The 70269-nt window shown below is 37.6% G+C and overlaps 7 protein-coding genes across 10 annotated transcripts; 4 read left to right on the top strand and 3 right to left on the bottom strand.

The window, feature by feature from the left end:
- Positions 1-11367: 11367 nt before the first annotated feature.
- Positions 11368-13563, top strand: LOC112193261 (EEF1A lysine methyltransferase 1). Of its 2 annotated transcripts, none has more exons than XM_040516771.1 (4): positions 11368-11791; positions 11859-12017; positions 12353-12466; positions 13536-13563. In XM_040516771.1, the coding sequence occupies exons 1-4, from the start codon at positions 11483-11485 to the stop codon at positions 13551-13553; spliced, it is 600 nt and encodes a 199-aa protein (XP_040372705.1). In that variant the 5' UTR covers positions 11368-11482; the 3' UTR covers positions 13554-13563. The 2 variants fall into 2 exon arrangements, with proteins under 2 accessions (XP_040372705.1, XP_024189101.1); XM_024333333.2 differs by lacking the exon at positions 13536-13563 and adding an exon at positions 12631-13002 and having other exon boundaries at positions 11373-11791; positions 12353-12434.
- A 7521-nt stretch (positions 13564-21084) lies between these two features.
- LOC112194317 (F-box/kelch-repeat protein At3g18720-like) lies at positions 21085-22254 on the bottom strand. The gene has a single exon (XM_024334568.1). The coding sequence runs from the start codon at positions 22252-22254 to the stop codon at positions 21085-21087; it is 1170 nt and encodes a 389-aa protein (XP_024190336.1).
- A 626-nt stretch (positions 22255-22880) lies between these two features.
- Positions 22881-24635, bottom strand: LOC112191487. The gene is made up of 2 exons (XM_024330835.2): positions 24009-24635; positions 22881-23915 (listed from the first exon to the last, which is right to left on the bottom strand). Exons 1-2 carry the CDS (start codon positions 24145-24147, stop codon positions 23728-23730), a joined length of 327 nt encoding a protein of 108 aa, XP_024186603.1. The 5' UTR covers positions 24148-24635; the 3' UTR covers positions 22881-23727.
- Positions 24636-28875: 4240 nt separating this feature from the next.
- Positions 28876-34519, top strand: LOC112193895 (rhomboid-like protein 15). Of its 2 annotated transcripts, XM_024334155.2 has the most exons (14): positions 28876-29032; positions 29817-29982; positions 30795-31098; positions 31370-31402; positions 31514-31605; positions 31702-31775; positions 31880-31974; positions 32090-32159; positions 33139-33193; positions 33281-33302; positions 33650-33704; positions 33787-33843; positions 34040-34111; positions 34199-34519. In XM_024334155.2, the coding sequence occupies exons 1-14, from the start codon at positions 29009-29011 to the stop codon at positions 34202-34204; spliced, it is 1125 nt and encodes a 374-aa protein (XP_024189923.1). In that variant the 5' UTR covers positions 28876-29008; the 3' UTR covers positions 34205-34519. The 2 variants fall into 2 exon arrangements, with proteins under 2 accessions (XP_024189923.1, XP_024189922.1); XM_024334154.2 differs by having other exon boundaries at positions 33139-33302.
- Positions 34520-36370: 1851 nt separating this feature from the next.
- On the bottom strand, positions 36371-37938 carry LOC112193591 (universal stress protein YxiE). The gene is made up of 3 exons (XM_024333780.2): positions 37229-37938; positions 36802-36920; positions 36371-36700 (listed from the first exon to the last, which is right to left on the bottom strand). The coding sequence occupies exons 1-3, from the start codon at positions 37607-37609 to the stop codon at positions 36586-36588; spliced, it is 615 nt and encodes a 204-aa protein (XP_024189548.1). The 5' UTR covers positions 37610-37938; the 3' UTR covers positions 36371-36585.
- A 769-nt stretch (positions 37939-38707) lies between these two features.
- LOC112195162 (40S ribosomal protein S28) lies at positions 38708-40214 on the top strand. The gene is made up of 2 exons (XM_024335522.2): positions 38708-38908; positions 39788-40214. The coding sequence occupies exons 1-2, from the start codon at positions 38742-38744 to the stop codon at positions 39984-39986; spliced, it is 366 nt and encodes a 121-aa protein (XP_024191290.1). The 5' UTR covers positions 38708-38741; the 3' UTR covers positions 39987-40214.
- Positions 40215-44173: 3959 nt separating this feature from the next.
- On the top strand, positions 44174-55916 carry LOC112195160 (ubiquitin C-terminal hydrolase 13). Of its 2 annotated transcripts, none has more exons than XM_024335519.2 (32): positions 44174-44388; positions 44625-44688; positions 44918-45065; positions 45177-45334; positions 47053-47318; positions 47406-47624; positions 47699-47807; positions 47905-48020; positions 48380-48478; positions 48741-48850; positions 49609-49683; positions 50340-50418; positions 50541-50687; positions 50802-50882; positions 50974-51093; positions 51348-51470; positions 51754-51831; positions 51948-52036; positions 52121-52229; positions 52405-52473; positions 52560-52667; positions 52768-52823; positions 52917-53094; positions 53210-53311; positions 53400-53471; positions 53793-53858; positions 54045-54110; positions 54333-54419; positions 54584-54697; positions 54803-54877; positions 55006-55092; positions 55280-55916. In XM_024335519.2, the coding sequence occupies exons 1-32, from the start codon at positions 44359-44361 to the stop codon at positions 55319-55321; spliced, it is 3342 nt and encodes a 1113-aa protein (XP_024191287.1). In that variant the 5' UTR covers positions 44174-44358; the 3' UTR covers positions 55322-55916. The 2 variants fall into 2 exon arrangements, with proteins under 2 accessions (XP_024191287.1, XP_024191286.1); XM_024335518.2 differs by having other exon boundaries at positions 44175-44388; positions 54581-54697.
- The last annotated feature ends 14353 nt before the right edge of the window (positions 55917-70269 follow it).

Below are 70269 nucleotides of genomic sequence, written 5' to 3'. Positions count from 1 at the left end.
CAATCACCCCAAAAGAAATCTCTATTAACTTTATCCAAGCTAGAACATATTGAGACAGGGAGTTTAGTTGTCTACATAGAATAAATGGGGATTGAGGCAATTACCGCTTGAATCATGGTTAATCTACCAGCCCTGCTTAAAGTCTTACACTTCCAACCTGCAAGTCTACTTGAAACTTTATCAACAATTTCAGAGTAAGTGCTTTTAGTTATTCTAGAATGCAGTAAAGGCATACCCAAGTACTTGCCCAAGTCACTTGTAAGCAGGGATCATTCAGTCTGGGGATTGTAGGGTACACCTACACAAAAAGGTCAATTAACAAATAAAAGAATAAAATAGGGGTTTTGAAATTTAGTTCCTAATCTACTTAAAATAAAAACAAAACAAATAAAACTATATACAATGATCGACTTCCCTAACCTAGACCAATACCACTCAGAAATTACTAAGTGTAAAAATAGAAAATCAATTTCAACATGCTACAAAAACGTGTCCATCTTAAATGCCTAGATAAGAGCCCAAATGAAAAGCTTCAGTGGATCAATCCATTTATCTAATTCATTCTAATGTAGGCTTGGATCGGAAGAGTCCTTACCAAGCCCAATACTACTAATTTTCGAAAATACTCAGCGTAATTCTCTTAACTAGTAGTACTATCTAACCCTTGAATCAACTCACACGTGCAAATTAACTATTATACATAGAATTTAACACATAACTTCCAGAATTGTTTAATCATTGAGACATGATTTTTACCACTCGTTAGAACTAATTACTACTTGTTTAACTCAGCGTTTTAACAAATAACAATTACTCTTGGCAAATTAAGCAAACACACAAGAACACTCAGCGTGATTCTAGCATGCAAACTTATTAACCTAACTCTGAAAATTACCCAAACATGTAAAACGGCACAAAATTGTAACATGCATCATCAAATAATTCTCGAAATCAACTCAATAATAAACTGAAAATCTCAAAAATATTAATAAAAATATTCTGAAAATTTCATGTCTCCAATTACACAACTAGCAAATCCAAACACACAAAACCAAAACAAAAATTGTAAGTAGAGTCATAGTTACACTTTGAAGCTTTCCTCAGCGGCTTAGCAACAAGGTGATAAACTCGTCTCTACTATAGTGGTGGAGCGTCCTTGACTCAACGCCTAAGAGATTCGTAGATTGATGGATGATGATGGTCATGGTCTTGTAGGTGATGGAAGTTTAAGGAGTGAATTAGGTAGTCTCGGAAAATCACTACAAGAAAAAGCTTCATTCATAGCACATCACTATAGCGTTTTGTTTGGAAATGCTATCAATTGTGAATTCATAAAATTTCAATAGCGTTTAAATTTGGCAAACGCTCTGAAATGAGTATACGCGCTATAAACCCATGTACTGAAAATGCGAGCGGGAAACAAAATTGTTTAATTTATGAGTTCAAAGCGTGACCCAACTCCCGATACTCCTCCATTTCAAAGCATGAACAAAAATTCTCTCTCTCTCTCTCTCTCTCTCTCTCTCTCTCAACAATAGATCCCAGCGACTTTCTTCTTCTCTTCCCCATCCAACCAAAACCCTAAATCTTTTTTCGATTTCATCCAATACTCCACCATTTCGAAGTTTTGATCTTTTTGGTGACCTGAATTGGAATCAGATTGATGCATTCAAGCTGAGAGAGAATGCAGAGCAAGGCTCCACGTGTCTCCGGCAAGGTTTTCCAATCCCTGATTCTGACTTTATTTGCTGGTCTCAATGTTCGACCTTCGACTCAATCTACGTCGCCTGACGGTTGGTTATGTTTGGTCTCTCGATTTTTTTTTTCTTCAAATTTTGATTAATCCCCAAATAGGAAAAATTGGGTTTTGAATTTTGGGGTTGGATGCAGGTTGTGGGAGGATTTGGAGAACATGGTTTATTTGATTAAAGAGCTTGATAGGAAACTAGGCAGGTGGGCATTTCTTGGTTTTGTACTCGGGATTCGATTTTTTATTTGACACTGTTGTGTGCAATGAAGGGAAAAAATGAAAGCTTTTCTCACATTTGGGTTGGTTGTGTAATGTAACTAGTGAGTCTAGTAGAACTTTCGGTGCATTTTGCTGCCCAATACTTTAAAGTTGATGGTGGGTTTTGGATATATAAGTATCATTATTCATGTTTGAACTCTAATATATAATTACATGGATAAGTGAATTACTGAGGACGAATGAAGTTGAGCCTTGTGAATTGATTTGTATAATTTTCCGTTTTAGGGGGGGGGGGGCTGTCATATCAGTGGATGATACATTGAAAATCATAGCTTGCAGGTAAGATGGTAGTCATTTGTTCTCCTGTTTAATTCAATATTTGTTATTTGACTTTCGTGATAACATAGTTTAGGTATAAATCTATGGTTCTTATCCAGAAAGTATCTTGTTAGGGAACAACACTTAGTAGTTAAGATGGAGTTGGCTGGAGCCAAACAAGAGGGTTTTACTCTAAAGTGTTCAACACTGAAAAATGGAACCAGGCCACTAGTGGTGATTGAAATTTTCACAAAATTTGGTCGTAAGAACAATAGAGATGCAATTCGTAAGGCGTGGATGGGTACTGGTAATGTATTAATCTTGATTTTGTTTTGTTGTATTTTGGACTTTATGATTGACCAGGGAGGCCATGATAATCCTGACCCCTCGGTGAATGACTCAATGCACCCAAGGGAATCCTAGAATGAGTACTGCACTATTGGCACAATTGACACTATAAGTTGCAATATAAGTTCTTATGGTCTACTATAACATCTTTGGTTTTGGTTCCGTTTTCTTTACTATAATTAAAAAGGGGGAAGTGCACAAAATAATGGGAGACAGTGAGAGAGACTTTGGCCATTAGTTACATTATTGTCATATATACATATAGACACACACACACACACACTTTAGGCAGATTGCATTGAGACAGTGAACTAAGAATCCATACTGAAATTCCAGAGGTTGCTTTCAGTTCCTATTTCTTAATAGCTCATGTCTATTGAATGTTGTGAGTTCTGACTAAGGTTGCCTATTATGTATTGCAGACTTCAGCTTGTTATCTGTCTATTCAGTGAACCAGAATTACTTCAAAGTTAGAGAGAAGGGGGTTATTTATGTGTTGTAAGGTTGGAACTCAAGGCCAAGCTCAAGAGTTGGAATGGTCGAGGAGTTGAAAAGTGAATGGTTCTTTCAAGGTAATCAAATTTGTTGTTTCCATATATTTTCTCCTTGTTTAGATGCCACTTTCTCTATGTGACATAGAAACTTTGAAGCTTTAACGAAGCATGTTTAACTTTGGCTTATCAATTTAATTATAGTCAGGATTTGCATACATAATTCTGGGTTGTATTTTCATTCGGCAATGTAGTGGGCAATAACTTGAGTATTGTTTAATTATGCATTTTATGCAACCTGTTCAAGTATCTATTATCTAACAATTGCTCTTTCAAAGTTTCTTATTAGTTGTAATTGCTTGCAGAACCCAGTTTGCAGTTTCAATGGCTGTGGACAATCACTGTGTAGAATAGCATTATGTGGTAAGTCATTGTCATTATAGCTTCTTAATTTAAAATCATTGTTCCTCATTTAATTTCTCTTTACCCAATTAACAAATAGTACTTGTTTGTACAGAGTGTTCAAGAATTAGCATGTTATCAACCACTGTGCTTAGTTTCATGTCGACAATCAAAAGAAAGCCCAAAATCATTGTTAGTGGGTTAATTCTAGCAAATATCATTAATATAGAAGGAATAAACCTTGTTGGCCGAGATATGAAGTGCACTTGTAATTTTAGGAATGTCACTTTGTATTTTGGTTACTTTTGAGATTATTAATGAAAATGATGTATTTTTGATGTGAAGACATTTTATTGTATATCCAAGGTGCTGTGACAATGTATTATTTAATGCAACAAATATAGAATAGTAGCACCATAGAAATGCTATTGAATGATGAATAATAGCGTTTTTTTATATCTTGTAGTATATCTAGTAATAGCATTTAGCAAATGCTATGGAATGTTCAACATAGCGTTTATAAAGTGCATGCTATCCAAAGCCTATACAATAGCGCTTCCAAAACGCTATGGATGTCAAACTTTCCATAGCATTTGCAGAAATGCTATAATAGACCCTTGATCTATTATAGCTCCGGCAAACATAGTGTTTACTAAAACGTTATGGTATCCTACGATAGCGTTTTTTAGCGCTATGAATGAAAATTTTTGGTGTAGTGAATTTTTTGGCCAGGAAGTGATACCAATTTTGGTCTGGACATTGCCTATTTATAGGGGAGCATTGGTTGATTTTTGTCGATCATACCCTTCCTCATTTGGATGGATGGGATTGCATCATAATTCTTTTAATTTCTCAATTGAAACGTCTCCTTTATGGCCTTAATTCCTCTCATAATGGGGTCATTTAATTTCCCAACTGAAACGTCTTTCTCCTTTATTCCCCTTCTGAAAACGTCTTTCTCCTTTGTTTCCCTTCTTCATTGCTTGGTCAAACGTCTTAAATGCTTTATTTTCTAATTCTGTCATTGCCGTTTCCAAGAGTTCCACCAGGCAAGGTTTCTTACAAGGAGGAGATTATCAGAATTTTTTAGAGAAATAAGGGGAATTAAAATGTAAAGACTGCAAAAAGGTCGACGGTGAGGAATCCTGATCCAGCTAGGAATCTTCATGAATTTTGCGTTTTCCACCTATTTCACGCCAAACACTCAACAAGACTCTCAAAATGACTTAATGACTCAAAACACGAAAGTAAGAGAGAAATAAGTCTAAATTGGGGCACATACTCAATAATATAGTCGCACTTTGTGCTCCTATTCTTGCAACTCAGATGGGGAAATTTTCCCAACACATCAGACTCTATCTCCCAACTGACCCTCTTGTGATCACCTTCAACCCATAGGACTTTAACCTTGGGGATCATTCGACTCCTCAAACTACCTTCCGCCTTCTCCAATATCTGAACAAGAACAGCCAAGTGCTGCTTCTTACCCTTCTTACTCAGGACTAGCTGAATCAAGGATGCCAAGATTTCGGACATTGGTGGTCGAGATTCCTTTACTGGCCTTCTCCAATATCTGAACAGGAACAGCCAAGTGCTGTTTCTTACCCTTCTTACTCAGGACTAGCTGAATCAAGGATGCCAAGACTTCAGACATTGGTGGTCGAGATTCCTTTACTGGCTGCCGATAGCCGCGATTTCCATTTATATATATTTCACAAAAAACACTTTCTTTCTTTTTTTATCAGGTGATCATCAAGATCTCTACCACAAAAAAAAAAAACACTTAATCACTCATCACGAGTGAATTGTTCTTCATATTAACGACGATTTCTCTTCATTCTCAACAGAGATCAAGAAATATCGAAGCTGTATCTGTGCGTGTACTTCATAGCACGGCCCCAACACTTAATGAAATAAAGAAGCGGGGGTTCCATTGGGGATGCCCGCAATTTCTGTGAATAAAATTTTAGGGCATTGCTTACATATGGAGTACAAGTTAAGGCCCCCGACGATGCCACTGATAGCCGCGATTTCCATTTATATATATCTCTTTGTTCTCAACGTAATGAAAATGTTACCGAGGCCTTTTGTGTTAAAATCCAACACTTAATGGATGGTTTTCTCAAACCCTAAAGCTTCCATTCGTGGTAAATTGGACCTGGTTTTCTCAAACCCTAAAGCTTCCATTCGTGGTAAATTGGACCTGGTTTTCTCAAACCCTAGAGCTCCCTTCATCGTTTGATTTTAGATACTACTTCATCTTCAAATCTCCGTCATCTAAAGCTTTTGTTCACTGTTTCTCTGACGATTTCTCTTCATTCTCAACAGAGGTCAAGAAATGTCGAAGCTGTATCTGTGCGTGTACTTCATAGCAATTTTCATCGCGGCTGTTCTGGTGGCATCATCGGGGACTGTAACTTTTACTCTTAAAAATAAAAAATAAAACTATAAATCCCTCTTTGTATTGAAGACATATATATCCTAAGAATCTTAGAATACAATAAAAAAATAAAAAATAAACCAAAGGCAGAAAGACTACTCGTGGTTTAAGAAAGAAAGAAAAAAATCAATGTTGTCCTCTCCACAACGTACCCATCACTTCACTTCCCTCTGTTTGAGCCGTACAAGATGAAATTTTTATATTCACGGCGAGATTAATATGAAGTAGTTCAGTCATGTTCACCTACTCAATTCGTCTTTCCGTTTTTTTAACATTTAGAGAAAATTTATTTAAGAATAAAAGTTACGCCAACACCCCCCCCCCCCCCCCCCCCCCCGGGGCCGTTGTATAATGTTTATTTTTTTGAAAGGGGTTTGGAACTCAGCCCCACGCCGTTCTCATTTATTATAATATTATTTGGATCAAAATTATTAATGATCGACAATCATCCACGCAAATGTATTACGTTTATAAAATGTTAACACTATGCAAAGTTATTAATTAATAATGTTTTGTTTGATAGGCAACAACTAAAGTTTCTCAAGTATATAAAATCTCCAATATTCAACTATTTCGGGTTTTTTATTCTTTCATTTCTCAAGTAAATAAATTTTAAGCTTTCTATTCCACACATCCGTTAGAACTATAGTATTCGGGTGTTTCTGTTTGAGCCGTACAAGATGAAATTTTCATATTCACCACGAGATTAATATGAAGTAGTTCAGTCATGTTCACCTACTCAATTCCTCTTTCCGTTCCGTTTTTTTAACATTTAGAGAAAATTTATTTAAGAATAAAACAAGAGATACAAAGAGGGATTTATAGTTTTTTTTTTTTTTTTTTTTTTTTTGAAACGGAAACGGGAAGAGGAATTGGCTGCATTTTTTGCAAGGGAAAAGAAAGAGGCCACCGAGAGTATGGTGCATTTTTTTTCCCGCTTATACAAGGAAAGGAACTTGCTGATGGGAGTTTCTTGCGTAGTTTGTTCTTTTATGCAGCAAGGGCAGGACTATGAAGGCCGATCGAACCAGGAGGGAAGCCAGTAGCCAACCAATAAAGGAATCTATGATGGTTCTTTTCTATTGAACCAGAGTAACGATGGCAAAACTAAGTGACTACATATGCGACCAACTTTTAAATATAAGTTATTTCATGTATGGAATTGTGTGGTGGTGGAGGATGAAAAAAGCCAGAGACTTGGTGCCGTACTTGTACGCACATGTCGCTTCTCCAGGTTTGTTAGAAGTCCTTGATCATTGCTCCACCATCTTGTTTGAGACAGCGACGTCCATCTTTCGTTTCTCGGCTGCTCCCAGGGAGCTCTGGCTTCGCCAACCCAATATTATCGGACCTGATATGATGACTCAATGTGGGATGAGATCAGAAAGGTTCAACTCGAATCTAAGGAGACTGCACCTATGGATTCAAGGGAATCCTTCACTTTGAAACCTTCGCTAAGCTATGCGGCTTCTGTACTCAGCTTGATCAGTTGATTCTCTACGGCTATAATGGAGGACTTCGTGCTGGGAGAAGATGACTACACCATTACAGATGGTAAGCTTGGCCCTAATATTCGTTTTTCGCAGTGAGTAGAAGATAAACTTGATTTAGATTTGAATTGTGCTGTGATTGTAAAGTTGATGGGTAGACCTAATACTGAGAATGCATATGACTTCATGAAGAGGGCTCTAACTAGAAAATGTACTATGAAGGGACCGTGGCAACTAATTGATCTACCAAATTCTTTTTTCGTTGTGAAATTTCAATTGGTTGAAGATATGACCTATGCTCTTTGCAATGGTCCCTGGATCACTGCTAGATGCAGATAAGATTACTCATATGGCTGTCTGGGTGCGAATTAATGGGTTACCTGTGAAGTGTTTTAAGCAATTCACCGTGGAAAGGATTGGGAGCATGATAGGCAAGGTAGTTAAGGTTGCTCAACACACTTTAGCTCAAGCCAGGGGTAAATTTTGCAGGGTTTATGTTGAAATCAATCTAGCTGAGCCTTTGAAACCTTTTGTTGAAGTGGATTCCAGACCTTTCAATGTTGTTTATGTAGGTATCTCAACCATCTGTTTCAATTGTGGAGTTTATGGTCATGTTAAAGAGCATTGTCCTTATGTGGGAGAGCTAGCAAATGTTGAGGAAGGTTCGGAAGCAGTGAACAATAAGGGAAGCAGTCCCCTTTGTGGTGATAATTTTGTAACGAAGACCGACAGTAGTATACCGATTCCTGAGAACATTACACAGGCTAGTCCTCATATTGTTCCATCCACTACAAACTGCGCAGTCAAGAGTAACATGGGACCATGGATGATCATGAACTATCGGAAGAAAAAGATGATGAGTAATGCTCAAAGTGAAGATGTTAAGGAGAAGAACTTATCTGGGTCCAAATTTGCTCCTTTGCAGGCAGAGAATGGTATTGAGGGAGAAAAATTGGAATGTAATGCTCACGATATTGCTCCCAAAACCCACACTGATAAGCTTAGTGCTTCTGAACCGAAAATTGTGAAGATATGGAAGTAGGTGCAAGAGAAAACTAAGAAATCCTTACCTAAGGAGAGTAAAGCGAAGGAAAACTGGAGAAGGCCGTTGTCAAAAACCCAGAGCATTCTGATGCAATGCCTAATCCTATGAGAGGGAGAACTCCTTTACAAGAGATTTCCAATGCCAAGCCTGCTCCTAGTAAAACTAGACTTGCTTCAAAAACTAGAAGTGCAATTGGAAAGGGTACAAAGGATAATTTTCCCAGTAGTTCCAAGAGTTTAGCCTGTTCATTCGTCATGCAGGCTTCTGCTACTGACGATGCTTTGCAGTCCAATCTATCCTCGCATAAGGGAAAGGATATGATTGTTTCCTGAATCTTAGGGTTATGCCCTACCCTTTCCACACTCTAAATGGATAATCTGTTATTTTGGAATGCTAGAGGTGCTGGGGGCGATGACTTTCGTTCTGCTATTTCAGATTTGGTCGAAATGAATAATGTCGATTTTCTTATTATATGTGAGCCAAGAGTTCATTTTATAAAAGCTAAGAAGCACCTTCTTGAATTGGGTTTCAATGTATTTGAGATTAAGGAGGCTAATGGTTTCTCTGGTGGGATTTGGATGGTCTCGAGAAACTCCAATTTCAAAGTTGAGGTTCTTGATTCTAACTCACAATCCATAACTGTTAAAATTTCTTGGTGTGGGTTGAGGAGTTGGATGTTAACTGGAATTTATGCTAGTCCCTGTATTACTACGAGACAAGGTCTATGGCATTATTTAGCTCATATTCATACTGCATATCAGTTCCCTTGGGTTGTAGTTGGCGATTGCAATGAACTTTTATCCTTCTCTGAGAAAAATGGTGGGTCTTATATTGGAAAGTTTGGAGGCATGAAGACTTGGGTTCAGTATGATGGTATGATTGATTTAGGATACCTTGGGGCAGATTATACTTGGTCAGGTGGCACAGTTAAAGAGAGATTGGATAGGGGCTTTTGTAATAGTGATTGGAGATTATTATTCCCTGAAGCCAAACTGCAACATCTTGCTAAAATGAAGTCTGACCATTGCCCATTACTCTTGAGGCTTCAAAATCAGTTTAGAAGTTGTAGAGCTGATCCTCCCTTTCGATTTTATGCTATGTGGATGCAACGCAGTCATTATAGTGAGTTTATTGCTAATACTTGGAATGAGACTACAGGTGAGTTCATAAGTAAAATTAAACATTTAGCAATGAATTTGGGAAAGTGGAACAGAGAAGTGTTTGGCAATATTTTCCATCAGAAAAAAAAAATTGTTGGCTAGAATTTGTGGTAGTCAGAAGCAAAGATGTACTAATGATAATCTCTTCTTGATTGACCTGGAGAAAAAACTTATTCTGGAATATGAAGATATCAGAGATCGTGACGCTCTTTTATGGTGACAAAAATCTAGAGAGAAGTGGGTGCAAGGTGGGGATAGGAATACAAAATTTTTCCACATTACCACAACTGTTAGAAGATATGGCTTATATGATCAGAATGGTTCCTGGTGTGAAGATCATGCTGCAATGAAATTGATTGCACAAAATTTCTTTCAGAAGCTCTTCACTTACGAGGAGGGTCCTGATCTTAGATTTCATATTCCTAATTTGTTTCCTGGCATCTCTTCTACTCTCTTGCTTGATCTGGGAAGACCTATTACACCTACTGAGATTAAAAATGCTTTATTTGCCATTGGTAGTCTCAAGGCCCCTGTTTTTGATGGATTCCCTTCCCTATTTTACCAGAAGCATTGGCATTTGTGTGGCGAGGAGATTATTCAACTTATTTCAAGAGCTTTTGTTGAGGGACATGTACCTCAAGGACTCGATCATACTTTAATCACTTTGGTACCCAAAATTCAGGGTCCGAAATACGTGCACCTCTTTAGACCTATCAGCCTCTGCAGCAGAATTTATAAAATCATCACAAAAATTATTGTCTCTAGAATTTGACCTTTTTTACGACAATGGATTAGTCCTTGTCAAGTTAGTTTTGTGCCTGGCAGGCATGTCTCGGCAAACACTAGTATTGTTGGTTTGGCATCTTTAATATCTATATAAGAAGCCTAGTTTACTTGTCTGGTAGATAAAAACAATTTACCACCACTCCATGAACTGGTTGTTTGAATTGCTTGCTGTGCTTTGGTTAAATAAATTTACCACCACCTCCACAACAATGGTGTCAGGTCATGACGCTAGCTCGTGACTTTGTTATGGCCATCGCCAAGGCTTGATAACCGTTTCCAGAGTTTAATTTCTTAATTTGATAAATCAATAATAAACAAATTAGATGAAAAATGAGTGAGAGATTTTTACCGACGAAAATGTCGTCCATACTTCATATACACTTATTTCATAATCTTATTAAAATTAATCATTTCGTTCGCAAACAATTATGAGCATGGACTTATTTTAGATTAGAGTATAACACTACGTATTTTCAAAGTCCGTGCTGAGGACTTCTATAAAACTTTGGAAGAATATGTAACAAAAAGCATCACTATACTAAATAGTGGTACCTCAAAAGGTGAGTGTGGTTGAGGAAGGTGGGTGGTGCTGGAGATAGGTGGTGCATGTGAAGATAAGAAAAATGTGGAGACAAAAATAGAAAAAGAAAAGAAAAAACGAGGAAAATTGGAAGTTTAAATATGGGTTGGTTCAGTTAATATGAGCGTGCTTGTGATTGAGCTCAATTTAAGTTCAATCTCCGCTGTTAACAGTTCTGTATTGGATCATGCAATTTGTAAATGGATCTCTTGCGGAAAATCATACCTGAGAGATATAGGGACAGGTACGTATTACACATCAGTCATTCAGAATCAAAGTTATAGATGTGCCCTGGCGTAAAGGTGTAGGATAACCTTCTTGTTCAAAACTTAACTGTTTTGGGGTTTTATCTAGGTACAAACTAAATTTAGAGGCCGTTCCCTTAAACCCTTTTCCCAAACAGACCCACACTTCTTCACTACTAGACACTTTGGTCTACATCGCCACCAACAAATGGAACAAGACCTCCTCCCCAATTCAATCTCCGGCCACCAAAACGACGATGATGACGCACCGACTTTAAGCCTTCAAGCCTTAGAAGCTCTCAAGGAGTTCCTCACCGAGCAAAGCCAGTCCTCAAACGACACCGCCGCCGAAGCAGACTCGGCGCCGGCTTTGATCTCGGAGGACTGGCGGATGAGCCAGTTCTGGTACGACCACCACACGGCCCAAACCCTAGCCGAAGAGGTCCTCACTCTCTGCAAATCGGACTCCACTCGAGTCGCCTGCGTCGCTTGTCCCTCGCTCTACGCCTATCTCAAGGTCATTCAATCTCACTCTTTTAGGTTTCTGCTGTTCAATTTTGGCTGATTTCTGTTCGAATTTTCAGAGTATTGATTCTCATGTGTCTGTACAACTGCTGGAGTATGATAGAAGGTTTGAGCAATACGGGAGTGATTTCACGTTTTATGATTACAACCAACCAGAAGACTTGCCTTTGGAGCTAAAGCATGGCTTTGATGTTGTAGTTGCTGATCCTCCTTATCTGGTGAGCTACATTATGCGCATTCGTCCTTATTGGCTTTCATTTAGTAATTTCAGCTTGCTAAGGACATCTCAACCTTATCATTCTGCGAATCGGCTATGTTCGTCTTTATCTTGATGTTTGAAATTGAAGGCTGCATAAATTTTGGATTTTGGTTTCCTGCATTTGCAAATGGAATATGGTAGAAATTAGTTTTATTTGTATTTGTTTGCGGTAGCTTCAGCGTCGGTTTCATGTTTTGGGTAATTAGGTTTTTGTATTTGCCCGTGAGGTTATGTTTTATGCTTTTTCTGTGGAGTGTGGACAAGTTGCTTATGTAGTGTAATTGATGTTTACAGAGTCAAGAGTGCTTGGAGAAAGTCGCTAAAACTGTTTCGTTTCTTGCACGATCAGAAAAACCTTACTTGCTCCTCCTCACAGGTAGACATTGCCCATTTTACTTCCCAGAATGTGTAAGATTGGCAGTTCCTACAATGTAACTACTACTTGTTTTAAAATGCATTGGTGCCAATGAGTTTATTGTGATAAATATAGGAAGTAGAAGTGACCAAATGTTGTTTCTAGGACATTTCAGGTTTTACTGTATCTATCTAAATAGTTATATGATGACGTGCAGGAGAGGTGCAGAAAGAGAGAGCAGCTGAGCTCATGGGATTGCTTCCATGTGGTTTTAGGCCTCGGCACTCCAGCAAACTAGGAAATGAGTTTCGGCTGTTCACAAGTTATGATCCTGGGACTAGATTAGGAGGGTGGGACAATTAGGAACTCTATTCTCATGTGCCTGACACTGCTAAGTGAGATTCATTGGGGACACTTCTCTCGTGTGCGCTAAAATATGTGATGGAACCCTTAAATGTTCTGTATCATGTCACTATCTATACATGTAGTCTTTGCATACTGTATGCTATCTTACCTGTGTACACATTAGCACAGGTTATGGAGATAGTGAATAGACAAACTTCATTAGGACCAAATATTTAGCTGCAAAGTGCTGGTGTTTGTTTTTTTCTTTCGGCTTTTGCAAACTTCTGATAAAGCATTGGTGAAAAATACTAAATCTGAGCTATTATCAGTGGCATACTGACATAGTAGTGAAGGGGATATTGACCCAATTGCTCCTTTCTGTCTCTTAAGATTTGTGTGGTTTGTCTTGGCGCCCCTTCGACAGAATTCATCACTTTTTTTCCAAACCTCTCTTTCAAACCCTGAGGCCAACAATACAAAATGAAGGTTGTTGCTTGTACCTTTGTTGTGATATTTTACATATATATTAATGTAGTTATATTAATGGATAAACCATTCATGATGAATGGACATCCTATTATTGAATATTGAAATAGATTAACAATCAATGTTGTAGCAGTCTATTAAATGACACTTTTTTTTGGTGTATATTGGTTGTTAGATGTTCCAGTAATGACATCTTACTTAAATAACTTTAGATGAAGCCATGAAGTCACAAGTTTTAGATTTGGTGTTATATTATTTAAGCCTCATTGCGTTAAATTCCTGGCTCTGCAGTTGGCTGTTGATGGGTGAACTTTTTGTCTGCAGATTCAACAGCTACGCAATTGAAATTTGTTGCCTGCCAAGTGTATCGTGGGTGCTAGGAAGATTTTGTATTGTGTGGTGAAAGCAGAGCAGTATGTATCATTCTTCTAGTCTGCGTTATTATTCCTCATAGTACTTCCATTTCTTCAATGCCCCAACCTGACTTTTTGAAGCCAAAGTTTAATGTGCCATGTTGACTTGCATCGTGCAAAGTTTCAGAGTATAGAGTTGCGCTCTTGTTATTCCCCACTCCTCCTCCTTGTGGCCGCTTCTCTGTTTGTATTATTTATAACCAAAAAAAAAAAAAACTGAGAAGCGGGTATTATGTAACTCAGATTGCTACTGGTCATGTTGAGTTTTTCTTGATGTCGTGTAACTCGATTTTTTTCTTTTCAATGGCATTTACAGCTTGAACTCTACCAATTTGGTCTTTATGTTTAGAGATACTGTTATTCGCCTCATTTATTATCTTTCTTTTTCTTTCTTGGTTGAAAAACTTCTTCTATTGTTTTTCTTTTTTGGTTGAGAGCTTCTTCTATTTGAGCATATCTCGATTTATTGATGAGCATTCACTTACTCAGCCACGGTTACCTCATTTGTACCTTTATAAGTCCAATGTATTAATCATGTTTTTTTTTTCAAGGACAGAAATGAATACAAGAAACTTAAAAAAAAAACCTCTACTAACTTCATTTCCCAACTGATCCAAATGGAACGCTGGGGGCACAGCAAGGAGTAAATAGAAAAGACATATAGAATTATTTTGAGATCTATGAGCCAGTGCAGCTAGATAATCTACCACGAAATTTGTCTCTCGATAAATATGTCGAAACACAATGAAATTAAACTGATGAGCCAAATGCCTTACATCCTGCATGAGAATCTGAATTCTCCATGGAACCTCACATCTTCCTTGAATACAGTCAATTAGCAACTTAGAATTACCTTCAACCACAACATTAGCATAATGATGAAGTAATGCAGTATGTAAACCATCCCTTAGAGATGGGTGGGTGAGCAAAAGCACGTGCTCAGTGAGTAGATTATGTAATATACCAGTAAAGTCATGTCATTTTACACACCAAAAAGTATTAGATCGTATACACATCAATGCACATCAATTCATCACATCGAATCATCCCTTCTTATTGATTATCCTTCAATTTAGTGCATCCCACAGGAACCCTAATGGCCTTCTCTAGCCCAATACCATCGTGTGACACATCCGTATCTTAGCATAATCAATCAAGAAGATCTCATGTTCCTTGACTAGTCAAACAATGAATCCAGCACATAATATGTATAAACCCTGCATATTTTGCATATAGACATACTTCACTTGAAAATAGAGAGATATTTAATAGCTAAAATCATGTTTTTCCACCATTTTTGTAGCAAATAAGAATATTTGAAACATATTACACAACCCACTCACCTCAGCAATACGAATCGCCTCCTAAAACACTAATCGTAAATCGAGCCTCCTAAAACGAGTCATCTAGTAATAATAGTTGGATCTAACTCAAACCTCCATTAATAGAAAGAGGGAATGAAGACGAATCTGTAGCCTTTCACGGATCTTGAATCAGAGTTATGGATAAAAAGTTATGATTCGTCGAAGTTTTAGAAAGAGAAAACTAGAGAGAGAAAAGTTGAGGGGAGAGAGAGATCAGAAAGAGAAAGTCTCTCGGAGAAAATCGGAGCAAATGAAAGAAGAAGCAGTTGGTCCCTCTATTTATATGGGAAGATGACCAATAAGAAATAATCATGTGCCAACACCTAAGCCATCCACCATCATTCTTGTGCCACTTGTCAAGCACACAAAAACCTTATGCCACCACTTGACAAATGGCAAATGACTAACCACTTTGATGACATTATCATCATCAGAGAGATTCTTAGGTATGGCAACCGTATCATGTGGCGGTAGAGCAACTCAATCAAGACCTTGCAGGGGAGTGTTTTGGATATATTGTTTTATTAAAATACGGCTAATTTCGGGGTATACAAAATTCTTTCTTAATTTTGATTAGGCTGTCCTACCGCCACGTGGTAGAACGATCCCTACCTAAGAATTTCTCTTATCATGTTGTCAACACACCGCATGTCATCTGAAATCACCATGTTAGCAAACTATTTTCCTTCAATTAAAATTCAAAAATTCCTTAAGAATATCTCGAGAACTCGAAAAATTCACCAAAAAATGCTGCAAACTTGTGGCGACCTCTACTTTCTATTTGCAACCTCAAAAATAAAATTTGACCAACTTTAAATTTCGGGATCTCACAGCTTCGCCCCTAACTAGGTGCACAATAGCCTCCTCTGCCGCCATCACAATTCAAACTCGATCGATTTCCCTACCAGAGAGAAACCCTAGCATAGAGAAAAAGTCGACAGTACATTTACTCTTACATTGATGACACCTAATTTGTGAATATCTAGCTATACTCCTCTTAAAAAGTAAGAGATTAGTGTCATTAAGAATATTGTATTCAACCTTTCACTTCATCACAAGTAACACACTTTCCTATCTTCGGAAAGAGTTATGTTGTGTGTTCAACATTTTGAATCTCACTCAACTAGTTTGCCTATTGAACCTAGACCATGAGATCTCCAATCAACTAGGTTGGGTTTCTGGCAAGTTCAATTCATTGAATTGGCTTTAGACCCATTCCCCTCAATGGCTCGATGAATATATTACTTGCTCTCTAGGTATACACCTTGTAAGAGGATCTACAATATTCTCTTTTGATTTAATGTAGTCAATGAAAATTGACGTTTTTTTTTTTAAAGTGAAAATTGACGTTTAATATGAGTACAATTCGTTCATATGAAAAAAGGCAATATTTTTCCATATCTTTTTTTTTTTTTTTTTGAATTCACCCAAGCCGGGCGCCAATATATTCATCTGAAGTCAGAATATGTGGTTACATACCCTTCCGCTGTTCATTCAGAGACAGACAAGAATAGGTCGTTATATTTTTCCATATCTTTGTCATCAATACAGATGTTTTATTCATTTAATTCGTAGTCCGCGTACTACTTGCGCATAAATCTCAGTACGCATGAAAATTATTCTATGCACCGACGGTGCAAGTGATCCAACCCTTAAGAAATAATCTCAACCTTTGATATTTATTATCCACTATTTTCATTTGAACAGAATAACATGCATGCATTGAAAAACAAAAAACACGAGAAATTTCAATATATAAGGGAAACAAAACAAACAAGCAAAATAAGTTTCACTTACATTAGAAAACTAATCAAGCAATAATAAATTAAACAGGTATAGAACTTGAAAGATGGTTAGAGACAGTCAAGGGACATTATATATTGTTTGAGAGCCTGCACTAATAAAGCTAACAAGAATCGATCACTTCTAACAAAAATATAGATTTTAATTAATTATATGCTTTCGTTTTGGTTATTTTTTCTTTCTTTCTGAGTTTTCATAAATACCTACGCAAACTGCACCAAAACTTCAAAGCAATCGATTCAAAATAATTTTCATTAAATTTCATCGGTTCGATTCAATTTATGTCAGTTCTCGGTTTCAAAAAGTACACCCTATATATATATATATATATATATATATATATTCCACATTAAAATATTTTCATGACCGGCTCTGCATAAACCATATAGCGGTCAAATAATTATTATATATTAATATAGAAAACCACTAATTAATATTGAAAATATAGTAACCCCCACAAAGAAATAAATAAATATCATTTTAATTTTAAATCATAAAATTTCCAACATTTCCATCCAAGTAATATTTTGACCAAATTTCAAAACATTGAAATTCTAAAAAAAGTAGTAAACAAAGGACGTCCTATATCCAAAATCTCCTTCAATATATTAGTAATTGGCTCTGATTTATCTGGTTATATTGGGCGTAAACCAGACCCCAGGTAAAAGATTCTCACAATTCAACGAACCATGGCAGGTGCAGAATTTTCCGCAACAAAGTCCAAGAAAAGCCTCGTCTATGGTTGTCATAAATGTCTTCAACTTTGACATTGAGGTGCTGTGTGTCATGTGTGAGGCGGATACTAAGACTACTTCGTCTTCAGCAACATCATTCGTCTCCAAGTCCACCCAAACAGGATTATAACCACTTTTATCATCCATCTTTAACGCACGAAATTTCCTGCCGGGCCAATATCGCTCCCAAACCAGTATAAACTCACCTTTGGAGGACCAGAAAAATGATGGGCTCCCAATGCAGGCCGGCGAATCCCCTGATGGCATTGCAGCTAATATTGTCTTTTCCCTATAAGCAATAATTTTCTCACACCTGCCTTTGCCTTGACATTGATTTAACGGATCTAAAACAGGAACAGAAACAAGAACAAGAACAACAAGTATATAATCATGCATATCAGCAGGCAGTTCTAATACGTATAACTTGCCATCCTCATGAAATTTAACGTAAGCTATATAACGTTTTTGCCCTTCCAAAGGGCATGATTCATGACTACCTGGCCTGCAAAACACCAACTTCGTCCCGCCTTCAATTGCAATATCGCTATCAGAACGTCCTAGATCTGGAGAGATTGCAACAATGCAATCAGAACATCTTGGATCCGAAGAGGCCGCGGAGCTCCATGGGATGATTCCGGTCAGCTGGGGAAGCTTAATACGATCACCTGTCATTGGGTTCAAGAAATAATTGATGGAAGTCGTCTTAGCAGGGTGAATCAAATTCTTCTTCGACGTCCATTCAGACATAATCAACCAGCCATTAATAGAGCCGGAGCAACGTATCTTATTACTACGTGAAGCATCCAACTTATTATTTTCTCTTCGAAACTTGAGGTCGTAGTCTGTGTCTTCACTTGGACTGTAGATATTATAATCCACAAATTCTGAGTCTAGAAACTTAATCGATTTCAAGAGCCATGGAAGTCGGGTTACTCGTTGAAACCATTGTGACGATACACTTCTCCAAGAAGGACACACAGCAGCGAATCTGATTGAATCGACTAGGGTTAGACGCTTCACAATCATCTCAATCAAATCATCAGGGAGATGCTTGGACCACCTGTTGTAGTCATCCATTGGGCGTCTTCTGGAACTCATACTCTATAAAGAGAAACAACGAATTATCTCAGGAAAAAAAAAACAGAGAGATAAACCACGATACGAGAGCACGGAAGCGAAGAGGTTGAGACAGAGATGAGAGATGCAGGGCCGTTATTTATAGGCTTCAAACTCCTAATACTATAAGAGATGTAATTGAAACAGATGTATAAAATGAATTTGATAACAGGGACAACTATTTTATCTAATGAAAATAGAATTCAACCACGGCGTTTGGTATATGGGGACAAGGCCAAAATACCCCATTTTTTTCACCATCACTTTATAAAATTTCCAAGAGAAAGAATGTCATGAGTCCAAATTTTGGGTTAAATAGACAAAAAATGCAAAATTAAAAGGGTCCTTGACCAAAAGCACAGAATCAGGCTAATGTTTTCTCACTTGCACCACCAAGAGTTTTTAATTCCCAGCTACTCAATTCAAGTGCTAAATGACAATTTTGACCTCCAATTAATTAAAAAATTACGGCTACTCTGACTCTCCTCTATCTCTCTCTCCTCCGCGCCTCTCTCTTTTTATCTTTCTCCTGTCTCTCCCGTCAGCCCGGTCGTCGATCTCTCCCTTCAGCGCTGTCGTCGAGAACCGTTAGCCTTTTGGCGATTCGTCTCTCTCTCTTCGATCTCTGGCATGGATTCACTTTAACGGCGAGTTCTTGTAGAGATCGGATCGGAGTTTCGCGCCCGTACAGAAGACCGACGTTTTTTGATCCAGCCGGGCTTGGAGTTGTAGATGCGGTCGTCGTGGCGCTTGACGACGACGTTTTGATGGTGGTGGGCGGAGGAATAGTCGGTGTCGTTGCACTGGGACTGGGCTTGACCGCCGGTGCTGCAAATGCTTCCGTTTCATGTTTCTCTGATCTGCTCTTTTTTTTTTTTTTCTTTTTCCAACAAAGCTTTGATCTGCTTTGATAAGCCGAAGAGTATTGATCAGGGTTCAAGATTAGTTTCTTTGAGGAAAATTTTCTTTTCAAAGATAATTTGGAATCCAATTCAAGCATTGTGATTTTTTTTTAAGGTAAAATGGGGCAGAAGGCCCAGAAAGAGAGGGAAAAAAAATTTATCCGAGGGTAATACAGGGCTATTGGGGGGCTATCGGGGAAAATTTTTTTTGAATGTCTATTGGGGCAGTAGACATCTATTGGGGGGCAATATGCATTTTTAAATTAATATAATCTCTTTGTTTTTTTCTTTAATCAAAGTTTTATTTGTCTAATTTTAGGAATATTAGTTCCCATTTCAGCTACTGACAGTTCAATTGGGGGGCAATAGACGCCTATTGGAGGGCAATACATGTCTGATAGACATCTATTGGGGGGCAATAGACGCCTATTGGAGGGCAATACATGGCTGATAGACATCTATTGAGGGACAATAGACGTCTATTAGGGGACAATAGACTATTGGGGCAATATACGTCTATTGGGAGGCAATAGACGTCTATTGCCTTTCTATTGGGGGTAATAGATGTCTATTGGGGGGCAATACATGGCTAATGGTCGTCTATTGGGGGGCAATACATGGCTGATAGTCGTCTATTAGGGGGCAATAGTTGGCCGGATTCCGGCGAAAGTTGGCCGGATTCCGGTGGCCGGTGACCGGATTCCGGCGGAGTCTCCCATGGTTTCTCTCTCTTCTATTTTCTCTCTATCTCTAAGTAACAAAGGGGTAAGGGTAAAATGGTATTAAAAAAAATTAAAAAACAAAAAAAAAATCTTAATGGGGTATTAGGGAAGACCTCCTTAGAGTGTTTTGGGTAAGAGATAATTAAAAAAACTTAATGGGGTAAGTGGGAAAAAAATCTCTAAAAATGGTGTAAATGGACAAAACCCCAAATTAAAATGATAGATTTTTAGAAAGGGCGGGCGTGCCACGTGGCGGGTATATTCAACCAATCAGTGCATATGTAGGGGGGTTTTGGGTATTTCATTTTTATTAAACATAGATAGTTTCGGAATACAATTAAAAAATAGAAACATGATTAGTTGGGCGTACCACATAGCTGGTACGTCTGCCCTTCCTAAGAATTTCTCTAATAAAAAGTAAGCAGATCACCACTATTGAATGGATTGCTTCATTCCTCCTAAAGAAGGGCAGAAAGATCACCCAAAGAAAACTCTGGATCGGAGATCACTACATCACAAGATTCACAATTGATCTCGAACATAATCAATATTGATCATGTTCGAGATCAATTGTTCATGAAAGAGTGAGTTATTTTAGAAAAAGTGCGGACGTCGCTCCTCCGGCCTCGATCAAGCATAAAAAGCGCGGCGCGGCTGGCCGAATGGACGCCAGGGGTCTGCGATCAGGTGGAGTCGCCGGCGACCGTTCTGCAACGCTGCAGAGAACCTGCAATTGCAGGTGCTATATCCAAAATCTCCTTCAATATAGTAGTAATTGGCTCTGATTTATCTGGTTATATTGGGCGTAAACCAGACCCCAGGTAAAAGATTCTCACAATTCAACGAACCATGGCAGGTGAAGAATTTGTAAAGTCCAAGAAAAGCCTCGTCTATGGTTGTCATAAATGTCTTCAACTTTGACATTGAGGTGCTGTGTGAGGCGGATACTAAGACTACTTCGTCTTCAGCAACATCATTCGTCTCCAAGTCCACCCAAACAGGATTATAACCACTTTTATCATCCATCTTTAACGCACGAAATTTCCTGCCGGGCCAATCGCGCCCCCAAACCAGTATAAACTCACCTTTGGAGGACCAGAAAAATGATGGTCTCCCAATGCCGGACGGCGAATCCCCTGATGGCATTCCAGCTAATATTGTCTTTTCCCTATAAGCAATAATTTTCTCACACCTCCCTTTGCCTTGACATTGATTTAATGGATCTAAAACAGGAACCGAAACAAGAACAAGAACAGCTAGTTCATAACGAGGCCAATCAGCCAGTTCTAATACGTATAATTTGCCATCCTCATGAAATTTAACGTAAACTATATAACGTTTTTGCCCTTCCCAAGGGCATGATTCATGACTACCTGGCCTGCAAAACACCAACTTCATCCCGCCTTCAATTGCAATATTGCGATCAGAATCATATTTTGGATCTAAACAGGTTGCAACAATGCAATCAGAACATCTTGGATCCGAAGAGGCCGCGGAGCTCCATGGGATGATTCCGGTCAGCTGGGGAAGCTTAATACGATCACCTGTCATTGGGTTCAAGAAATAATTGACGGAAGTCGTCTTAGCAGAGTGAATCATATTCTTCTGCGACATCCATTCAGACATAATCAACCAGCCATTAATAGAGCCCGAGCAACGTATCTTATCACTACGTGAAGCATCCAACTTATTATTTTCTCTTCGAAACTTGAGGTCGTAGAATGTGTCTTCACTTGTACTGTAGATATTATAATTCACAGATTCTGAGTCTAGAAACTTAATCGATTTCAAGAGCCATGGAAGTCGGGTTACTCGTTGAAAACATTGTGACGATACACTTCTCCAAGAAGGACACACAGCAGCGAATCTGACTGAATCGACTAGGGGTAGACGCTTCACAATCATTTCAATCAATTCATCAGGAAGATGCTTGGACCACCTGTTGTAGTCATCCATTGGGCGTCTTCTGGAACTCTTACTCGATAAAGAGAAACAACGATAATTCTCAGGAAAAAAAAAACAGAGAGATAAACCACGAGATACGAGAGCACGGAAGCGAAGAGGTTGAGACAGAGATGAGAGCTGCAGGCCCGTTATTTATAGGCTTCAAACTCCTAATACTATTAGAGATGTAATTGAAACAGATGTATAAACACCACTACAATTTATGGCAATAGCCACATGCATGCACTATTGGTGACAAGTTTGGGCCAAAAGCCACATATGTGTGTGTCTATGACCCATTGCCACATTACAGCCACTTTTAAATGGGTCAGTGCCCTGTAGGCCAGTTGCAATACATCATACCAGTCACGTTTATATGCTTCCGTGGGTACAATGAGTCTGACATTGTGGTGGGCCATATAACTGCAAAACCTACGATTGTGTGTGTCTAGCAATTGAAATAATAAAGGTTCTTCTTTCATTTAATTACACCATCTGGTGGGTCCCCCTAAATATTTTTATTTATTTTTTATTTTTTATTTTTTATTTTTTATTTTTTGGTTAATCATAAATTTGACACAAACCACCAAAAAAAAAACAAAACAAAACAATTGTTAATTACAAAAGCATATTGAATCTTTCATTTAATACTTTTATATTACATTAATCACTTCAGGTATAATACCTGACAGATACACAAACTACCATAGAGTCCAAATAGTAGTTGAACACAATTAAATTAAATCAAACTTCACAGATATACATCCAAAACCTAAATCTTCTTATGAAGCTAAACTTAAAAGCCTCTGCACTTATCCCATGATCAGGTTGCTACCACCAATACTAGAGAGCTCATAAATCAAGTCCAAAACAACAAAAATACAGAGGCCTTAAGCACAATTGATACTAATCAAAAGGTGAAATCTGAAGTGCCTCAATTTTTGGTAACTTGCCGCTGCAATTTCATAATTTTAATAAGCAACTTACTCTACGAATGGTTTGACCTCTAGACAATTAAGTAGAACATATCTATGTACGCGAAGCCACTCGTTATAATCCATATGCACTTCTTTACCCGAACCTCTAATAGCATGATCAATATTAAGGAAAATTGAATAACCACCAGACACATCTCGATGTTCCGCATCAGCATTTCGTCCAAGATTGGTCCGGCGTGTAACTGAATCTTCCAAGTACATGGAACAAAACAACATGGCCTCGTCAGCAATGTACCCTTCAGCAATCGAACTCTCAGGTCGACTTTTGTTACGCACATACCTCTGAAGTGTTCCCATGTTCCTGATTAAGTGTGAGGAATAATACAAACAACTTAAATAAGAATAAGTTATGAAGATTAAAGTAAGAGAAACTAACATAACTAAATGCCGTGATATTCATAGCATCAGGTTGTACATCAAAAAAATCTTTTACAAACAAAACATATATAAATTAGTGGGGTACTCATTTTGCATAATACGGAGCGGGCTATTTGTTGATTACTAAAGCCCTGAGCCTAAACCAGGCAAGCCCACGTTCTTGGTAAGCCAACACAGTTGCCGTCAACGAGGAAGAACCAGCAGCGCCACCTTCATGGAGAACAGAGCCACCAGAAGCAGCATCCAACCGGATCGAGAGATCATTGAGGGCTTCGAAGGCGATTCCGAAGTACCCATCTGAAAATTTTCCAGAAACAAAAGTTATAGCCATATAACTCAAACCATCTTCAACAAGAAGACCTTCATCTGAAAAGAAATCAACCAAAAAACCTGGTTGAAAAGAGAGATACGTGAGATCCAGCAAGGGATCAAAGAGACAGGCACCCAAAGGGTCTTGTAGCATCACCGGGTGCACTAACGGGCAGACCCCGTTTTGAACAGAGCTCCGAGGAACATATTTACAGGCCATTGCAGAAGGAATAGGATAAGCATCACCAGAGATAGCAGTGCACCGGTATAGCAGTGGGTTTGAGGGGGAAAAAGGTAGATCTGGAAAAGATTGGGACAGGAACAAGAGGAATAGACCAAGAAAACTGAAGGAAAGGGAAAAACAAAGCAGAAAGGGAAACAACAGAGAAATGGAAAGAGAGGCACACAACCTCAGATCGGAGGCAAACTCCGGGCAAAAGCGCCCATGGTGGGCGGGGTTGTGTGCCACCGACTGTCAAGGTGGGAAGAAGCCTCATGGAAAGGGAAAGTATCTCCCTCGACTTTCAAGCCGAAGATCCAGATCGGAGATATCTAGATCTGGCAAGAAAGAGGGGGAGGAGGGGGAAATCTAGATCTGGGGTTTCTGCTTTCTAGAGAGAGGCCCTCTCTCACTTAGCCGTGAGTATAAAGAGTATTGAATGAAGTGTTTCTGTCTTACTTTGCAAAAAATTTAAACAAAAAAAATAATATGGCGTCGAGTTGTTTAGTAGTTCTGAGTCCTTAATTGTTTGGTCCAATAAAAATGAAGGTCAGTATAAGACCAAGATTCCAAGAGGCAAATATAGTTTTTATTTTGCTTCTTGTTTTTTATGAGAAAAAGAGGCAAATATGCTTCAAGTAACGAAAACAAGGAGTTGGGCCTCTTCAAATTTAATATAAAATAAATAAATAAATATTAAAACAACACCCACTGATAAGAAAATAATAAAAAATGTAAAAAACTTATATAAAAATTTGGCCCAGTTACTGTTTCTAGTACGGATGAGTTTCACAAATATAAAATAATAAAGAGCAACCCTTAATGGTTTGTACGTGACTCCATTATCCACCATCCATTCATCTCGTGGCAACAGCTGTGTGGCTGTTGCCCACAATTGTTGTGGTGAAAATGAATTTGATAACAGGGACAACTATTTTATCTAATAAAAATAGAATTCAACCACCGCGTTTGGTATATGGGGACAAGGCCAAAACTTCCCCATTTTTTTCACCATCACTTCATAAAATTTCCAAGAAAAAGAATGTCAAGAGTCCAAATTTTGGGTTAAATAGACAAAAATGTAAAATTAAAATGAGAGATTTTTAACATCTCTAAGATGATCTAAGTTCTCTCTAGAGAAACCTCTCTAAAAGCAACTCCTCTCCTTCTCTTTGTCTTACCGGTGATCACACTCCTAGTCCTAGTCTTCTCAGAAGCCGACTTTCAGTGCCACCAAACCCTCTGTCAACGTACTTCGGTCCTAATCTCCTCGGGAGGCGACGGTAGTACCGCGACCACAACAGTTATAGAACCAGCCAAGCAAGGGTAACGCCCTAGCAATCTAGCCAAGCTAAAGTCATGCTTTAGCAAGATCTCAATACTTTCCAGTGATTTCGCTCTGCTCAATCTGCAATATTGAGTATCGACTTGTGAACAAGAAGAAACTTCAGCAAAGTCCTCACCACGAGGCACAAAGAATCCCGCGATAAGGTTGGTGCTCTCCTCGTCTACAATTGCTCGACAGAAGTCAGGTCAAGGGACACCCCCGACGACTGCACCCGAACGGTGCTGGCACGCCCGCGCAAGAAAAGAGATTGTTGACCAGCTGCAACAAAATTGGAGCCAAACAATATTAGGCTTGAAAAAATATCTAATAAGTTTTTGTTAATTAGTTACACTATCTATTTTCAATAATTATCTCAGTTTTTTTTTTCTTTTTTTGACAATGTCAAGTTTCTTTTTTGGTCAATAAATAATTATAGGAGCATTATAACTCATTCTTAATGCTTGAAAACATTTCCTTTTATGAGTAAGGTTAAGTTAGGTATTTGAAAGAGGTTTACTAAGCAAAGTTTACTTTTTAAAAAGCAAATAGGAGACACATCTGTGTAATTTTTATGAGAGATCAAATGAGCAAATATGGAGGTCCCAATAAAAAAATCTTAAAACTTCTCATTAAACACAAAAACTACAAAACAAAATAAGGAAATATTAATAATAGCCAAAAACCAAAAAACTGAACACTCAGGGAGGGAGGATGTTTTTTTTTTTTTTTTTTTTTGATCAAAGAAGAACTTCATTAATAATGAACTGCTTACAACGAGTTTTAGGCGACATCTCTTAACCAGAAATGGCCTCTAGACTTCACACTGGAACTCTATAGTGACTGACTCTAAACTGGCACTACAACTGTATGACAAAGACAAAAAGCGCAGGAGCAGTGAATCCTTGACAGCTCACCTCTCGTCCAGCCAATAAGAACTCTAAACTGGGCAACTCACTTGTGTCGACACTAAACTCACCAACCAGAGTCTTCTTGACCAGCTTTGAATCGACCAAGCCAACACTCATTGTGACCTAAACTCGACCAAAAGAATTACCAGACATTCAGACCTGGGACTAAAGAAAACACCATCACCACCCTATTGTCAACACCATCCATCCACCACTGCTCCAAATCGCCATCGCTCCAACTCGATCCCAGACAGGAAGGACCCACTAGAAGGCCAAGGATGATTGTCTATAGTCAGACGTTTTTGCCACCGCTGTTGACCCAACTCTAGAACAGGAACTACCCCGAGACTGTGAAAGAGAAGATTGTCGCTGCCACATCCTTAGTAGTGCCTTATTACCGACTACACACCAACTGCCAAACAAACAAAACAAATAGCATTAAAACAAAAAAACCCAGGCCCAAATACCACCAGGCCCAGGCCGGGCCCACACTCAGATTAAGGCCCAGTCCGCCACCGCCGAAACACTCGCCACCACTGGACACTGACCGCCGCCAGCAACATACCATCTTCCCTTCCGCCGTAAACCAGATCAATATCGAACCAGCCATCACCCCTGAAGGAGCGGAGGACAGATCCCATCGTCCCGCCACCGGCAGCTCCGCCGCCACCGCCTTGACGCCTACCTTCCATCATCCCCACTACTCAGGCAAGGCGCGCCACCCCACCCCACCCCAGACCCAACCCAAACCTTCCAAATCCGATCGAAGCAAACTGACTGGATCGAAGGCCCGAAGAAACCAGCAAAGCCGCCACCTGGTTATCACCGCCAAGAGACCTCCGAGCCCGCCACTCTAACTCAGAACCACCCCCCGCCGTCCGCGCTCCTCCCTCGGATAGAGCAATACCGATCCCACTTGCCTGCCGCCAACGTCGATGTCGCCAAACGATCTGGTTTGCTCCGTCATCCCCCGCAATCCCTTCTCCGACTGGACCTCTCACAATCGGGTACTAAGTCCCTTCTGTCCCGTCCGACGACGACGCCGGAGGGCGCGCCGCCGGACAGGCGCTGCTCACTTTCTGTTTTGCCTAGGGTTTTTTCGGATTGGAAGTTCAGGGAGGGAGGATGTTGCGTTAAAAGACAAAATGCGCAGATAGGAAAAATGCAAGTTTGGACCAAGTGTTCTCTTAAATGGTGGTAGAGTGAAAACATACATATGGACAACATCTTTGATTTGAGTGAAAACATACATTTGGGCAACATCTTTGATTTGAGCATACAAAATGGTGAGGAAATGTAGAAACTATCAATTAGATACCTAACTCTTTTGAGTCTCATCACTGATTACTTTGATGCTCTGCTTGATAACAAGTTCAGTCTAATGCACTCTGTAGTTAAACATCTATTAGTTTATTTTCTCTTTTCTTTCTAATCTTTTTCTCTCTTTATCTTCAGAGGCTTTCTGAACTTAGAGACTAATTATTCTATCAACTCTAATTTTTATTGGTTCATTTACTCCAATATCTCAAATCAAATCAAACAAAAGCAAAATCATTGAATTTTTTGTTTTTTGTTTTTGAAGAGAAGTAAAATCATCAAATAAACTATGATATGGACAACAATTTTTTTTTTACTATAATGCCATAACTCATTCACTAACTGATAGCCATTTCGGACCGTATTGAATGACTTTTATGACCTTGTAGTTCACATGAGATGTCTTAACACGAAAAGGTTCAAATCATTTCAACGTCATACATATTCGTAGTTGTAAACTTGTAATGTATATGGTAAATGGTAGTTGTCATGTTTTCTTCAAAGTTAATGGTCAAAACATAAAAGGTTGGTTCTATTCAGATCTCTTTTTATTTTTTTAATTTTCCACACTTTTCATTTTAACCATGATTTTCTGTTGACATTTGACAACTCCCTCTTTCCACTTCCAAGCGAAACAAAAAACTAAACCACGCCAACATCTATTGATGCACAAAGATTGAATAAACAGCCAAAGATTAATCATGTACAATACAACATGTCTAGAAGATGCAGCAAATTGATCCTTCAGTACGTCCAAGGCTCCACACTAGCGCAAATTTACATGCCTATGTAATATTGATGAATTCGCCCAACCCCAGATCTATTAGTTGAAGTTGAGTCAATAACGTGCAATCATGAACTCCTCATGAGCTGGGATTTGTAGCTGAAGTGGGATTTTGGAACAAGACTAAGGTCAAATAGTGAAATACTCATATTGTCCCTCGATTTTTCTCTTGACCGCTGATTTACCTCTTAACATTTCAATTTTGATTATTTACGTCCTCAATTTTCTAGTTATTACCGATTTACACCCTATAGTTAACTTTTAGACTTCCCGTTCAATTTCTTGCTGAAGTTGGACCTCACTAACTGCAAATTAGCATATTTGGGCTGACCCGCCCGTATTTGTAGACCCGGGTACAAAAATCGCCGACTTTGGACTTTGGAGGGTTCGAGATCCTCACAGAAGTTAGAAACGCGCGTACATAGCGATTTGGTGACTCCAACTAACTATTTTCTTGTTTTCAAAACCAAGTCACTCTTCTTCTTCTTCTTCAATCTTCACAGAGCAACCAAGCAAGAAAAGAAAATGAGGCCTAACATCGTTTCCGAGGTAAAACTTTCTTCCCCGATCTAATTTTCTCTGCGTTACTTTTTGCTTCAACCTGTTCCATTTCTCTCTCAGATTTCTTCATTCTTCTTGTGTTCCGTGAGGAACTGGAATTTTGACGGAACCGGAATTCTGAATCTAGGTTTTTATTAGGTACAGAATGAGGTAAGTTTTAGCAAAATTGACCGCAAATTCGCCGGTGAACTTAGTTCGTTCTGGCTTCTCGATTTGGAGGGACGAAAATTAGTTCATGTTTGATGCACATTTCTCAGGAATTTACTGGATCATTAGAAATTTCTTGCTTCGTTTCATTGCGGTTGGCTTTGATGTTATGGAAATGAAATAGCCTGTATTTCAGTGCTTTAAACTTTAAGAGCCCTAAGTTTTACCAAAATTGAGCGCAAATTCGCCAGTAAACTTAGTTAGTTCTGGCTTCTCGATTTGGAGGGACGAAAATTTGTACATGTTTGATGTGCATTTCTCAGGAATTTACTCGATCATTAGAAATTTCTTGTTTCTTTTCATTGCGGTTGACTTTTCAATGTTACGAAACTGAAATAAATTACATATGAGTGCTTTAAACTTTTAGAACCCTAAGTTTGATCTGAGGTGTCATGAGCTGTTGTTGTGTGTGTGCTTATGAGGATGAATTTGTACTCGTCATTTCAAGATAGTATCGGTGTTGCATTAAATTTGGAGTGGGCAGAGGTTTTTGATTTTGATATTATACAGCTTACATTTTGGATTCAAGTAAGTTCTCAAACTGATTGAATGTTTGGGTGTGTAGGCAGGAGTGCAGACTAGGTTGGCACAATGGTGGGAGGGTCTTCCTTTCCTTACTTCTGCGGTGGTTGTTGTTTGCACAACTATTTACTTGGTTTGCCTCTTGGCCGGATATGACTCCTTCTATGAAATATGCTTTTTGCCGTCTGCAGTTATATCACGATTCCAAGGTAAGTTTTTGGAAAGTGAAATCTGAGCCTATTCTTAGTTACTAGAAAGAAGTGCAATTTTGCATCCCTTTTGCTGGGTTTATAACATGCCCTTCCCCACACGTCATTTCAGAATTTTTACTCTTGACATGTCACTCCTAGTTAGTTTTAGCGACCTTGCAAGTAATGTCTTTTTCACATTTTTTAGGTGCTTCAGTTTGATATTGCACCTGAAATTTGTCTCCCTAAGTTCCTTAGTTTCATGATTCTTTTTATGTTCAAGTTTTTGGTTATTTGTTTTGGTACATGATATCAATCACAGTTGTAATGAAATGTTGGCTCATATATCAATAAACTAATGAATGACATTGCTTGAGACTATTTATGTTATTGATGTTTAAAGTGATGAACAATTTGATAATTCTCTATTTTTACAATTCATGTAACATGTGAGGATGATTTGTTGCATGGTGTTGGAGTATGCTCTGTATGAGTCCCGCACACTGGCCTGGAAACTAGTAGTATTCTTCAACCGGATATTTTCCTTGCATCAGGATCTATGTTAACTTAAACATTAAGTGTACAATAAGAATCCTAATTCAGTCCCTCTAAGTTCCAACCAACTTGAAGCCTGACATAATGAATTGCAGCTGCTTATTTTGAGAATCTTTCTTCTTCTGTTTTAAATCAAAATTTTATGAAGTATAACGTTTATAATCAACACGACTATTATAGAGATTTATTTATTTTAATATAAAGTGAAGAAGTATCCTTCTATTGTCACACAATTTGACATCAGCTCCTGGCCATCAATTTTTTATTGGCCTTTTCAGTCTACAGGATTTTCACTGCCATTCTGTTTCATGGTTCGCTGCTTCATGTGTTGTTCAACATGATGGCTTTGGTTCCTTTGGGTTCTGAGTTGGAGAGAATTATGGGATCTGTCCGCTTGTTGTACATAATCATTCTGTTGGCTACAACCAATGCTCTGCTCCATCTTCTAATTGCACTTTTGGTGGCCTATAATCCTATTAAGCCTTTTGAGTATTTGATGCATGAGTGTGCAATAGGCTTCTCAGGAATCTTGTTTTCTATGATTGTAATAGAGACAAGTCTGAGTGGACAGCAATACAGAAGGTTGGTTTTTCTAATGCTTAAATTCTGACATGATTTTGTAACTTTTCTCTGATAAATATTCTTTGCAAATTCTAATTTGTCCCGATCTTAGCATAATTAAATGTTTAGAATAATTAAATGTTTAGAACTGTTCATGTGATCATGCAAATGGGTGCCCAAAAGGAACACAAGCATAGACAGATGGCCATTGCATTTTTTATTTTCCCTGCTGTTCTTTTCTGGCCAATGTATTGGATTCTGCTAAACAACAAATTTTCCTTCTGCTCTGCAGTGTGTTTGGGCTCTTTAATGTGCCTGCTAAATGGTAATTTCCGTAACCTTTGTTTTTTAATCGCAGTAATACATGCTTGTGTGATTTACATTCCCATATATTTTATAAAAAAAATTGAAAAATGTACTTGAATATTTGTTGCAGGTATGCATGGATCTTACTGGTAGTGTTCCAACTTGTTATGTCTAATGTTTCATTACTGGGACACCTGTGTGGTATTCTGTCTGGCTTCGCATGTAAGTTCCTCAATCTTTTATGTCATTTCTCTTTTCTTTTTTTCCCGCATTAGATGGGGGTAGTGTGACTACTATAATGCTGCATTTGCAATACAGATAGTTACGGCTTGTTCAATTTCCTCATTCCTGGACCATCCTTCTATTCCAAAATTGAGGCCTCCTCGTTGCTTGTAAGTATTAAACACACATTGCTTCTGATGATTGATCAGTTTGGAAACACTGTTTTAATTTTTCTCTAATTCCACTTTTTCATTTTTATATTTCCACTTTCCAGTCAACTTGTGTGAGGCGGCCTAAATTTATTTTGTGCACTGGTGGAAATCCCTCTGCCTTCATCCCTACGTATTCAAGCCAAGGTACCACGTCTAGGTAAGTTCTATTTATTAATTTAGATCTCATTGGTAAGGTACGAAAGTTCTGTTTTATTAATTTAGATCTCATTGTGTATTATAAGAGTTGTAATATGATATACTTTCTTAACCAGTGGATTGTTTTCGGCAAATTTGTGGAGAAACTTATCTTCATGGATCCCACAGAGGGAAACATCTTCACAGGTATTGTTTTTATAACCTTTAACTCTTTCATGATTTGTAGTGGTGTTTCTGTCTTTAGTGGTTTTTGAGTACAAACTTTCCTTCTTTTTAGCCTTTGCGGTTCAATTTTTTGTTATGATCATAGGGTTATGTGTGATAACTTGATGTAACTTGGTGGGGTCAGAGAGAGGAAAACAGTACTTTTGTGTGTGTGTGTGTGGTGAGAGAGAGGAAAACTCTACTTTTTTTTGTCACTTAAGAGTTGTGTGCCCTTGAATTTTTATAAACCCACTACTTTGTAATTGTAATTTTCAACCCTCAATGGCCATATATGAAATGCTTTTTGTCATCACACACTTACATATAGATCATTTATATACTGGTCATTATTTGTGGACATATGGGGAGAGGAGTTTTAAGTGTGTGGACGTTATGTGACTCATGACATAAGTCATCTGTCCTATATCCTTGGTTGTACAAGTCACTGTGGCTGAAGGCCATTTGGAATATGACACTGTTCTTGATTTCATATGCATTAGTGGTATATTTTGTGTGCAGGTCTGATTCTTGGCTTTTTATGTCTTAAACATTGCTCTCTTACTCCAGTATAATAAAATTTAAAGTTTTTTTGTCTTGAATCAAGACTCCCTATGACAGCAATACATGAGACTTTAAGTTTGTTATCTATTGACCAAAATAAAAATACTGATTGCAGAAGTACATAGTGGATTTCCAGTTTCTGAATTAGCTAGTCTTCTTGCCAAAAATAAAAAATAGATAAGACTCATGGTTTGAGCGTTCATTACACTAGCTCGTTTATATCAAATATAAATTGTTTTCACTTAAAAAAGTTGAAAGCTATATATTTCTGTTTGCTTCAAGTCAACTGATCTATGTTCCTAACTCCTATGTGTTTTACGCATCTATCCATGTCAGCATTTAATGTTGTATCCTTCAGTATTTGCAAATATAGATCGAGTAATTGAATTTGACGATGCAGGCAACACAAGACGACATATTTCCTGGGAGGGGTAGGACACTAGGGTCCGCTCAAGGTCAGGCTGTTTCTGATGTTGATTCAGAGTCAAACTTACAGGCTAGACTGTTGGATAATAGTGACTCAGAACATCCATCTGATGCAGGACGGCAGTTATCTGATGGAAGGTACTAGGAGAACTTAGTTGATGGATGTTTATGACTTAATGGGCTGTTGCCATTCATGGATAAGGCGTTCAGATTGATTGTTAACTGGTTTGGTTGATTAATCTTTTTTACATGCCACTGAGTTGATGGATGTTTATCACTTGATGGATTGTTTCTGTTCATGGATATAGTATTTTTCTGAATCTTTGGATTACAGATATTTTCTGCCCGGCATCGTCTTTAATAACCTTACTCTCTATTCCCTAATAAGGAAAATGTTAAAATGCCTTTCAGTAAAGTAGGTAGACTATAAGCAGTTTGTACCTATAGAATGGGAATGTTACCATCACTTTTCATGATATTTTCAGGCAAACAGTAAATAATACGGTGGCAGCTGGAGCTGAAATTCCTGTTCACCATCAGGTCTTTATTTTTATTTAGTTGACATACTCATTTCCAATCTTCCAGTGCATTTGGATTATTAATATCTCTTGGTTGGATTCAGGATTATGTGGCTTCTGAAGAAGAAATACAAAAGCTTGTATCAATGGGTTTTGAAAGGGTAAAGAATTCATCCTGTGCTTCTCCTTATTGAAATGAGCAACCATTCTGTAGTTTTCATTGTTCAGAAACTGCCTTGATTCATATTTACATAGATAAAGGATCCAATGCTATGGGATAGGTTGCTAAATTTCTGTATCCTTGTTTTTTAGTAGAGTTTATACTTTTGAATGCTGATTTGTTGGACTGGGCTACAGACACAGGTTGAAGTTGCACTAGCAGCTGCAGATGGTGATATTAATGTGGCAGTCGAAATTCTGAGCCAACAGGTATGTCTCTCAAGCTTGCTTATTTCCCACAAGTTTTGACAGTTGACATTTCCAGTTTTACTTATGGGGACTGGGATTTATCTGCAGGGTTAAAATGCAAGTGAAGTTGCTAACTGTCGACTTCCCACAGATCTGAACCTCCATTGACTCAGTTTGACTTGCCCAGTTCCACTATCACATCTATGTGAAGTTCCAAATCTTTTATACTGTATATTGTATGAGAGCAGCACTGGCATTATTTGCTGGGGGAGAGAAGATTATGAATGGGATAAGACTTTACACTAACATTTGATAAAAGAAAAGGTACAGAAATGGTCTATAAAATTTGTTCAGAAAAAGAAAAGAAAATGGTTTCAGACATATGAGCATTGGCAATACTAGATTAGTATCCGATCTAATTGATCAGACTATCATGTGACCGACATTAGTCTAGTTTCTTTATACTGTGTATGCTTCTGTTGCTATGAACTTCCGAAAGATGGGTGTTACTGGCGGACAAGGTGTATATAGTGCTTATCAATGCGCGCTATTTGGAACATTTCATGAATCAAACGGAAAAGCCCTCACCTTGTAAATGGAAAACACGTTTTGACTGGTAACATTTCGTGGTATGTATATTTTAGGGCATTTAAGTTAGATTGAAATTCACGAAATTTTGAATCTACAAGTTAGATTGATAAATGCCTATATTCTTTACAAATAACACTAGATAGTCCATGCAAATCCATCATCTAACTCCTCTTTTACAATTCGTGAATTTTTCTTAATACACTTGAACCTCTGTGGAACTCACTAAAAGTCAATAAAATTATATAAATATCTTGTGAATTTCAAATATACTTGTAAAAATCTAATTGAACACACCCAGATTTTTTTAAAAAAATTAACAATCTTAATTAAATATCCATAGACTTCTAAATTCCACAAAAATTCTTAAAAACATCATAGAAATCCAAATACAATACACCCCATTATTCACCACTCATGTCATTCAATGTTGATTTAGAAGTCGTTTAAAATACCAAACAGGCTTCGTAAGCCTAAAATGAGAGCTCTCGCTCTCTCACCTCTGCGGCGGCTAACCCTAGGGTTTGGTCGTCTGATTTCCTTGGCCTGCGACGATGGCGTTCGTGGTCCATTGCTAGTGAGTTCTTTGGTTTCACGAACCTCTCTTTTTCAACCATCCGGTTGTTGCACCCTAATCTCAGCGCCTTGGCGTTGGGATTCACCCCCGACGGGTTTTGCTCGTGTCGCTACTACTCTCTATTTCAGTAATGGTGGGGGACACCGGCATCGTGGTTTTGTGGATCCAAATCAGACATGGGATCCCGGTCCTTTCATGGGAAGAGGTCTTGAGTTCGGGTCTGCTTCGAGGGCGGTGATTCGGTATCCTGGTGTTGATGGGTTATTTCGGCGGTGGATGGTGACCCTATGGGTGGATCTGGTTGCTGCGGTTGGGTTTGGAGCCAGAGGGTTGAGCGCTTGGGTCAACAGATTGCTATGGGATTCCCATCCCAATGTCGACCTAGCCTTGTCGGAGATGCAGCGGTGCGATTCGGTGGGGCGGTGTGGCGGATCTGGAAGGTTGGCCGGATGTCGGGATGAGGCCAGGGTGCCCAGATCAGATTAAGCTGGGCTTGGGCCTTTGTCAAGTTTGACCCATCATATTTGAGTTTGGATTCAGCCTGATTTGGATCCGAATTTGGGACCCAGGTCGTATTCACATCTGGATCATGGGTCCGAGACAGCTGCTCATATTGATCTGGTATTTGTTCTGGTTCTAGGGAGTTCGTTTGCTAATTTTCGAGTTTATGACACCCTCAGTTACTTTCAAACTCCCGGTGAGCGAATCACCTCTCCTAGGTGATCATATCACCGGTTATGGCTACAGTTTCTATTATATGACATATGCAGTGCAGCGATGTCGTCCGACATCAAGTCACATGGTTACCTTTCATTTTAGAAGTGTCTGTGTCTCTTGCTATCCTTTATTGTTTCCCTCCTTTATAGATAAATTTATGCATCTTGTTATGCTTTATTGTTTTTTCTTTCGATACTTTTGCATCGCTCCATGTACTTCTCAATTTAATATAGTGTGTCGTCTTTTCCTTCCAAAAAATTTCCTTCCAAAAAACAAATGTTGATGTAGAAGTCCTCTTAGAATTTTATTCCCATTTTATACAAACTGTAAAAAATAGCCTTACAACCTCCACATTCCATTGAGCAATTACATTGGCCTTTACATTATGTACCTTCGCATTACACAAAAACCACTTCAAGTTCATTTTCAAGTCTGAACTTGCATTGGTCAATTTATTTATATATATAACAAGCAAAGCAACTCTGCAGCCAGCTAATTTACACATTTTCAAGTATTTAGTACGTTGTAGAGATGTCACTTGATATCGCAAACCCTAATACTAGAGTTGTCACTTGAAATGACAAACCCTAATTCAAACGAACATCTCCCCCATCTACTTTTTAGATGATGCAGACCCCTTTGCTCCAGACCCCCTTGGTGGCTTTACAATCATGACTGGACATGATGCATGATGTGCGCAGTAGTCGCTCACACTTCCTAGGAATGCTCTGCAAGCACCCAATCAAATATACGTACGAGTTCATGGGAATATTTTTGATCAATTAGTAAATTAAGTAGTCTTACAATTAATGAGTTTGTACGTTCTTACCTCTTGACCATGCCCAGGCCACGACTACCCACAACAAGAAGATCTACATGCATCTGCTCTGTGGCTTGACAAATCATGTCCTTTGGATCTCCAGTCAGAGTCAGAGTTTCTGCTTTGATCTGCACAATTAATTACATGTAATGATGTTAATTAAATGGACCAAAATGCATATGTAGCCAGCAACTCCTATCTAATTACAAATTCATCAATCTGAACCCCGACTCATTTCTCCATCCTCATTCATTACTTGAGCTATGCCTCGATTGATTCACACAAGTTCGATCTCTCCACCAATATTAATACATGTGCATTATAGCTTAATGAAAATCAACCGTTAGATCCTATCAATCTCAACAATTACAATCAGAACTAAAACCATATATACAGTTCCATACATAAACTTATTTGAAGTCGGTCGATGACTTACCATCCTATCCTTGCAAATCTGCATAGCGCGGGAGAGAATGGCAGCAGAATTCTCCTGCTGAGCTTTCTTCACCGACTCCACCACCGACGCGGATGCATAATAGGTTGCTCCGGCAGGTCCGGCAGGGTACACAAAGTGCTGAAACGGCTGCGTGACGTGGACCACCGTCACCATCCCCCCTTCCCCCTCGCCGCCTTCCAGAGTACTCGGCGCGTTGATAAAGAGGTGGTCAAGCGCCCAGTTGAGCGCGTAGAAGCTCGAGTCGCTTTCGTCGATGGCGACCATCACCCTCATCTTCGTTCTTCTCAGTCCCTCATCCCCAACGTGCACCAATGGGGTCGTCTGCACTGTGGTACCGGGAGCTGCGTATGTGGTCTCCATTATTAGAGATTGGTGTGGTCGCTCAGGTTCGTTTCTGGTGTATATAAATTGGGTGAGTTTGTGACAGATGGATTCTGGGTTTGTTTTTCCTGAGGGCTCCTTCACGTGGTTTTGAGGGTTTTGGAGATAGGGATGATGATCGGTGCTTTTGGGTTTAGACTTGGTGGCTACGTGGTGGAGCCTTGACGAAACTTGGCCATGGCTGGTTTGTGTGCGTGGCAGTCATGCAGCATATGAACAAATTTCCAATTTCACATGCAACCGATGCAGTAGCTAGTAATGGTGACTGGACCACGAGACAACCAAACCGATTTTTTCTTTTTGGCAAGGAAAGAGGAGAGAGGCAGCCCTCCAGCCCAGGCCCTAAGATGTAAAAGAAATTATGGCACAGTCAGTTATTTATCAAGAAAATAATGCTTAACTATCTTTGAATATAAATTCAATGATAGAGCCTCCCAGCTTGACTGGGTTCCAAACCCTACTATTTAAAAAAAAAAAAATCAAATGATAGAGAGAATTATTATTAAATTGATGTGTTTTGTTTTCCACTATTGGATGTAAATGTAAGGGTTGTTGAGCATAAATTCTTTGATCAGCAACTGATCAGGTGGACACCACTGTGATATTACAAATTAGGAAGGAAGGTTTGAGCTTAATCATGTAGGCTACAACTAATCCTTCGAACAAATTAAGAAGAAAGAAGAAGAGAACTAATCTATAAAATAGATGATGAGATTACAAATTACGTAAGAAGTTTTGGACTATATAGATCATAACTAATTCGTAGAAAAGGAGATGAGGCTATAAATTAAAAAGAGACAAAAAGAGAAGATACTACTAGTGTAAAAATTGAAACATGATACTATCCTTTCAGTCAACTATAGGCTTCCGAATTTTCGTTTGCAAGAATTTGACATTTTCGGAAGTATTGAAGACTCATTCTACCAAAACTTAAATAAAAAAATGAAAAAAAAATTGTAGCTAATTCTTAGCATAAAAAAAACAAATTATTGAAAGAAAATTTGTATCAAAAACAGGCATGCTGGGCCCTCCAAGGAAATTTCATATTGGTCCCTGTCATACCCAGCTCATCGGCCTCGTCCTAGAGGAACCGGTCCATAACCCGAATGTCATGGGCTTGTTGGTAATTCCACATCAAATGCAAAACCCTAATTCTTTTTCTCCTTCATATTTATACGCTCGCTTCCTCTTGGTGCTCTCCTACTGCCGCGGCCAGACCTGCTCATTTTCTCTCTCTGTCTTTGGAGCATCGGAGTCGCAGCCTCTTCAGGATCGGAGGTACCCACTTTACCCCTCGACTTCTTTTCCATTTACGTTTATGTTTGCTCAAATTCTACTGATGCCGATGTTGGTTCTTCGTATTCAATTTTGATTTTGTGAACTAAATACGAAAAATTAAAGACGAACGTGAAAAAGGGTTCTGGGTATTTCATGAAATCTGGCTTGGACTTTTGTTTCGGATTAACGACTTGTTAGATTAAGAAGGGAAGCTCTGGTTTTTGTTGTTCACTATATGGGTTAATTCAGTTGCTGAAGCTTTTAGCTAAATGGTATACGTGTTTGTGATTATGTTTTGATATTTAGTGGTCCTATTCAGTGGTTGGTTTTGATGCTTGGATATTTATCTGTATTATGAGTAGTGGGCCTTTTGTTGCTTGTAGGTTTTCTCTGTGTGAAAACAGATATATACTTGGTGTAGTTGGCTGGTGTTTTTGATTAAGCTAATGTGCTATTTCTTGATAAGAGATAGAACTAATGTAATGTGGAACTTGAATATATGCTGCAACACATCCGCACTTGGATTTACACAGAAGTATTGTATATATTTAGTGATTTCTTATTTGAAAATGCCATGCTTATTAAGGAACCCAATTGAGGGCTGACCTGCTTTGGCATTGGATGTTTTTAACTTGTCTTCAATCTGTAATGGTCGTATTACGCAGAATAGCGTTTCCTTTTGGTTTTGATTGTTGGTTGGCCATTCTTTGGTATTGTTGCTTTCTGTTTTGCCAACATGCTTGGTAAGATTTGCAGTTACTTTGCATGCATTATTGTAGATTTGTTTTGCATCTTCTTTCCAAAGCAAAGAAAACTTTCAGTTGCCATTGGAATTTGTTTTTTTTTTCCCTTCTAATTTTTCCTTATTGTTTGGTGAAGAATGGAATCCACAGTGAAGCATGCTCTTGTGGTGAAGGTCATGGGCCGGACTGGGTCTAGGGGACAGGTTACTCAAGTGAGAGTCAAGTTTTTGGATGATCAGAATCGGTTCATCATGAGGAATGTCAAGGGACCAGTGAGGGAGGGTGATATCCTTACCTTGCTCGAGTCTGAGAGGGAAGCAAGAAGGTTGCGGTGATTTTCTGTTGGCTCCTACCGCAGTTTTGCTAAGATGCGCACGACTGTTATCTCTGTTGGTCAATGGCAGTTGTGTTGCCGATGTATGCTGTTTCTTTTCAATGTTTCGTGTTGTTAGTAGTAACTTCCCCGACTTTATTTTTGTGATGGAATTTCTAGTCTGTCTGATTAATACTTGAATTATCTATTTTATATCAATGAATAATTTAGCTAATTTTTTTTTTCCTTCTATAATACATATTTCAGCTAATGTTATGTTTGGTGGCACTATTATCTCCTGCTCTCATGCCTCTCTTTCCGCTATTCATATATGAGTGGGCTTTCTGAGTTATAGCTTGCGTTTGTTCTGGTAATGTATTGGCATTCTCATGAGTATGTCAATCAGACATTTAATATGTAGAGTTTTAGATCCTTTTATGTCTGGTTGGCCTTGGGCGGATGGGAAAAAATAATTTGTGATGCAGAAAGATGATTTTATTAAACCGGTATCCTGGGAAAATTCAAATGAGGCAACATTTACGGACTTTTGAAAAGATAATCATAAACTTCATCATCACGGTAACAGTAAGAGGATTATGTTGTCTCCTCTTACTATAACTTGGATTTGAGTTGCTAATTCCATAATCATATCAACTTATCAAGGGACATGCTCTAGTGAGGATTTTAAATTAAAGATTTTGTGAGGATTTTTAAATCAACAATTTGATGAATTGTCATAATTTTAGTTGAAATATTAATTCTACAACACACGTCATCAAACTGTTAATTTAAAAGTTCTTATAAAATTCTCATGTTAAAGTCCTCATTAGACCCTCATTAATCATCATATAACTTAAGAGGAGACAACATTTACCAACTTTTTAAAACATATTTGGAAGATATTATCTTTGTTTGAGATAACTTTTAGAATTGGCAGTGTTCAACAAAATTTGGGGAGCAGGCTTTTTTAATTATAAGCACTTTTTTATTCGAGAAGCGCTTGATCTCAGAAGTGCTATCTAACCAAAACACTTATGTAGAAGCAATTCCAAACAGTAATTTCTTTAAGGTCGTGGACTTCTTTGAAAAAAAAAATCATACTCGCACTGAGTGATAAAAGATAAAGTACTCTTTTTTTTTTCTTTCTTAAATGACACGACATCTTACTACCTTCAAAAATTTTGTATCATATTTTTTATTTTTATTTTTATTTTTTGAGAATTACCCTAATTTTTGAAGAATTAATGAAGTTGCCTCGATGATGTTGCAGATAAAAAAAACTCAAAGGATTTGGAAATTGGAAGAAGGACAAGGTGTGCGGATGTTTCTATCTTGCATAAATTTGTGCTACTTGCTCTCAAGTTTGCTCTACACAAGTGGCCTATAGAAGCATCTATATGTGCATAGCTTGTTAGGAGCCACAAAAGGAAATAATGTATTGTTGTTTTCTCTCTATGGTAACTACAAATACTTATCCACACCTTATGGTTTTCTTTCTTTAGAATCTACGAGAATTCACGAATTATTAAAAGTTAGACAGAATCATTTAAAATTTAGATTGAATACACGGCTTTAGTTTCCTTTAGCATCGGTTAGATACAAATTCAAACCCATCCATAAATGAGAAGTTATACTATAAAATTTTGTGTACTTTGGCTTTTATTGATTACAATTCATGTCCCTTCATTAAACCTTGCACATCTTTCTTTTTTGGTACAAAATGAAAAAGAAAGAAACTCACTAATCAGATAGATTGGCTACTATAAACTTGACGGGAAAAGCAAAATCCAGGATGTCATCAATAAGAACATAAGTCACCAGGCTAAGAGGTTTATGAAGAGTGCATGTCCCAATAGAATGCAGTAAATTTTTTTTTAGATAAATTTTAAATACACCCCTCAATTACTTAATGCACATCCCTTATATTTTGTTTGTCTCATTTTTTTTCATCAAAGGTCCATCTATGCCCCTCCTCATTAAATAAATAAATGAGAAAAACTTAAGAAAAAAAATAGGTCGGCTATGTATCATTAATTTTTATTTAAAGCATTATTTTTTGTTATATAGTGGAATTAATTGCTAATTAGTTTCGGCACATATCAATATGGTAAATACTGATTGCCTTTCTTCTTTCTCACATCTCTCAATGAATGAGGTTGATATATCGCTAGAAGATTGAATAACTTAACTTTCTTACCTTTGTTGTTTTTCAAGTTGAAAAACTTGATGCCTCCAAGATTTTAAATTATTCAATGTATGTCGATATGTTTATGATCGATATAGTCATGGTCAATATTAAAATCGGTAAAGAATGAGTCATGGCGGTTGTTTTGCAAACAAAGTGATTGATCATGATGTATTCATGTATCCAAGATATATTTGATGGTTTTATAACTTCTTTCAATATGTTTCAACCAATTTGGTTTCATACATATGATCTTGAAGAGACGTCGATTGTATTATGAAAACTATGAGAGAATTTAACCTATAAGAAAATATTTAACTAATATTTTGATATATAAAGCATTTAATTCTTATTTTATTTTTGTGGATTCTTCTTTATTTTTTCTTTTATTTATTTATTAATGAGGAGGGGTATGAATGGATGTTTGATGACAAAAAAAATATAGGGGGTGTGCATTAAAGAATGTAGTACATTTTTTTTTGGCAAGAAGGTCTACAAATTTCCCTCTCTATGCTTGAGGTTCACAAAATCAAAGGCATTCATTAGAGTTTTGCAATTAAGAAGGATAGTGCCAAGAAGGTGCAACTCCATTTTGCTATTGTTGACAAGAGTCACTAAATTAGCAAAGTCTGAGTCCATCTCCAATTCTTAATAGTCATGGAGGCAGCTAGTAGCAAAACCATGGACAGCCCCCAAGCTTCAACTTGAAGAACCTTACCAGCACCAACATTCACCATAAAGTCGCCAATCTAATCACCTGTAGCATTTCTTATGACTCCACCAGCTCCAATTAGACCATTAGAGGACCTAGATCCGTCAGCATTTAATTTGAATCTCCCCATCAGGCTTACACCAAGAAACCATTCCAATCTGCATACTCCTCCCAGCTTTAGCTTTGCTGCTAGCAGTGTTCCATTTGGCAGCATACTTCACAATGACTTGAGAAATATTAAAAGGAATAGTAAAAGAAGGCTGAAAAATCCTCTTATCTCTCCACTTCCAGATGTATCAACAGCAGAAGAGGAAGAATAAATTCCACTGCAGGTTTCCATAGAAACACATTGTTAGCTTCAAGCTTGCAGTGATCCATTCCTAATTATTAACAACCTAAAGTAAATGTAGCCTTCACAATACTTGCTTGGCGTACCGACAATCACGCAACAAATACACCATATATTCTTGACTATCAGTACAAAAGGAATAATTAGGACTAGCAGCAATTTATGTCTTTGGAATCTCTGAGCAGCTCTCAATAAATCCAAACTCCACTCCCCCACAATCTTTGACAGTTCCACCAACATTAAAATTGCTAGTATTTGAAGTAAAGTGGTTCAAAACCCCAAATTGTAGACCAATTATCATTATAGAAATTTGTTAGCTAGCCATCTCCAATTCTCTATTGGCAACCCTTTGTTCATGTGTAGAATTTTTTTGATTCCCCAAACCTCCATTTAACTTTAGGCTTACAAACTTCATTCCAGTTAATCAAGTGGATTTTCTTCCTGTACATTTTTCGTTTGTTAATTCATTAGAGGAGAATCGAAGTCTAATCTAATATTAATCATAATCCAAGTTTCCACACCGTCACTTCTTGGGTTGACCGTTGACCCAAGCCTTACCCCTTTCGTTCTTTTGGTAATGAGAACTTTTTTATTTATATTGTTCCTCTAGGCTCTAGCACACCCTAGCACACAGGCTAGGCGCGTAGACGTGGTGCAGCTTTTACAGAACAATCAGGAGCGTTTGTACGAGGAAGGATTATAATACGTCATTTCTTGAGCGTACACGCACGATGCATGTGACCTCCGCAGATCGCCACGTGTACTCTGGTCCCACCCAACCCATCCGCAATACCTGTCATCCTCCCACTGGTCCTTCTGGCACTCTCTAAGATCTCATTGTCTAAAACCCACACCCGCACCCGCGCGAGAGCCTGAATTCCCCATATTGCCCCCCCTACTTTATCGACTTTCCCATTCTACCCCTCACCGAAATTTGCACTCAGCGCGGCTTGGTTCCGAGCCAGTTTCTTTCGGGAGTGCCCCAATCCCCCTCTCTCCTTTGCACACCAAGCCCCGCTTGGCTTTCCCCTTCTCTCTAAATCTCTCTCTCTCTCTCTCTCCCTCTCCTTTCTCTCTCTATCTTCACAGTTTTCACTGTTTCGATTCGACTCTCTCAGATTTGTGGATCGGTCCATTGCTCCGCATCAATGACTATGATGACTCCTCCACCTGTAGATGTAAGTATCAACTCCTCCTCTACATTTCACCGCCTTCAATTTCTCTCTCGCTGTTGATTTCTGATCGCTTAGGGCTCCGGTCATCCCATTCGCTCTCGAATTGCCTTCAATTTCGTGATTCGCTTCACTTGAACAGTATCGATTCGCTAGGGTTATGATTCAGTAGTAGGATAGGGTTAGGTTTTTTTTTTGTTTATTGCTCGATCAGGGCTCTGACTGTGTCTCTGTGCTCGCAGCAAGAGGACGAGGAGATGCTGGTGCCGCATACGGATTTGGTCGAAGGTCCTCAGCCCATGGAAGGTTTGTGTTTTCAAGACTAACGCCATCGTTTACTGTTTCGATTTCTTAATTTTTGTGTTTAGAGAGTTGGATTGAAGCTTTATGTGTTGCGTAGTTGATCTGGATGGTTGAGGTTTGTGCGAATTTGGTGTAGTTGGGGGATTAAGAGTGCGAGTGAATGGATTTTTTTGTTGTTAGGGTTTTGGTTTTGTTGTTTTCTGATGTTTAATGGTATTTGATGTGTTTATAGTAGCTCAAGTGGAGCCAGCGAGTACAGTTGATAATCAGCCAGTGGAGGAGCCTCCAACGATGAAGTTCACTTGGACAATTGAGAGCTTTTCGAGGTTGAACACCAAAAAGCACTACTCTGACATGTTCATCGTCGGTGGTTATAAATGGTATTCTTCCCATGACAATCATGTGTTTGCGCTCATGAAGTTGGCTTTTATTGTGTCTGGGTGATGGCTTCTTCTTTTTTTGGTTAAATTTGCTTTGGTTTGTTTGATCAGGCGGATACTGATTTTTCCTAAAGGAAACAATGTGGACTACTTGTCAATGTATTTGGATGTGGCGGATTCGCAGGCGCTGCCTTATGGTTGGAGTAGATATGCGCAGTTTAGCTTGGCTATAGTTAATCAGATTCACAACAAGTACTCAATTAGAAAGGGTATATTTCTTTGTTGTACTTATTTGGTTTCGGTATTTGAGTTTTCATTTTTTCCTTAGTGTCATTTAGAAGTTACTCTTGAAATGGACATCCTTGAGGTAATATTTAACCTGATAGATTGCTTTGTTGACCCCTCTTCTTTTTTAGTTGTTTTCCTGGAAGTATTTTTTTTTTCCTCAATATCACCCCATAAAGTGAATGACTATAGAAACAAAAGAAGGATTTTTTCAGCCCACATCTCTCTTCCTCTTCCCCTCCCTTTCTAAGACCTTGGCCTGCTGACAGCACTGCTGCCTGGCTACCTGACAATGGTGGCAATCGTTTTTTGGGAGTTTGGAAAGATTAAAGAAAAGTGACTGATAAAGAAATTAATGAGGCATACAGATGAAATTAATTAATTACAATTTTTTTGAAGGGTAAACTTGAGCAACTCATGTTTCCAGTGCTCAGTCTTTGTTTATCGTTCTTAATGGTTTTGGTGATTACTTATTATTCCCATTGTTACCTAGCATGTACTCATTTGATATTTGGAAACTTTCCCCATTGTTTTTGGCAATATTGTTGTTTCGAAAGTTTATATTTCAGCTTTGGTTGGAAGCAAAAGTGTTTCATTTATTATAATATGTAGACTTTGGATGTAACTGAGCTCTCTGGCGTACTGAAGGGATATGATATTGCAAGAAAGGAAATAGTTAATACCTCGTGTTGTTTTTTGTTTTCCCTGGTAGTGCCGGGTGAGTTATTGTTCTGCTTTTTTGCATAAGGGATAACATTAAGCTTTAACAGGCTACCTATAGTTTCCTTCCAGAACAGGATAAATTGATCAAATAAAGAAATAAGAAGACAGACGTTCATGATTTCGTGTCATTGGCCATAATATATGGTCTAGAATTTTATTGCAAGACAAGAGATTACTGCATTTACAAGTATCTAGGGTTCAAATAGAGATTGAACAGTAACAGTACAAAAAAGAACATTTTCTATATTTATGTGCAATTGAAAGGTCCTTGTGGACACTAATGGTATGCATGCGTTATATACTGTGGGTTGAGAAGCTTATAGCAAAGCAAGAGATGACTGCTTTTTATATAGAGGTCAAATAGAGCTTTTTTTTTGGTTGAAAATTGAGGTCAAATAGAGATCAGTAATTAGTATAAAATGAAAGATTTTCTTGGAATTGTGGTGCTATTGCCACCCTAAGGTCTCATTTCCTCACCCTCCATATGTACTCACCTGCCAAATTTTGAAATTTATTAATCCACCCTTGTCACCCTCTGTTATTCTTACAGTGCCCTTTTTTCTCTTTCCTGAACTCTTAATTCTATCCCTAGTTTTTATCAAAGTGGTTGCAGCTATGATTCCCAGCACCCAAAAGAAGTTAAAACTAGGAATTTAAGATATTTACCCATATTAAAATGCCATTAACCATCACTATAACTGGAAGTACATTGCAAATACACGAGAAATCCGTGTGTCGCCTTAATTTTGCCTTCTACATTTGTATGAAACTTTTTTATGAATTAGAATCTAGAAGCAATATGAGATCTAGTCTTCTTCACATCAAGCATCCAAACAGCACAGCACGCAATCAGAACAGATTGATGTTGTGTTTTTAGGACGATTGTTGGAGTGGGATGGGCTTGTTAATTCTTTCCTATTATAACAGCAATCAACTCTATTCTAGATTTCTAATCTTGATCCTTTGAATGATGATACAGACACACAGCACCAATTCAATGCACGAGAAAGTGATTGGGGATTCACATCATTCATGCCTCTCAGTGATCTTTATGACCCCAGCAGGGGTTACCTGGTAAATGATACAGTCGTTGTTGAAGCCGAGGTTGTTGTCCGTAAGGTCCTTGATTACTGGTCGTATGACTCAAAAAAGGAAACTGGTTATGTTGGGCTCAAGAATCAGGGAGCAACTTGTTATATGAATTCACTCCTCCAGACTTTATACCATATACCTTACTTCAGAAAGGTTGTAATTTGATCTTCTGTTTTCATTTGAATCGTCTTTTCAGTTTTATATGGAACTACTTATCTCAATTTTGGACTTATTTATCAGGCTGTGTATCATATGCCAACAACTGAGAATGACATGCCTTCAGGAAGCATCCCTTTGGCTCTTCAAAGTTTATTCTATAAGCTTCAATACAACGAGAGCAGTGTTGCAACTAAAGAATTAACCAAGTCTTTTGGATGGGATACATATGATTCGTTTATGCAACATGATGTGCAGGAACTTAATAGAGTTCTATGTGAAAAGCTTGAGGATAAAATGAAGGTATAGGAAGTCTTCTGAGTTTGCTCTGGGGTTTTATTGGCTGTTTCATTTTATCATGGATTCTGCTGGTTCAGGGAACTGTGGTGGAGGGTACAATACAGCAGTTATTTGAAGGACATCACATGAATTACATTGAATGCATCAATGTGGACTACAAATCTACAAGAAAAGAGTCATTTTATGGTATGTATTTCTAGGCACACATTTTGAGTTTTTAAGAGTTGGAAATATTTTGTAAATGTCAGTGCATGCCACTGGTTTGTACTTATTTTTTTTGCAGATCTCCAGCTTGATGTAAAAGGATGTCGTGATGTTTACGCTTCTTTTGACAAGTATGTTGAAGTTGAACGTCTTGAGGGTGACAATAAGTACCATGCAGAAGAACATGGTTTGCAGGTTAGTTACTGAATGTCTGTGCCTTTGTGAACGAAATTCGGATCTTAGCCTTTTAGGTGTTGAGTTGCTTATTATTATTATTTATTATTTTTTAACATTTTTTTTACATGCAAAATCTTGTGTTTTAACTTTAATTTTTATGCTAGTTCAATTTTCACATGCATCATTCTCAAGGCATTCCTGTGTGTTCTTGTGGCTTTTATGTTTTAATTCTTGATTGGATGCTGCCCTTAATTTTTCTGATCCATTAAATTACTTTCTTTAGTGTGTTCTTACTTTCAGTTTTCTTTTGTAATGACATCTTGAAGATATGGTTCGCAAGCAATATTTTAAGTTTGATTTTTTTTCTTTTTTTCCAGGATGCTAAGAAGGGTGTCCTGTTTATTGACTTCCCTCCAGTTCTTCAGCTTCAGCTAAAGCGATTTGAGTATGATTTTATGAGGGACACTATGGTAAAGGTATGCATCTGAAGTTAGTTTTCTACTTCAGCTTTCATCTGTGTGCTTTATCACTTTGTTTCTGCATTCCCTCATGTCGACCGGTAAGTTACACGAAAGATTGTATGTCTTACAACTGATGAGAGGAAAGCTTTTGAACTGAAAGCAAAATGTGGCCTTTACAAATAAAAGATAACAAAATTCATGTATGCTTCTTCTATGTGATAATTGTATTTCTTTATTCTTATGTCTATTGATGTTGAATTTATTATTTTTTGTGCAGATAAATGATCGCTATGAATTTCCTCTTCAACTTGACCTTGATAGGGAGAATGGCAAATATCTGTCACCTGAATCAGATAAGAGTGTGCGGAACCTCTACACTCTTCATAGGTATCTATTATTCCTGGACTATTGTATGATCTATGCTACCTTGACCACTTCTTCAATGTAACTGATATCAGTATGATTGAACTTGTCGTTATGTGTCGTCAGCATTTTACTTGACTACCTTTCTTTATAGGGTTTAAAATAACATTTAAAAATTTTAAATTATGGATGGCCTACAGTTTCCAGTTTGGCATGTTGGTTGCTACTATTTTAGAAATTATTTTAGAAAACTCGAAGTTCTCTGCTCCAAACATTGTTTCCCAAGTGCAAGGGGCATAATGAGTACTCTCTAGACCTCGTATGCTCCATACGCAAGGCATGCTCCTTTTCACAATATAATATAAATATAGAATGCGTGGGATGTGATGTACAGATTGCCTGACAGATGGATCACCTTTACCATTTGGGTGTTTCTGCTGTAGCATTCCTCAAACGGAGGGTCTCGAAATTATTGTAATGTCATGAAATTTTCTGTGATCAATGGCGATTCATGATGTGTGGGAGTATACTTCTTTGCCAAAGTTTCTATGTACTTGTGACTATATGAATGGCGTCTCTCTACCACTGTTGGAATAAGTTAGATAGAGAAAAAGGGCATAGGTTTTAGCCGTCGGCGGTACTGAAAAGCAATAGTATCAAAAAACCTAAAACTGATGCTGCATCTCTACTTGCTTGGTGTTTTTTTTCATGCTGTGCTTGAAGCTCTGATATATATACTTTAAACTGCTCCTACTATGATATTTTCTCTGTTTTTTCTACAGTGTCTTAGTTCATAGTGGTGGCGTGCATGGAGGACATTATTATGCTTTTATCAGGCCAACCCTTACTGATCAGTGGTACGGTTCTATGAAATCATTTCTTTCTGTGGTTGTGTGCTGCTCTGTTTGCTTGCGTATTCCAGGGTATTAGTTTTTGTGGGATCTTAATTTTCACATGCTTTTCCCATGGAATGTGTCAACAAAAGTTACACCCTATATTCTTCAGATGCTTTCCCGTGAGAATACCTGTTTCGTTAAATGCAGTGGATTGTGACCACTTGGAGAGAAATTTGATTCTTTTATTACAAATGTTAATAGGATTTTTGAGATATGGTCTTCATATTTAGGAGAAAGAAATGATCTATAGATTTTTTTATATTTTTTCACCTCCTTTTTATTTTTTGGTTGAATAATATTTTTAATCTCGTCAAAGTAATACTTTCCCATGAGAACACCTGTTAGATGGAGTGAATTGTGAGCACTTGGAGAAATTTGATTATTTTCTTACAAATGTTATAGGATTTTTGAGGGATGGTCTTCACATTTAGGAGCAAGAAATGATCCATAGTTTTTTACTTTTTTTTTCCTTCACCTCTTTTTTTTTTTGTTGAACAATATATTTTAATCTCGTCAAAGTAATGGATTACCACATTTGTTTCCTGAATTTGGGTGTCTTGGCCATGGTGATGGTTATCACTCAAACTGGAAATTAATTTTGTCCTCTGTTATTTTAGGTATAAGTTTGATGATGAACGCGTGACAAAAGAGGATATGAAGAGGGCATTAGAGGAACAGTATGGTGGTGAGGAAGAGGTATTTTCTTCCGCTTTATCTCAGTTACTTTGACAATCCTTAATTCTTTTCATAGTGTATCAGTTTCTTTTCATAGTGTATTAGTTGTTAACAAATCTTTTGTTGTGGTCTATGTCGAACAGATGCCCCAGACCAATCCTGGTTTTAATAATACTCCTTTCAAGTTTACAAAATACTCGAACGCATACATGCTTGTGTACATCCGGGACAGTGACAAGGACAAAATAATATGTGATGTGGATGAGAAGGACATAGCTGAACACCTAAGGGTAAAATTCTTGTCTTTACTTAATTAATTATATATCAGGAGCAAGTCTTCAACTAAGAGACGAACTGACCAGAACAAAAACGAGATCAAACTCACTTTCTTTGTTTCACTTCAGATAAGGTTGAAGAAAGAACAAGAGGAGAAGGAGGACAAGAGGAGATATAAAGCACAGGCCCATCTTTATACTATTATTAAGGTAAAGACTCCTTATTTATCGCATTACTTGTTCAGATGTGCTATTGTCCATCAAACGAATAATTGTGGAGGTCATTTATTGTTATGAATAGGTTGCTCGAGATGAGGACCTAGCAGAACAAATTGGAAGGGACATATATTTTGACCTTGTGGACCATGACAAAGTTCGTAGTTTTCGAATCCAGAAACAGACGCTCTTTAACCTTTTCAAGGTACAGCACTCCTTGCGTGTATTCATGTCATTTTTCTGTTTGGGGTTATTGTAAATTGTTGGTCAATCAATATTGCGCATTCAGTTTTGTGTTATAATAATATAATTATTGCTAATAATAATATTATTACTATTATTCTTTGTTTGTAGGAGATTAGTCTGGGGGTGTTAAAACTATTACGCCTAGAATGAAAACTGTGTAGATTGATAGTATGATTACTTATTATGAAATTTCTGATTTGAAACGGTTAACAGGAGGAAGTTGCGAAAGAGTTGGGGATACCAGTGCAATTTCAGCGATTCTGGATTTGGGCCAAGAGGCAAAACCACACATATCGTCCCAACCGACCATTGACACCCCAGGAAGAATTACAAACCGTAAGTGCTTCGACTACCTATTATGGAAAGGATTTTCAGCTCATTAAATACTGAGGCAGTGCTTCTACCCTCTTTCTCTCTTGATTGTGTGTGTACTTGATGTTGGGTTTCTTTACATCAAGTTATCTTACTATAATTCTTTCATGATGGTTGTGAGAGACTTTTGAGTCTTGACATCAGATTATGAATGTATTGTTTTTATCTGAACCTTGAGTGGTGCTGATCAGAGCTTGGCACGTGTGCCTTATGCAAGCTAATGATGATATCTATTTGGCATTCATAGGTTGGACAATTGAGGGAGGCATCAAATAAAACACACAATGCAGAGCTCAAGTTGTTTTTGGAAGTAGAGCTTGGGCCGGTAATCTTGTGTTACTCTGTTATCATTATGACCTGTGGGTTGGAGGCTTGTCTACGGCTCAAATTGCTTTGTGAAGGGGATTCTTACAATATTATTTTTTCTATGCCTTCTTTCAGGAGAAAATTCCTATTCCTCCACCAGACAAAACCAAGGATGATATTCTGCTTTTCTTTAAGCTTTATGAACCTGAGAAACGAGAATTACGGTACTTCAGTTTCTTTCTACCCAGGCTAATATTTTCCGTATTTAATTAGTGGTTGCTGATTTCTACTTCATCTTGTGTGTCCAGGTTTGTTGGTCGGCTTTTTGTTAAGAGTTCTACCAAGCCAATAGAAATAATAGCAAAAATTAATCAAATGGCTGGTTTTGCTCCTGATGAAGAAATTGAACTCTATGAGGTTTGTTGCACATTAATTCATTAGTATGAGCTGTGTCATAACTTACACACGTAGAAAGACTGGTATACATATAAGTTTATAATGTATGTTTGTAGGTATGATACGTTTTGATGCTGTCTGCTGGATAGTATTTCTCAAAAATAATATTCAATATCTGTTTTGTTGCTACTTTCAGGAAATAAAGTTTGAGCCTTGTATCATGTGTGAACATCTTGACAAGAGGACCTCATTTCGATTAAGTCAGGTGACTGTTGCTATATTCTTGCACAGTGATACTGTAAGCAAGTGTCTGCTATGGAAATTAATTCTTTTTGTGCTTTTGTTTCTCAGATTGAAGATGGGGACATTATATGCTTTCAAAAACCTACTCCACTTGAAAGTGAAGAATGTAAATATCCTGACGTCCCTTCATTTTTGGAATATGTACACAACCGTCAGGTATCGATTGTTGAATATTGTTGCGTAATTGCTAGTGCTATATATGCTTAGTCTGTTCCATGTTATATGTACCTATATTGAATGAGTTGATACCTTACAGATTGTTCATTTTCGCTCTTTGGAGAAACCAAAAGAGGATGATTTTTCTTTAGAATTGTAAGTATTTCCATATGCGACAATGTCAATTATAGTTGGATATCCATCTATTTGGTGTTGTTCAGTACTGAAACTGAACATCATTGTTTCTAGGTCAAAGCTACACACTTATGATGATGTGGTGGAGAAGGTGGCTTCCCAAATTGGTTTGGATGATCCTACCAAAATCAGACTCACTGCGCATAACTGCTATTCTCAACAACCTAAACCCCAACCCATCAAATATCGAGGAGTAGAGCATTTAACAGATATGCTGGTCCACTATAATCAAGTAGGGTGGCATTTATTGAGCTCCATCCTTTGTTTAACCCACTCTCCTAAGCGTCATTCACTTTGGCTGCTATTTTTTTTTTGCTGCAATTTATAATTTTTGTTTCCGTTCGCAGAGTTCTGATATTTTGTATTATGAAGTCTTGGACATCCCCCTGCCAGAATTGCAAGGCCTAAAAAATCTGAAAGTTGCATTTCATCATGCTACAAAAGATGAGGTTTGTATGAAATATTGGCTAGCATACCCTGCTTAGGCCACGATTACATTACAGGTGCACATCTTAATATTTTGTAATTTGTGTACAGGTGGTGATTCACAATATAAGATTGCCCAAGCAGAGCACTGTTGGGGATGTGATTAATGTGCTAAAAACGAAGGTAAGATTCTGTTTGTTTTGGTTTTCTTAAATTTCAACATTATGTGGCTGTTGGTGTTTATTATGTATGAATGTGTTTAATAAGGTCTTCATGATCATTCTTGAAGTCCCATTTTCAGTCACATGTCTGTAGTAATCTTGCAGTCCTATGTTGCGCAAAGTTCCTCTTCCTGATGTACTTTTTGTCGTTTAAAGTTGCATATAAGAGATTTTACTCATGAGCATCGATTCTTGAGAAAATTATTTAAAAAATCTGCTTCACTTCCGTTTTTCTTGTTGTGCACTCTTACTCAATGTATGGTGTATGGTGTACGGGAAACAGGTAGAGCTATCTCAACCAAATGCAGAACTCCGACTTCTTGAGGTTTTCTATCACAAGATCTACAAGGTATTAACTTCTTTATATGGGAAATATATACCTTGGTCAAATTTTATGAGTGCTGATTATGAATGACATTGGTTTTCCATGTCTATCATACACAGAATATATCAGATTTTGTTTTTTGTTTTTTGATGTTCTGATTTTTTGTTTATTTTTAATTCAAGCATCTCTCATCTGCTTTTCCTTTTTCAGATCTTCCCACACAGTGAAAAAATTGAGAATATAAATGACCAGTACTGGACATTGCGTGCAGAGGAGGTAAGTTCCTCTCTCTCTCTTTCTCCCCTTATTGCATGCTATTATTATTATGTTTGGGATGAGTTTCTTATTTCAGTTCAACGTTTTTAGACCAAGTTTATTGGGGTGTAATATATTCGCGCTGGGTTTTACCGCCAAAAGATTATGCATGCGATTGGAGTGGATTGATATTCTGGATGCCAGTGTACTTTGAAGCTGACTTTCTTATTTCTTTTGTATCAGATTCCAGAAGAAGAGAAAAACTTGGGTCTTCATGACCGCTTGATTCATGTTTACCACTTTACAAAAGAGACTGCACAGAACCAGATGGTATTGGATTTTCAACATTTTCTTTTGCGAGTGAAATTTATATTGTTTCTTTCTTAGAAATTCTTTGGATCAATTTGAATACTGTTGTGATTGAATATGGAGAATACTTGCACTCAAAAGTATGTTTTTCTTAGCATCTTCTTGTTTGTACATTTCAACAGCAGGTACAGAATTTTGGGGAACCTTTCTTCTTGGTTATTCATGAAGGTGAAACTTTAGCTGAAGTGAAGGCACGCATACAAAAGAAATTGCAGGTCCCTGATGAAGAGTTCGCAAAGGTACTTGACCAACACTCTGTAATTCATAGGAGTACAGTATAAAATGAAATTATTGTTCTTTGCCTTATCATCCACTTTTTTGCTTTTTTTTTTTTTGTTTTACAGTGGAAGTTTGCATTCTTGTCATTGGGTCGTCCCGAGTACCTGCAGGACTCCGATATAGTTTCCAGTCGTTTTCAGGTATCTTTGTGGTGTATTTTCATTTTGTATTTTCTGGTTTTCTTTGTAGAACAGCTGATGGTTCAATCCCAACTGTGATTATTGGTATTGAGAACTTAAATCCAATATTTTGATTTCATTTTCTCCAGAGGAGAGATGTTTATGGTGCTTGGGAGCAGTACCTGGGGTTGGAGCATGCTGATACTGCTCCTAAGAGATCATATGCAGTAAATCAGGTAAGTGCTGCTGCACCACTTAAATACTGTATTATTGGTTTCCAACTATGAACTTGGCAAATAGATAGGGATGAGTGGAAAGGCCCACTCATACCCTACAAACTCAACATATGCTTGTGTTAGATTAGGTTATGAGATAAGTCGAATACATCCCACTTCTCAACATTTTTACCTCAAAATTTTGCAGAACCGTCACACATATGAGAAGCCAGTTAAAATATACAACTAAGAAAGCTGTTGATCCTCAACCATTGCATCAGTTTGAACTAAGCATCCTCTGCTGCAACAGAGGCAGTTTGGAAATAACCAGGATGAGAGCTGAGTGGTACAGCTAAAGAAACAATGAAGCTCACATAGAGGTGACTTGGTAGGACTTTTCATTGTTGTTTTGTGGGCCCAAATATTTTTTCATGTGGGTGGGGAAAGGGAGGTATAATCCCCTAGGATGTGTAGTATTGCCAGTACTCCCTACCTGAGTTCTGCTCTGTTATTTTTCTTTATTTATTTCTCCGTGGTGAGGGCACCTACTTTCTTTCGGAGGGTGATTGCTTTCCATATACAGGTCCATAGAAATTTAGCGTACATAAGGAGATTTTTGAGGGCATGTATATTGCGGGTACAGTCAGCTGCATTTTGGATTGCTTCTTTATAATATTTCTTTCTGTACCTCCGTTACTTTTATCTTGGTGGAAATGAGTTTGTAAGAGCTTGTAATACACGGGTGGGTGATGCACAAATCTGGCCTTCGAATTGTGGAAGGCACATGATTTCGCGTTGTAGTATAATTATCATTTTTATATTTTGTGGCTTCTACCTTTTCTACATGCATGCAGTGCACGCAAGGATTCAAACTTCGATTTTGGTACTTCAAATTTAAGTAAAATTTAGAGAGTTTCGGTTAAAAGTAGACGGTTTATTTATAAAATTATATTTTTGAATGCAACTTTTACATTCAGATAAAAAAAAAATGGAAACTTTTACACATTGAATAACTTCTAATAAACGGAACCTCTTTAAATTGTGTGTAAAATAGAATTATGATATTTAATATGGTTGAATAATTAAGTGGCAGATTGTATCTATATGATTATATGTAATTATAAATGTGTTGTAATTGATAATTTGGATGTATTTAAATTTTCTTTTGATGACTGGAATCAAGTTTTGTGGGGTGGTTTATTCCCCGGGGGTGGGGGTGGGGGGAAACTGATTTGGCGACGCACTTCTGATGGCAAGTTCAATTTACACGAACGCTCAGAAGGTGTGGAAGTTCGTATGGTTTCTTGAAAAAATGTAAATCGAGGCACATAAGGTGTAGGCATAACACAATTAAGGAAATGCTCAAAAATGAAACAATATCCAATGACTATTAAAACAAAAGAGAATTTGCAGATCCTCTTACAAAGGGTATACCTAGAGAGCAAGTAAAATATACATCGAGGGGAATGGGTTAGACCCAATTTAATGAATTGAACTAGGTGGAAACCGAACTAGTTGATTGGAGACCCCATGGTTTAGGTTCAATAGGCAAACTAGTTGAGTGAGATTCAAAACATTGAACACACAACTCATTCCTAAGTTACCTGTGATGAAGTGAAGGGTTGAATACAATGTTCTTAATGACACTAGTCTCTTACTTTTTAAGAGGAATATAGCAGGATATTCATAAATTAGGTGTCATCTATATGAGAGTAATTGTGGGGTCACACGGCTAAATTCTCTAAAGCTCTCATAAATTCGGGATTTGTTTAGAATAAAAATGAACACAAACATATGAACTGAAAAGTGTCGGAAGCGATACGTGTGATGCTTAATGTTTTGGCCTATTACAATGGTGAACAATTCAAGTTTTCATATTCATTGCACTACCAAGTAAGTCTGATAAGTATTCACTAAGGTAGGTTTCAATCCAAAAGACACCTCCCGATGCATATCAATTCCAAGTTTCTTTCAAAATGTCTCATCACTAATACAACTATATTTCTTCATTTTCATATTTCTGTTCAAATGTGAGTGACTGTTAGAGTTTGTATAGAATTTAATTTAATTTTTGAAAATAAAATTCAGTTTTATTTAGAAATTTGAAATTAAAATACAAATTCAAATCAAAAGGATAAGATTGATCAAAATTTGGACTAAAGTGGTTATTAAAAGGATAAGTCTGGATAACTTACCTTTTCAATTGAATTGAAGTGATGTCCAAGACACTATATAAACCTAACAAGAGTTCTTCCAAAGGCAATAACATTATCCATAGACTACGATATGTTTCCTTCATTTTCCTCAAAGAGAAAAATACTGAGGGCATGTTTACTTACTTGGAATGAGAGGGAATGATTACGGGGTAAAAACATTCTTGCGTTTACCAACACATACCAACACATAGAGGAATCGGAATGATTCCGGGTAAAAGAATTCTTGCGTTTACTAACACATGAAGAAATCAAAATGGATGCAGGTCCCACCTCCTTATCAGTTATCAGGAATCCATTCCGAAATATTCAGGAATTTGATTACGAATGGGGGAGATGAGTTTATGAATCAATCATTCGAAATCAATACCGATTCCTTTCTTCTCCCATTTCACTTGTCTCCGATTCATGATTATTTTTCATTTCAATTAAGTAAACGTGTCATGAGTATATTCGGTAGAATCCAAGGCTTGAAACTAGGCCCTTGGATTATCAATAGTTGTATCTTGGTGGGCAGAAGCCTAACCAACTACAAGCACTGAGTAGGGGCGAAATTTTGTCTAAAGGACATTAAGGACATTGCCATTCTGTAAGCCTCTATCAATTCACAAATCAGTCGTCCTGCAATTACATTAAATTCCAATTACATTTAGTTGCAATTACAATTCCTTCATTTCATTTGCTTGTTGGATATTATAATCTATATCCAATTATATAAATTGTTGTTGTAAAAAATATATCTATACTATTATTAAGAGAAGAGAGTTTGTCAGCTAAAATAGAATTTTTTTACCAAAATATCCCTCAAATGTTAAAAAACATTTGAACTGAAATATTTGAGAATGACAAAATGGCCAATTCACAAATAAAAGAAAAACAAAAGAAATTAAAAAAAAATAAAAAATAAAAAACAAAATATGTGCAGCAATTTTCTCCACATTCTGTGGAATAACTTCCCACATAATTATCCACATCCATAGGGTGTGTTTGGTGTCTAGTTATATATTGCTATAAGTATATTTTAAACCATTGATACTTGTTCCAACATTTTTACGAAAAGAACTTGATTTGGCCTCTTTGGATCCTATGTTTCTCTATCTCAACGAGAATGGCCTAGAGAAAGAAAATAAAAGATTGAACCGCTGACGAAGCCCTTTGCTGGAAGAGGCTGAGGTGACGGAGACGCTTGAATCCAAGGAGGCCACATCCTGTACAATTATTTATATTGTTGTTGTAAAAAAAATATATATATATAAAATATATATATATATATATATATATATATATATATAGAGGCCGGTTCTGAAGCGGACGTCCGCACTTTGCTAAAGTGCGGACGGCGACGCAGCAACTGCGTTCCAGGCGGCGACTGCGGCTCGGGGCTTGGCGGACGGAGGCCGGAGGCTTGGCGGACTGGTCTGGGCACCGTTCGAGGTCGGAGGAGGTCCGAGTTGCAGGTTCTGGGCAGCAACCCGACCTGCAACTGCAGGTTTTCTGGGCAGCGCTGCAACGATGTCGTCGGCGACTCCACCGACTGCAGACCTCTCCGCCCGACCCCTGGCGTCCTTCCGGCAACCTCCGCCGCTCCGTTGCGCCCCGAGCCGAGCTGCAGCAGCGCCGTCCGCACTTTAACGAAAGTGCGGACGTCCTCTTTGGAACGCCTCCGTATATATATATATATATATATATATATATATATATATATATATATATGTATTTATATATATATTGCTATAAGTCTATTTTAATTCATTGATACTTATAACTTATTCCAACATGTTTGTGAAAAGAAATTTGATTAGGCCTCTTTGGATCCTATATTTTTCAATCTCAGTGACAATGGCCCAGAGAAATTTCTGAACCGGTGACGAAGCCCTTGCAGGAAGAGTCCGAGGTGACAGAGACGCTTGAATTCACGGAGGCCACATCCTCTGCGACTGCATCGCCTTTTGTTGCTGCCACTATGTCTACCTCCCTCGCTGCTGCTTCTGCCTCCTCTCAGCCTTTGAACTCTAAACATTGTCGTTCTGCTCAACCTCAGCCTCAACACTGGCATCTACAAGCCACAGCGTGCAGCCATCAAGAAGAACAAGGCTGCAACTCCCACTTCTCTCGGCGCCCCGGTCTCATCCTCTGTTGGTCGACTGCCTTGTAAGTCCTCGTCTCTTTTAGTGTTTCCCCACTGTTTATGAAAAGAAATCTGATTTGGCCTCGTTGGATCCTACGTTTTTCTATCTCAGCGACAATGGCCCAGATAAAGAAACAAAAAATTGGACCGGTGACGAAGCCCTTGTCGGAAGAGGTTGAGGTGACGGAGACGCTTGAATTTCATGGAGGCCACTTCCTCTGCGTCTGCATCGCCCTCTGTCGCTTCCACTATGTTTACCTTCTCCGCTGCTGCTTCTAACTCCTCTCAACCTTTGAACTCTAAACGCTGTCATTCTGCTCAGCCTCAGACTGCAAAGCGTCGTCACCCTGACTAGTACAGGGTTGGCATCTCCAAGCCACATTGTGCAGCTATCAAGAAGAACAAGGCTGCACCTCCCACTTCTCTCGGCGCCCCGGTTTCATTCTCTATTGGTCAACCGTCTTGTATGTCCTCATCTCTTTCAGTGTTTCCCATTGTTTATGAAAAGAAATTTAATTTGGCATCTTTGGATCCTATATTTCTCTATTTCAGCAACAATGGCCTAGATAAATTAAGAAACAAAAAAATTGGACCGGTGATCAAGCTCTTGCTGGAAGAAGTCGAGGTGACGAAGACGCTTGAATTCAAAAATGTCTAGAGTGGCAAAATATCTCAAACGATTGGGCATGGCTTAGAATCCAAATACAGAGAAGGATGGTCTCATATGGGGCAAGAAAGGCCCATAGAAGACTAGTACCATTGCAAGAGGCAGGTGGACTCATATTTTTGGTAAGGGTATTGAAATCAAGGTAATTAAAGTCTGGTTGCAAACCGTACGTTGATCCCGACCTCAAAAGCTCATATATTGAGGTGTAAATTCATGGAACTCTGTCAAATATTAAACTTCGCTTTGATAAATGCTCTTCTTGAGGTATGTGATATGTTGGTTTTGATCTTAGTCCCACGTACTTAGTCCTCTGAGAATTAAGGTTGCTGACTTTTAGAAACTATCACATAAGTACATGGATTTACAAACCCGACACGCTTTTAATACATGCTGTCACTAACATCGTTAACACTTATGTCATTATTTATTTTGCAAGGGGTAATTTTGTATTTTCGTCTATCTCGAATTCCCAACCCATCGTTGAATGTACGACTCCCACTGAACCAGCCCCATTGGAGCCACCCTATCTTAACCTAGCCTGTCACCCCAGAAATCCCTTCCACCCAAATCAGCCCCAATCGTCTTAATCCATAAGCGGCAACGTTGATGGGTTAGCCCGTGATCTAGATCCTCCCTCCCTCTCGCCCCTACCCTTAACCACAAACCTTTCTCTGGAGCTCACGGTTCGAATTGGTCGATAGGCTGTCGGGAGAGAATGATTGAGCCTTTATACGGTTTGAATTCATCGTCAGCGGGTCAGGTTGGAGGCAGTGTGCGTCACCGGAGGCAATGGCTTCATTGACGATGGTCGAGGTCTCCTCCATCTGCTGCCGCGACATGATCGTTGTTGTTGTCGTCCAGAAGATCTGGTATGCGAGCTCCAGTGTCGACAAAACCACCTGGCCCTACGGCTCTGGTGTTTGGTCCAAAAATGACCGGGTCCTACCAGAGACCGCCAACAATGACATTGTCTTCGCCTTCGAAGTCAACTCCAACCACAGAGAGAGTTGGTGCCTGCTTGAGTGCTTTGTGGGTTAGAGAGAGAGACAGAGAACTAGGGGCATGTTTACTTACTTGGAATGGAATGGAATGTAATGGAATGATTGCGGAGTAAAAACATACAACCCTGTGTTTACTAACACATGAAGGAATCGGAATTGGTGTAGGTCCCACCTATTTATCAGGAATCGATTTCTGAATCCTCAAGAATTCGATTACGAAGGGGGGAGATGAGTATATGAATCATTCCTTCGGAATCAATATCGATTCCTTTCTTCTCCCATTCTACTTGTCTCTGATTCATGATTATTTTCCATTCCAAGTAAGTAAACGTGCCATAGGTGTAGAGAGAAGCCTTGGGTGTCCATAGCAATTGCTAGTGTTACATACATTTTTTTTCCCATTAAATTTGAAGAGACGGATTTGCCTTATTAATATGCCACATGGCATACTTCGTAATGGAAGATTTAACGATATGTATGAAAACTGAGTCGGGTTCATTAGTTTATGTACTTATGTGATAGTTTTGAAAAGTCGGCAACCTTAATTCTCAGTGGACTTATGTTCATGTACTGTTCTTAAAAATTTTCCAAAGAAATTTGATATGGCGTATTTGGATCCTATGTTTCTCTATATCCGTGACAATGACCCAGATGAAGCCCTTGCCGAAAAAGGCCAAGGTGATGGAGACGCTTGAATTTAAAGAGACCATATCCTATACAATTATCTAAAGTGTTGTTGTAAAAATAAATAAATTATATATTGCACCAGAAAAGAATAAAAGCAAACCCAGAAAAGAAAACGAAAAAGAAACCTGGGATCACAGAAAATTGAGATTTCACGGCGAGTTCAACTTGGAACAAATTAGAAAGACAAAAATGCCAAACACATGAGGTTAAGTTAAGAAATTGGATGGAAAATCTAAAAGTTTACTGTAGGGTGTAAATCAACAATAATTAGAAAAGTGAGGGTGTGAATAGTCAAAACAATATTAAAGGATAAATCGGTAGTCATGAGAAAAGTCGGGGGATAATTTGACTATTTTGCCTTAGTTCTCACCGCAACTAATCCAACTTAAGCTACAAATCCCAGCTCATGGAGAGTTCTTGATTACCAGTTATTGGCTCAACTTCAACTAACAGATCTGGGGTTGAGCGAATTCTTGATGACATAGGCATGCAAATTTGTCCTAGTATGGAGCCTTGGACGTACCGAAGGATCAATTTGCTACATCTTCTAGACAGGTTGTCTTTTACATGATTAATCTTTGTCTGTTTATTCAATCTTCATGCATCAATAGATGTTGTCGTGATTGAGCTTTTGTTTCTCTTGGGAGTGGAAAGAGGAGTTGTCAACAGAAAAACATGGGTAAAATGAAAAGTTCAAAGAAAAAATAAAATAAAAAGAGAAAGCATAACAACTACTAGTTATTATATGTTTGCTCATATGAGGGATAGTTTTAAGGGAATGTGAGAGATAAATGTATCTAAACCACATGTGTTAAATATAAAAGTAGAAATTATAATAACTTAAAACTGTGCATTTATTTTTAGCCGTCAGATTCATTTATTCCTTAAAAACTATCATTTAAGTGAGCATATATTTTTATTAAATGAACTACAACTATGAATATGTATTACATTGAACTCATGAGATTGAAATGATTTGAACACTTTTTCATGTTAAGACACCTCATCTGAACTACAAGGTCGTAAACGTCATTCAATACGGTCCGGGATGTCTATTAGTTGGTGAATGAGTTATGACATTACTGTCAAAAAAATGGTTGTGCATATCATAGTTTATTCAATGATTTTACTTCTCTTAAAAAAAGATGTACATACACAATGAGGTGTCTTATATAGACACGGATATGCTTTCTGTTTAGTCATTGTTGTTTAGTAGTACTTTGTCACAAGGTACCCAAAAGAATATACATTCAGAAACATGTTTCATGATACCTGTATCGCGCGTGAACAAATCAATTGCATACAAGGTGTGGATATATGGGCGCCAATAATTTGGGTGATGATAATAATTTACTCTTTCATGAACAATTGATCTCGAACATGATCAATGCAATGGTGATCTCCAGTCCAGAGTTTTCTTTGGGTGACTTTTCTGCCCTTCTTTAGGAGGAATGAAACATCCTTTGAATAGTGGTGGTTTGATTACTTTATTAATTATACACTTTTGTTATATATTGATAAAGAATTTTTTCTTGGAAATTTTATAAAGTGATGGTGAAAATTTTTCATTGTGCCCATATACCAAACGCGGTGGTTGAATTCTATTTTTCTTTTATTTATATATCCTTTTATTAGATAAAGTATTTGTCCCTTTTATCAAATTCATTTATGCATCTGTTTCAATTACATCCCTTATAGGATTTGGAGTTTGAAGCCTATAAATAACCAGCTTGCATCTCTTATCTCCATCACTTCTCTTCCGTTGCTCTGGTATCGTTGTTTTTTTTTTTTTTTCCTGAGAATTATCGTTGTTGCTCTTTATCGAGTATGAGTTGCAGAAGACGCCCAATGGATGACCACAACAGGTGGTCCAAGCATCTTCCTGATGAATTGATTGAAATGATTGTGAAGCGTCTAACCCTAGTCGATTCAATCAGATTCGCTGCTGTGTGTCCTTCTTGGAGAAGTGTATCATCACAATGGTCTCAACGAGTGACCCGACTTCCATGGCTCTTGGATTCGACTGAGATTCTAGACTCAGAAACTGTGAATTATAGGCTCTACAGTCCAAGTGAAGACAGAGTCTACGACCTCAAGTTTCCAAGAGAAAATAATAAGTCGGATGCTTCAGATAGTTATGGGATACGTTGCTTGGGCTCTATTAACGGCTGGTTGATAATGTCTGAATGGACATTGAATAATATTTCGTATGATCAGAAGTCCATCAATTATTTCTTGAACCCAATGACAGGTGATCGTATTAAGCTGCCCCAGCAGACCGAATTCACCCCAAAGACATCCGCAGCCTCTTCAGATCCAAGATGTTCTGATTGCATTGTTGCAATTGGAGAAGGGTCGAATTTGGTATTTTGCAGGCCAAGTAGTCATGAATTATGCCCTTGGGAAGGGCACCAAGATTGTCATGTACAATACGTTAAATTTCATGAGGATGGCAAGTTATACGTAATAGGATTGGGTGAAACGTGCTGTATACTTGTTGTTCTTGTTCTTGTTTTAGATCCCTTAAATCAATGTCAAGGCAAAGGCAGGTGTGAGAAAATTATTGCTTATAGGGAAATGACAATATCAGTTCCAGGGGATCCGTACAACGAAACCGCGCTGTCCTGGTCTCCATCATTTTTCTGGTCCTCCAAAGGTGAGTTTTTATTGTTTTGGAGGTTTCGCAGAGGCGACTTTCCATTTCGAATGTTCAGGATAGATGATAAAAGTGGTTATAATCCTATTTGGGTGAAATTGGAGAAGAATGATATTGCTGAAGACGAAGTAGTCTTTCTATCCTTCTTTCACAGCACCTCAATGTCAAAGTCGAAGTCATTTATGACAACCATAGACGAGGCTTTTCTTGGACTTCATTGCGGAAATTTTTTCATCTACGATCCCGATCTTTCGTTGACTAGTGACATGAAGATTTTAGATTGGGTATGGTTTACGCCCAATATAACCAAATAAATCAGAGCCAATTACTAATATATTGAAGGAGATTTTAGATACAGGATTGTTAGTATTAATGACGCATTTTGAATTTCAATTTTTTGATTGAATGGCAATATTTCCTAGTAAATTTGGTCAAAATATTTATTTGGACTGTAGAGTTGGAAAATTTATGATTTAGAATTAAAATATTTTTTTTGTTTTTTTTTTGTGGGGTTTATTAAATTTTTAATATTTATTAATGGTTTTCTACATTAATATGTAATGATTATTTGACCGTTATATGCTTTATGAGGCTAATTATGGTGATTGGTAAGTATGACTTATACAAAGGTGAATGGCTAGAGTTGGAAGACGTGTGTGGTTGGAATGTGTATGGTTGCCTAGTTGGGCATATTGTCGGATATGAAATGTCAAGATAGTCGGATACATATGAGTGTAAACCGTTTTCAGTGCATAGAGATTATTGAGAGCACCGCCGTGCACTTGCACCAACATAAATGAATGGTTAGATTGCATTAAATACACTTTTTGTTTATTAAAAATAAAGTTGATAATAAATATCAAGGGTTGAGATTATTTTATAAGGGTTGTGTCACTTACACCGTCGGTGCATAGAATAATTTCCATTCAGTGCAGGTGACTAAGGTTCAATAGACGGAGTAGAGTTGTTATAGCTTGGGGCAAGTTCATCATTAACCCTGTGTAGTCCCCTTCTCTTAAGACAGGGCGCTTGCATGTCTGGATTCATTAAGTTTTTCCTATATACAAATTGCATGTCTGGATTCATTAAGTTTTTCCTATATACAAATCTATATATTATTATACTTTCTTTCTTTTCTTTTATTTTCTTATTTATATTATTATTGATATTTCTTAAGATATTATCATATTATTTTGTGTTTTAAGTTTACAGGAATTTGCTCACTTACTTTTTTGTAACATATAAAGTAATCCAAATTTTTTTCAGAAATACGTGTGTCTATTGTCTTGAGTAGATTTGCGACGGAAGTATAGAAGGAAGGAACCAGTACTAGGGGTGGAGAGATGAAGGAGCACTATAAGTCACATGCCCCCGTTATTTTTTTGGCAGAAATTAATGTATATAGGACACAAGGACGACTTAAGTGCAGAAATTGACCAGATGTAGGCACAGAGAGTAGGTCGGTGAGAAGTGTTCGATAAGGGCATCTCCAACGGGTGGAGTCATAAGCCATTTTGGCTTTGGCTTTTGTGGTGAGCATCTCCAACCAATCCCCATGTTTAGTCATTTTGACTTATGAGTCAAAACTTTAGCCAAAATGACTAAAGAATGAAGAACGACAGCTGCACATGGCATTAAAACCAACTTGTCATAAAATCAACAGCTCAGATTCAGTCTTCAATTATTCTATTTAAAATGAAAGGCCCAGATTACTTCGTTCTAAAAATAAAAAAGTAAATATATATTTACTAATTTCTAATCTAACGGTGGAAAAAATGCCCTGGATTAAAATCAACGGTTAATATAAAGTAATTGTGTTTTAAACTAAAAAAAACCTTCAAAAAATAAAAGAAAATTTTCTAAAAAATCAGAAAAAAATTTCTAATAATAAATTAATGACGATATATTATATAAAATAATTACGTATGATATATAAATTCATATTGTAGTTAAATAATTGTTTAAAATGATTAATTTATGAAATGACTTTGGCTTTTGACTAAATAGGGTTGGAGATGCAAAATATGAATGAATAGTGATGACATTAGGAGAGTCAAATTTTGCAAATGACTTTGGCTTTTGACTCTATTGTTGGAGATGTTCTAAGAAAGTAGCAATATTATGGAAACACGGCCCTGAACCTAACCAATTGGCCTTTTTCTTTTCCTTTAAACTAGTTTCTGTTTCTTTTTATCTTTTCTTTTCTAGGTAACTTTTTTTCTTGTTTTTTTCTATATATATATATATATATATTTATATTTATTATAGCAATTCTTATTATCAGGTTTTGATATCGTATATAATATGATATTAGTATATAATATTCTTATGCCCTATATTTGAATTTACCTATTTATCGGTCATTCAGACAGTAAATAATTAAAAATCTTACTATTTTACTTTTGTTTCAATTATTTAGTGGATCTAAAATTTGACTTTTCCGTAAACACATAAACTTCCTTCATGAAAGTCGTTTAAGTTGTAAACGACGTTAAACTGAATTCGTGGACATGCGACATGTTGAAATCGGAGGTTGTACGAAAAAGTTGACCGTTGCATCACTCCACCACTTTGCCTAGCTAGCAACCATTTGTATTGCTATCCCACAACCCTGTATTAACCTTGCGTTGGGTTTCGCCGCCAAGGGAATATGCATGCGACTGGATTGGATTGATATTCTGTATGCCTGTGTACTTTGAAGCTGACTTAATTTCTCATTTCTTTTGTATCAGATTCCAGAAGAAGAGAAAAACATGGGTTTTCATGACCGCTTGATTCATGTCTACCACTTTACAAAAGAGACTGCACAGAGCCAGATGGTATTGGATTTTCAACATTTTCTTTTGCAAGTGAAATTTATATTGTTTTTTTTTTTCTGAGAAATTCTTTGGATCAATTTGAATACTGTTGTGATTGAAGATGGAGAACACTAGCACTCAAATGAATGTTTTTCTTAGCATCTTCTTGTTTGTACATTTCAACAGCAGGTACAGAATTTTGGGGGAACCTTTCTTCTTGGTTATTCATGAAGGTGAAACTTTAGCTGAAGTGATAGCACGGATACAAAAGAAATTGCAGGTCCCTGGTGAAGAGTTCGCAAAGGTACTTGACCAACACTCTGTAATTTATTGGAGTACAGTATAACATGAAATTAATGTTGTTTGCCTTATCATCCATCTTTTTTGCTTTTTTTTTGTTTTACAGTGGAAGTTTGCATTCTTGTCATTGGGTCGTCCCGAGTACCTGCAGGACTCCGATGTAGTTTCCAGTCGTATTCAGGTATCTTTATGGTGTATTGTCATTTTGTATTGTCTGGTTTTCTTTGTAGAACAGCTGATGGTTAGATCCCAACTGTGATTCTTGGTATTTAGAACTTAAATTCAATATTTTGATTTCGTTTTCTCCAGACAAGCAGTACCTGGGGTTGGAGTATGCTGATAGTGCTCCTAAGAGTAGGCCTCATCAAAAAGCCCGCGGATCAAGTGGGCCGATGGAGGCCCGCTGGCCCTGAGGGCTTTTAGCCCGGCCCGTCAAAAAACCCGCAAAAGCCCGCCTCAGTGGGCCGAGGGCCGGCCCGCCTAAAGCCCGCAAAAACCCGGCCCGGCCCGTAAAAACCCGTAAAATATTATATATATATATATATGTGTGTGTGTGTGTGTTTATAAATATATATATACACACACTCACACATAGATATATATTTGTGTGTGTGTTTATATATATATGTGTGTGTGTGTGTGTTATATATATAGAAAAGATATATATGCATTACCACATAATAAATATATATATATAGATATATATTATATGTGTGTGTGTGTTTATATATATGTATATATGTGTGTGTGTGTTTATATATATATATATATATAATTATATATATAGATATATATATATGTGTGTGTGTGTGTGTTTATATATATATATATATATATATATATATATATATATATATATATAGATGTATATATATATATGTGTGTGTGTGTGTGGAAGTTCTTATAATTCTATTATTCTATATAGAATATGTGCATATATATATATTCTACATATCGGTTGACCAATTCGATCGGATTTAAAAATATGGTGAAATTGGTTAAATTTTGTACCACACTTATAATTTATTGTAATAAACTCATCCAACGGTCGTTTTTTCAATTTTCTTTGAATTGATATGGGTTGCTCTTTGGAGTATATGATATATAAATATAGGTTTATAAGAGTAACTAAGTTTGACCTAGTTGATCGAATTCGAAACGATAACCAAATTGGTTGGATTTTCTACAACCACCATAAAACATTACAATCTCTCAATCGAGCGGTTGGTTTCTCTGAATTCATTTTCCACTTCATGATTGCTTTAGAATGAACCTAAACAATTTAAATACAATGAATATGTCATACAACTTTAGAAGGAAAATTGGTATAGACCAATGTGTTTGTAATTAAAATTAATTTTTTTTATCTTATGTCCACGCACATCGATTGATGGAATATATACAAACGTGATGTGAAAAAATAAGCACGTTTCGAGGTTGTCACGGCATCGGTCAACCAATAAAACATATAAGTGTCTACGGTTGACTAATCGATCGGATTCGAAAATATGGTGAAATTGGCTAAATTTTTTACCACACTCATAATTTATTGTAATAAACTCATCCAACGGTCGGTTTTTCCATTTTCTTTGAATTGATATGGGTTGCTCTTTGGAGTATATGATATATAAATATAGGTTTATAAGAGTAACTAAGTTTGACCTAGTTGATCGAATTCGAAACGATAACCAAATTGGCTGGATTTTCTACAACCACCATAAAACATTACAATCTCTCAATCGAGCGGCTGGTTTCTCTGAATTCATTTTCCACTTCATGTTTGCTTTAGAATGAACCTAAAAAATTTAAATACAATGAATATGTCATACAACTTTAGGAGGAAAATTGGTATAGACCAATGTGTTTGTAATTAAAATTAATTTTTTTTATCTTATGTCCACGCACATCCATTGATGGAATATATACAAATGTGATGTGAAAAAATAAGCACGTTTCGAGGTTGTCACGTCATCGGTCAACCAATAAAACATATAAGTGTCTACGGTTGACTAATCCGATCGGATTCGAAAATATGGTAAAATTGGCTAAATTTTTTACCACACTCATAATTTATTGTAATAAACTCATCCAACGGTCGGTTTTTTCATTTTCTTTGAATTGATAGGGGTTGCTCTTTGGAGTGTAAGATATATAAATATAGATTTATAAAAAATTAGTGTCTTTAAAAATTTATTTATCAATAAATTAGTATCTATATATAAATATAGATTTTTTTGGGTACAATATAGTTATATAGATATGTTATCTTTGGTTGTATTTGATCATTATCCATTGAATTTCCAAAGCTTGATTAAAAAAAAAAAAACTTGTGTCTTTAAATATTTATTTATAAATAAAGCCTGCAAGGCCCGGCCCAAAAAGCCCGCAAGGCCAAGCCCGGCCCTGCCCGAAAAAGCCTGCAAGGCCAGCTTTATATGGACGGGCTTGGATCCTTTGATTTTTAATAAAGCCCGGCCCGGCCCGCAATTATTTAAAAATATAGCAAGGCCCGGCCCGGCCCGTTGACGACCACTACCTAAGAGATCATATGCAGTTAATCAGGTAAGTGCTACTGTACCACTTAAATACTGTATTATTGGTTTCCAACTATGAAATTGACAAATAGATGGGGATGAGTGGAAAGGTCCACTCATACCCTACAAACTCAACATATGAAAAGAAGAAGATATGGCTGAATGAATAATCATTGATCTGTAGTAATCACGTACATATACAGTAGGTGGACGT

This window comes from Rosa chinensis, chromosome 3, assembly GCF_002994745.2.
Source record: "Rosa chinensis cultivar Old Blush chromosome 3, RchiOBHm-V2, whole genome shotgun sequence".
NCBI classification, from domain to species: Eukaryota; Viridiplantae; Streptophyta; class Magnoliopsida; order Rosales; family Rosaceae; genus Rosa; species Rosa chinensis.
Note: the sequence above shows the minus strand (reverse complement) of the source record. Positions and strands in the feature narration are given on the sequence as shown.

Bases quoted from the DNA above. Each gene is read 5' to 3' on its own strand.
- LOC112193261 (XM_024333333.2), top strand. From the start codon at position 11,483: ATGGAACAAGACCTCCTCCCCAATTCAATCTCCGGCCACCAAAACGAC. The intron at 11,792-11,858 runs GTCATTCAATCT...TCGAATTTTCAG, and splicing joins CGCTCTACGCCTATCTCAAG to AGTATTGATTCTCATGTGTC. The intron at 12,018-12,352 runs GTGAGCTACATT...TGATGTTTACAG, and splicing joins TTGCTGATCCTCCTTATCTG to AGTCAAGAGTGCTTGGAGAA.
- LOC112194317 (XM_024334568.1), bottom strand. From the start codon at position 22,254: ATGGATGACTACAACAGGTGGTCCAAGCATCTTCCTGATGAATTGATT.
- LOC112191487 (XM_024330835.2), bottom strand. From the start codon at position 24,147: ATGGCCTGTAAATATGTTCCTCGGAGCTCTGTTCAAAACGGGGTCTGC. The intron at 23,916-24,008 runs GTTTTTTGGTTG...GAAAATTTTCAG, and splicing joins GTATCTCTCTTTTCAACCAG to ATGGGTACTTCGGAATCGCC.
- LOC112193895 (XM_024334154.2), top strand. From the start codon at position 29,009: ATGAGGCCTAACATCGTTTCCGAG. The intron at 29,033-29,816 runs GTAAAACTTTCT...TTGGGTGTGTAG, and splicing joins GGCCTAACATCGTTTCCGAG to GCAGGAGTGCAGACTAGGTT. The intron at 31,099-31,369 runs GTTGGTTTTTCT...TCTGCTCTGCAG, and splicing joins AGTGGACAGCAATACAGAAG to TGTGTTTGGGCTCTTTAATG.
- LOC112193591 (XM_024333780.2), bottom strand. From the start codon at position 37,609: ATGGAGACCACATACGCAGCTCCCGGTACCACAGTGCAGACGACCCCA. The intron at 36,921-37,228 runs GTAAGTCATCGA...TTAATTGTGCAG, and splicing joins AGATTTGCAAGGATAGGATG to ATCAAAGCAGAAACTCTGAC. The intron at 36,701-36,801 runs GTAAGAACGTAC...GGGTGCTTGCAG, and splicing joins GGCCTGGGCATGGTCAAGAG to AGCATTCCTAGGAAGTGTGA.
- LOC112195162 (XM_024335522.2), top strand. From the start codon at position 38,742: ATGGGCTTGTTGGTAATTCCACATCAAATGCAAAACCCTAATTCTTTT. The intron at 38,909-39,787 runs GTACCCACTTTA...TGTTTGGTGAAG, and splicing joins CAGCCTCTTCAGGATCGGAG to AATGGAATCCACAGTGAAGC.
- LOC112195160 (XM_024335518.2), top strand. From the start codon at position 44,359: ATGACTATGATGACTCCTCCACCTGTAGAT. The intron at 48,021-48,379 runs GTTAGTTACTGA...CTTTTTTTCCAG, and splicing joins CAGAAGAACATGGTTTGCAG to GATGCTAAGAAGGGTGTCCT. The intron at 48,851-49,608 runs GTATCTATTATT...TTTTTTCTACAG, and splicing joins AACCTCTACACTCTTCATAG to TGTCTTAGTTCATAGTGGTG.